The sequence below is a fragment of the Delphinapterus leucas genome, chromosome 11, assembly GCF_059928025.1.
Source record: "Delphinapterus leucas isolate spDelLeu-1000000601 "Yukka" chromosome 11, BTC_Dleu_Yukka2, whole genome shotgun sequence".
NCBI classification, from domain to species: domain Eukaryota; kingdom Metazoa; phylum Chordata; class Mammalia; order Artiodactyla; family Monodontidae; genus Delphinapterus; species Delphinapterus leucas.
In genome coordinates, this window is record NC_143139.1 from 102,578,106 (window position 1) to 102,648,854 (window position 70,749).

Below are 70,749 nucleotides of genomic sequence, written 5' to 3' on the forward strand. Positions count from 1 at the left end.
TGCAGAATCAACCAAAAATGACCTTCCATAAAATTTTTTCCACATTAAAAATGATAAATGGTTCTTATATGATCAGAAATTTTGTTCAGGTCAGAAAAATGTTACAGTAAACTGGAGTTTTAGTGTTCCATAACACCTAAAATCTGTTTGTTTTATTTCTTAGTAACATTAGCATAAATCTACTTACAAAAATATAATTCAAAAGTTAGACTTCTAAATAAATTCCAGCTCCTTTCTCAGCTCTGATTTTTTTCTTTACTTAAATCAGCAAATCCATTTAACATAGAGGTGAAGCACCTAAATAGTTCAAAAGATTTTTCTCTAGCTGCCTAAAAATGAACTGATTAAATCATATTCAATGCAGGAACATCATTTCAGTTCACACCGGACCCTGAGAAGGTTCCAAGAAATGCGACAAGAACAAAGCCACCAGGAGTGTCCCCTATTGTTTTATGTTCAGTAAACATCGGGATTTTAAAAATATACAATAAATGTATACTGCACCAAGAGTATCAACAGAGGTGCTGAAGTCACATATAGAAGTGCGAAATGCCCTGCTTCAGATATTCTAATTTGTAAATAAATACCTATGATGTAACAATAACACGTTTCCACAGTGATCTGGGAACAGTGCCATTTTCTTGCCAATTTAATGGATTAATTTCCTTAACTAACTCTACAATTAAATACATAACACATGCTTCTTTTAAAAATGTGCTATAGGGACTTCCCTGGTGGTCCACTTGTTAAGACTCCACGCTCCTAATGCAGGGGCCTGGGTTTGATCCCTGGTCAGGGAACTAGATCCCGCATGCCGCAACTAAAAAGGTACCGTGTGCCGCAACGAAGATCTTACACCCAGCAACAAAGATCCCATGTGCGGCAACTAAGACCCGGCGCAGCCAAATAAATAAATAAAATGTGCTATACACAATTACAAGACACTGGAACTAAGCTTAATCACACTTTAATCAGTACACTCACTTTTGTTATGTTTTTGTTAAAGGAAGAACAATGTGTTGCTGTGATACTTCTAATGTAATGAGTTTTGTTCAAGATTATGAAAAGTTTGAATAATTTCCCTCCAGACCATTTCATTTCAAATTTATACAGCTTGTTTAGTTATTTGACCAAGCCAGAAGAAAATAAAAGGAAAAAAGACACTCAGCCAGATGAGATAAAGAATGCTAACACGAGGTCCAGGCGCAGCTTGGGTTTTCTGTCCCAAGTGCCAGCGAAAGCAACGACAGACAGGTGTACACCTAAACAGAGTGCCAGGTCAGTCCATTTTTACTGGGCTCAAAATTTTTAATCAGAGTGATGAAATGAAATTCACATTTTGTGGCAAGACAAGAAACAATTAAACGTAAAATTTCTCTCTCCCGGTCTGGGCCTCTTCAAACCCTTTAGTGTGTGCTGTGCATCTGCATTAACCAGACCTCCTTAGGTGAGAACCTTCCTTCCTAATCTTGTAAGGAGCAAAGACGACCCACTACTGCTTCTGTACACGCAGATCTGGATTGTGTAAACTATCAATATGTCATTTGATATATAACACTTTGTCTCAAAAATGTATATAACTGTTCTTTGACCAAAAATGGGCCCAACAGCCCTCAGGGCTTTCTGCAAGACTGTCTCCTGGGTAGTAATACTCAAATTGGCTCAAGTAAAATTTTCCATTCCTTCCTTAGATCAGCTATTGATTAATTGATTAATTAATTGAAGGGCCTCAATGAATTTCTTCAATTCTTCTTTCAGTAAGGCAGCGACACTCTGGTTGGATGATGTGCGCTTCTCTGCATAATACTTTATCTTTGGTTTTGTCTTGCTTGTCTGAAGAATAGCAAAACAGCATTTTGAAAAGCAAGTGTGAAAGTAGCTCTTTTGCCCATTTCTGTTCCCCTCTAAACTTGAAACAACCTAATTAGCCTGTTTATTCTTTTCCTAGATAAAAAGAACTAAGAATAAAGAATTAAGTAAAGAATGACCAGCTCTCTATCCCCAACAACCCCCTCAGCGACCCTGCAGGCAGATCACACGGGCAAGACGGGCGTCAGAAGGGAGAGTCAGCCAGCCTGCACGCAATAGGGAAGGATGCAGAACACAGCCTCCTGCCTCGATGATTCACTGAGATTCTCCCCTCTCTCGCTTTTCCCTTTAAAAACCGTCATGGCCGAGTAGAATCTTTGGATTTGGTCTGGGGATATGAGTCTGCCTTCTCCCCAGATTGCCGGCTTTTCTGATTAAAACATCTTTCCTGTCTACTGACACTTGCCTCTCGATTATTGGCTTTTGAGCGGTGAACAGCTGAACCTGAGTTTGGTAACAAATGTAATCATTTGGTTATTTTTATTCACAGGCAGCATTGATTTCTTTCTTTTTTATAAATTTATTTATTTATCTTTGGCTGCATTGGGTCTTTGTTGCTGTACTTGGGCTTTCTCTAGTTGCGGCGAGCGGGGGTGGGGGGCTACTCTTCGTTGTGGTGCGTGGGCCCCTCATGGCAGTGGTTTCTCTTGTTGTGATGCACGGGCTCTAGGTGTGCAAGCTTCAGTAGTTGTGTCACGTGGGCTCAGTAGTTGTGGTTCACGGGCTCTAGAGCTCATGCTCAGTAGTTGTGGCGCACGGGCTTAGTTGCTCAGTGGCATGTGGAATCTTCCTGGACCAGGGCTTGAACCCGTGTCCGCTGCATTGGCAGGGGGATTCTTAACAACTGCACCACCAGGGAAGTCCAGCATTGACTTCTTATTAGGCTGGCTGCTGTCATATTCACAGGTAATGTCCCATGTATGCAATAAGATGGATATTCTTTCAGAGAATCAAAATTGTGAAGACTTTCAAATATGCATTTGTTGGTAGTCAGATCAAAACACAAGATATATGAAGTTTTTGAAATATGATAATCATATTTTTCACAGACCTTAATCGGTTACTGGCTCAGTGTTATGCTTATGGTTTCCAGTTAAGATAACACCCCAGCCACAACAATGGCTGTACTCACCCCATCTTTATTCAAAATTGAAGTTCCACACAGAAAAGCAATGGACTTTTTAAATGCAATAATGACTTCTTTCCCATTTTCCAGGTCTTTTATCCTACTTCCTAGCCATTTAAAGTCTGGTAATATTTCTTCAAAATAAAAATCCTTCTTTTTTTAAAAAAATAATTTATCTATTTATGTATTTTATTTTCGGCTGCTGTTGGGTCTTCGTTGCTGCACACGGGCTTTCTCTAGTTGTGGCAAGCAGGGGTTACTCTTTGTTGTGGTGTGAGGGCTTCTCATTTTGGTGGCTTCTCTTATTGTAGAGCACGGGCTCTAGGCACGTGAGCTTCAGTAGTTGTGGTACGTGGGCTCAGTAGTTGTGGCTTGTAGGCTCTAGAGCACAGGGTCAGTAGTTGAGGCACACGGGCTTAGTTGCTCCATGGCATGTGGGATCTTCCTGGAGCAGGGCTCGAACCTGTGTCCCCTGCACTGGCAGGCAGATTCTTAACCACTGCACCACCAGGGAAGTCCCTAAAATCCTTCTTTAAGTGCAACTGGATACAAAATTTTGGAAGAGAGACTGCTGAGGCTAACATATAAACATTATTCACATCAGAATTTCTTGATTTATTTTTCCGGCAATCAAATATCCACCCCCACCCCCCCCACCAAACAAAGTTGCCAACTCATTCCCCGTGAAAACTTTCCATTGACCATCCTCCTGGAGTTCTGCCACAGCCAGCTGGTCTGCACTGGGACCTGTAGATAGCACTATCTGAGAGTTCTCTTTCTCTGCCAGTCTCCAGGAAATTTCCAGCACAGACTCTCCTTCATATTTGGGCATTTAATGGTAGAAAAGTCTGGATCAGGATCTTTTTGTTCTGGTAATGGAATTGGAATCTTAAAACCAAACACGTGCAGAGTCAACTGCACATAGTCATGTCCGACCCCATGAAAAGATATATGTACACATTTCAAGGTGGTCTTTGAGTTTGATTCCCTGTGAAAATCAGTCTTTTTCAGATCTTCCATGTGTCTCCTGTAATGTCCTGCAGAGAGTCTCTCTCCAGTAGGCTGGCATTCACTAAATCATTATTCCAGGAAGCATTCCAGGGTTCCACACAGTCCTCTATGCGTTTTGGACTTTCTTCATCATGAGGAGATGTGACCTAAACACCAGTTTCCCAATAGACCCTTTGTCTGTTCTCTTCCTTGCAGTTGTGAGAGGCAGTAATCATCACACCTCCAACTGCTTTGAGCTCCTGGACTGCATATGATGTAGGAACTTATTTCGGAAAAAGGTACACAGAAACATCTTTAGCCAGCAAGACTGAAATGGTGAGTTTAGGAAGTCTTTGGATGCTGCAGCTGTTAGTTACTTGACCCCAGCTGTCATATACCCAAGACAAAGTTTCTCAACATCTCTCAAGGTATTTGTGCATCTTCTGTGTTGATTGGATTACTGTAAGGACATTAATATAGCAAAACCCTGCCACCAGAGCAGAACCAAGTCCTGCAGCTCCAAAAGTCATCCAGCAACAAAGAAACTCCTTGTTTGTCTCATTCAGTAACAGATTTTCAAATTGTTCTTTTGTTTTGGCATTGTTTACTGGTTTGCAAAGCGTGGCTAAATATAAGAAATCAATCAATGTAATTCACTACATTGATAGAAGTGAGGTGGAAAGACCACACAGTCATCTCAACTAATGCAGGAAGAGCATTAGACAAAATCCAGCAGCCTTTTATAATGAAAGCACTCAGAAAATCAGGAATAGAAGGGAACTTCTACAACATGATAAAGGCCATGTGAAAAATCCATAGCTAACATCACATTCAGTGGTGAAAAACTGAAAAATTTCCCCCTAAGATCAAGAACAAAACAAGGATGGCTGCTTTTACTATTTAATTCAACATAGTACTGGAAATTCCAGTCAGAGGAGTTAGGCAAGAAAAGGAAATACAAGTCACCCACATTGGAAAGGAAGAAGTAAAACCTTTTCAATATGCACATGATATGATTCTATTTATAGAAAAACCCCAAAGTATGCGCAGGAAAACGATTAGAATTAATAAAAGAATTCAGCAAAGTTTCAGGGTACAAGATCAACACACAAAAGTCAGCTGTTTCTATAAACAGCAAGGGATAAATAAAAAAGTAAATAGCATCTAAAAAAATCTGGAAATAAATCTAACCAAGAAGTGAGAGATTCATACGTGAAAAGTACAAACATTGATGAAAGAAGTTAAAGATATAAATAAATGGGAAAAAAAAGGAAAGACATCCAGTGTTCATGAATTGGAAGACTTAATATTGTTAAGATGTCAAAACAATCCTTAGAAAGAAGCTGAAGGACTCATACTTTCCAAGTTCAAAACTGTACTACAAAGCTACAGTAATTGAAATAGTGTGGTATTGGCATAAGGATAGACATCTAGACCAATGGAATAGAATTGAGAGTCCAGAAATAAACTCATACAACTATGACCAATTGATTTTTGACAAAGGTGGCAAGACCATTCAGAGAGAAAAGAATAGTGTTCTTGACAAATATTGCTAGGACAACGGGATATCCACATGCAAAGGTAGGAAGCTGGATCCCTACGTTATACTATATATAAAAATTAACTCAAAATGGATCAATGACTTACATATAAGAGCTAAAACCATAAACCTCTTAAAAGAGAACATAAGGGTAAGTCTTCATGACCTTGGACTTGGCAATGGATTCTTAGATATGACACCAAGAGCATGAGCAATAAAAGAAAAAAAAAGATAAATTGGACTTGATCAAAATTAAATACTTTTCAGGGAATTCCCTTGATGCCCAGTGGTTAGGACTCGGTGCTTTCACTGCCAAGGGCCCGGGTTCGACCCCTGGTTGGGGAACTAAGATCCCGAAAGTCACGAGGCACGGCCAAAAAAAAAAAATAAAATTAAATACTTCTGTTCATTAAGGACGTTATCAAGAAAGTGTAAATACAACCTGTAGAATGGGAAAAATATTTGTAAAAGTCATAAATAAGAATTTAATATCCAGAATATGTAAAGAATTCTTATAACTCAACAGCAAAAAGTCAAACAACTCAATTTAAAAATAAGCAAAATAGGGGCTTCCCTGGTGGTGCAGTGGTTGAGAGTCCGCCTGCCAATGCAGGGGACACGGGTTCGTGCCCCGGTCCGGGAAGATCCCACATGCCACGTAGCGGCTGGGCCCGTGAGCCATGGCCGCTGGGCCTGCGCGTCCGGAGCCTGTGCTCCGCAACGGGAGAGGCCACAACAGTGAGAGGCCCGCGTACCGGGAAAAAAAAAAAAAAGCAAAATACTTGAATAATTGTTTCTCCAAATAAATACTACAAATGAAGGGGAAATGTATCTCAAAACCACAGTGAAGTACCACGTCATAACTACTAAGATAGCTTATCTTTAAAAATGGAAAATAACAAGTGCTAGCAAGGATGTGGGAAATTGGAACTCTTGTACATTGCTTGTAGGACAGCAATGTAAAATGGTGGTTCCACTGTGGAAAACACATTGGCAATTCCTCAAAAGTTTACACATAAAATTACTATATGATCTTTTTTTTAAAAAATAAATTTGTTTTTGGCTGTGTTGAAAGCTGCGCGCAGGCTTTCTCTAGTTGTGGCGAGCGGGAGCTACTCTGCATTGGGGTGCGTGGGCTTCTCATTGTGGTGGCTTCTCTTGTTGCGGAGCACAGGCTCTAGGCACACGGGCTCAGTAGTTGTGCCTCGCAGGCTCTAGAGCACAGGCTCAGTAGTTGTGGCACATGGGCTTAGTTGCTCCGTGGCATGCAGGATCTTCCCGGACCAGGGATGGAATCCGTGTCCCCTGCACTGGCAGGAGGATTCTTAACCACTGCGCCACCAGGAAAGTCCCACTATATGATCTTGTAATTCCACTCCTAGATCACTGTGCTATGCCCTCCTCCCCCACCCCCCAATTTAATTGTTGAAGCCCTTACCCTCATGTGATTGTATTTGGAGACATGGTCTTCAGGAAGTAATTAAGGTTAAATGAGGTCATAAGGGTGGGGCCCTAATTAGGATGTCATTATGGGGGTCACAGGATATAGTCTTTTTAAAAAAACTATTTTTTGGCTGCGTTGAGTCTTTGTTGCTGAGCGGGGGCTACTCTTTGTTGCGGTGCGCGGGTTTCTCACTGCGTTGGCTTCTCGTTGCGGGGCACAGGCTCTAGAGCACAGGCTCAGTAGTTGCTCCGTGGCACGTGGGATCTTCCTGGACCCGGGCTCAAACCCGGGCCCCGGCACTGGCAAGCGGATTCTTAACCACTGCGCCACCAGGTAAGTCCCAGGACACAGTCTTTTAAGAGGAATCTACCTGAACACAAAGAGGTCATGTGGGCACACAGTGAGATGGCAGCTGCCTACAAGCCAAAAGAGGCTTCAGAATGAAACCTACCTTGCCAGCACCTTGATCTTAGACTTCCCGGCCTCCAGAACTGTGAGAAATAAATACCTGTTGTAAGCCACCCAGTCAGTGGTCTGTTACAGCAGCCTGAGCAGACTCTGACACCCAAAAGAGTTGAAAACTGCTCATATAAGCACATGTATAAGCATGTTCACAGCAGCACTATTCGCAATAGCTGAAAGATGGATCCAAACATCCATCAATGGATGAACGGATAGACAACTTGTGTTATTTAATACAATGGAACATTATTTAGCCATAGAGAGGAATGAAGTACATGATATATGCGTGAATCTTGAAAACATGCTGAGTGAAAGACACAAAAGGTCACATATCGTTTTATTTCATTTATATGAAATATCCAGAGTAGATAAATCCATAGAGACAGAAAGAACGTGGATCAGTGTTTCAAAGGGGCTGAGGGGAGGGAGTGTTGGAGAAACTACTTAACAAGTAAGGGGTTTTACTTCAGAGCGATGGAGATGTTTTAGAACTAGATAGAGGTGACAGTTGCACAACACTGTAACTGTACTAAATGGCACTGCATTGTGTACTTTATGTTCTGTAATTTCACCTCAATGAATTATTTAAAAAAGACGCAGGGGTGGTGTTCCTGTATGTCAGGATGACATACTGCTTTAAGAAGCAGGTGGATTTGAGCAATGTATGGGTAGGTGGCCATGGATATTGCTGGCACCCTGCCTGAGCACTTATCCCCTACCTACTTTGAGTGTTGAAACTCACAGCCGCCCTTTCCCCAGGGAACTGTCCTTGCTAAAACAGGAGCCCTTTTGCCCTGGACACTACGAGTCACCCCTTCCACCTCCTCCTCACACACTTGGCCAACGGGCACAAAAAGGGCCCTGGTCTCAAAGTGGGACCGTCCTTGTAGGGCAGTTTGTCCTCCAGAGCTTCCCTAGGAAGGGGGAGACTGAAGCTGGTCCCCAGCAGAGACGGAAAACTGCCACAATGAGTCATCTGAACAAGAGTTGCCTTCTCAGGCTTTGCTTCCAGGGAACCTGATGCAAAATGGTTACGTAAAGCCAATACTGATGGTGAATTATATGGTTTTTGAATTATATCTCAGTGAAGCCATTATATTTAAAAAACACTTATTAATCATTTATAATAACTAAAGGGTTGTTTCTGTTGTTGTTTTTAAAGGTACATCTCACCAGGGTAACGCATTCCTGAAATTTCCTGGTCGGGTTAAATCTGTGAAGTGAAATTGTAAGCATCAGTAATCTAAGGGGTAAAAATGCTTGTTCTTGACTCCCAAACAAATACCCATTCTTTTAAAAACACTAAATTCCACAGAAATGGTCTCTGTGACAATAAATCTAGAGATAACATGACAGGTCACGGCAGACTCCCCTTACTAACGTGGCCGATGATCCGCTCGTTCTCTTGTGACTCTTTGCTCAGAGAAATCCATGCCCACAAAGCATGCACATCTATTCAACGTAAATAAAAATAAATTTTAAAAATGGAAATGATGTACAAGATGATCATAAAAGCATCCTAGTGAACCACAAGTCCTGCAGATAAATGGAAAAGGCAGCATGAGAGTTCTCAGCAGCCCTTGCCACCCAAGGAGGTACAATGTCCACACTAATCCTCAAGAAAAATGAAGGAAATCCTCCCTTGTTGAAATAGGAGTTTTAAAGGAAGCTTTCCGAAAGTCAATTTTTTACAAAGCAAACAGGTGTGCCTTGTGGTGTGGCTGTATTGACCCTCGATGTTTACAACTACGATGTTTGTGTATTACTAAGTATGGCCAGACCAGTCGCCTGCTTTCACATGATGTTAACAACAAACTTGGGCCTGTGATCTTGGCCTCGCTGTTCATCAATGTACTGGCTGTACCTAGAAGAACTCTGGAAAAACTTACGGAATGAACAGCTCTCTGCTCAAAACCATTTTCTTAAAATGGTTGGTTTCGTTGGGAGACTAGAGGAAAAAGGATAGTCAGGAATTAGAAATCATTCCCTTGGTAGAAATGCAACGGATAGGCCCTGAGGTCAGTTCTGGGAGGGGGAAAAAAAACGCCTAAATTTCCTTTTATTTAAGAGACACACACAGAATGTTCCCCGATTTTCTTCACCGTCCCACATAACCTGGAGGGTCCATCCTTAATTCTGCCTCAGGGTCTGGTGTGGACCCCTTACACCTGTTGATGGCACTTGCTGGTGTTGACCCCTTCCCTGCCCGACTACAGGGGAGGGAACAATTGTGAAGGGTCAGGTCTCACGGGCCATGGCAGTGGGGGAGCAAATGGGATGGTTGGGTCTGTAGGAGGCATAGCAGGGGATGGCCTGGAAGAATGTCTCACGTGAGAGCTGAAGGACTGCCGAAGGGAGGGGTATTCTGAACTCCCCCCCTCCCCAAGTCGGCCGTGGAGAGAGGCATCCTTCTGTGGCTCAGGAGGGAGATGGGCTCTCGACGCGGCCACGCTGCTCTTTGCCCAGCATATCCTCCTCCTTCTGCTCCAAGCTGATGCTCTGTGAACAAGGTTGCAGGTGAGGCCTGGCCTTGCATTTGCCCAACTGTAGCTCTGACACCTCTAGGGGCAGTGCCCTCGACGAGCACGTGTGGCCTGCAAAGTCGGTCTGTTGGGTTACGCTCTGCACCCCTATGAAGGGAAGCCGCTTCCTCTACGCCACCTGACATCCGGGCCTGACCTACCTCAAGCTCCTGCAAAACCTCATCCATGAAGTCCCGGGAGTTCTGTTTGTAAGACACAGCTAATCGAATTGCATCGCTGAAGAGCTGGAGGTAAGGTGAAGGTGGTGGGAAGGAAAACAAGGCCGTGGGGCCAGTGGCCTGGACTCTGCCTGCCCTCTACCCACTGGCCCCATTCCCATCATATGTCCACACAGTACTCCACCCTAAAATCAGCAAGGTCACTCCTCAATTCACCTTTTCCTTGTCACCCTGACCCCATGCATGGTCAACGTACATTTTCTTCACCAAGCCCAACCCACCACCGCCCCTGCTGTCAATGCTCACACGACCCCTTCCTGTCACCACATGCTCAGCACAGCCCCCAAAACAGTGCCCGTCCTCTCCACCAGCCCTGCAGCCAGCCCTTCTCTCCATCGCTTCCCTGGTAACTTCAGCACCAGGCCTTCCCCGGCCTTACGAGACTGTCTCTGCAGTCTCCCATTACCTTCACAACGTTGGTACCATCAGCAGCTGAGACAAAGTACAGGGGCAGGGAGAACTTCCTGGCAAAACTGAAGCTTTTTTGGGTCATCTTTATGTCTGCTGTAGAGAGAAGGTAGGACATGGGCCTGTCTACAAAGGCAAAGGGAGAGAATTTTGCAGGGTGGGTCACTGGAGGTCCCCATTCTAGGAAGAGGGATGAGCAGGGACAACCAGGGGACGTGTCTTAGAAAGAGTTCACTTCACTGGGATCTGTGTCTCGAGAAGGCAGGTTGGCTCACTTGGATCCTTACTGGGAGGGCAGTGATGGCAAGAAACCAAGGGCTGTGTGTCGGGAAAAAGAATGGACCATTGACGGTTCGCTGGCCCAGGAAAGGAAGAGGAAACGTGTGATGGTGGGTCCCCCCATGAATTGCTGGCACCCAGATGTAGGGTGGCCTCACCATCGATTTTATTGGCCACCACAATGCATGGAATCTCTGGCCTGAACTCCCGAAGCTCTGTATACCAGGTGCTCAGGTTCTTGTAGGTGATTTTCCTCTGCACATCAAATACCTGCAATTAGCAGAGGAAAGAAGACAGCCCAAGTGCATCAGTGTCTCTGCATGCCACCCCCAGGTGACACACACACAAGCAGGCAAACACGGGCTTGGCAACTCGGACCACGCACCACTCTGAGCGGACTCCCCTCTAACCACAAGGGCTATGCCTTGCCCACCCTTCTCACCCTCTAGAACCTTCATCTTGTCACCTTATTTACCTATTTTAACCAGATTTTATCATTTTACTTATTGATAAGTCCGTTACAAATGGTAAGCTTTTTGTTTTTTTCGTAGTCTAACTACTGCTTAAACTTTGTTTAAAAACTCCTTTATAATGGGACTTCCCTGCTGGTCCAGTGGTTAAGACTCCACACTTCCCATGCAGGGAGCGTGGGTTCCATCCCTGGTTGGGGAACCAAGATCCCACATGCCACGCGTGGGGTGGCCAAAAAAACCCAAAACACCTCCTCTATGATAATCTTAAATGTTTCTAGAATTTCCTTTCAGTTATTTTGATTTACTTTTAATTATAAACTTTTAATTTTGTATTTTAGACTTTGTAGAAGTACTTTTGTCTTTTATTATTTTGTAGCTTATCATAATTTTATTAACTTTCTATAATTTATAGTTTTTACCTATTGAAAAGTACCCGCAAGAAGAATGAGCACTGTGACTGGCTCTAGGGCGGGGAGGACAGAAGCCCTAAGATGCTTCAAGTTGCTGCTACAGGGATCCTTCAAGCCCCTCGCAGGAGCTCCTCAAAGGCCAGCTTTCTGTTGCCCAGACACCCTCCAGAAGAGACTCACATGTCCAAACTGCCCCAGCACAACAGTGGATTGAGATGCACAACCCTGTAACCTGCTGGAATGGCAGATCTTACTTCTAAACAACCCAGCCCTTCATGGGAGTAACCATGTCCAGGGCCAGGGATTCCCCCTGCATGGCAGTGGGCTCTGGTCAGCAGCTGTCACACCTGAGGCAGCAGGAGGTCCACCTGAGAGGCTCTTCTATGGTACTCTCCAGGCCCAATTTCAATAAATGACTACTCTGTCTTGAATTCCCAATAAACACTTCTTTTAAAATACGCTTGTAATGAAACTTCCGGAATCTGCTTCACACCTCCCATGGCTGCCTTCCATGGTGACTGTTAGTCACACTTTGTCCAGGTCTGGTTTCCTGAGCTTCCTTTCCTTGTTTTGAGAGCTGAGGAGCTGGTTAGGCTGAGAAGCATACCCTTTGGGGTTTCAAGGTGGAGGGTGGAACCCCAGCTCCCTCTGGGACTATCAGGTCCCCATGTGGTCACGAGAGGCTGAGCGCTTTCTACCGGCAAGGCCCCCTACAGCAGGCTGGGGCTGGTGGTAGGCACCTGCACATACAGGTATGCAGGGAGGCTGGCAGGACGAACACCCCAGGTCTCAGAAGAGGGCCCAAAAGGAGCTAGTGGAGATGTGTCAGAGGCAAGAGGTCACAACTGCTGGCACTAGTCTGCCCCCATTTGCCTTACCCTGTTACCCTCTTTTGTTTTGTCCCATTATAGGTACTAGCATTAAATTTTGGAAAATTTCAAGAGATCTTGTGCTTAAGGGACAGAAGAGCCTGAGAAAGGAGCCAGTGAGTTTGTGGGCAGGAGGTCCTAAAGGACACAGGTTTACAGTTCCTCTCTCTATTCGTGGCCCTTGCCATAGCTGAGTGTCAGGCTCTCCTGCGGCACTTGTCACCCACTGGCTACTGGGCTGGACCTCTGAGGGCTGTGCTCTAGACAGCAAAGTGAGAGGCTGAGACGGAGGAGGGGGCCATTTTGGAGGGGAAAGCTCCCTGGGAACCAGAGCCTGCTCAGCCCCAGCATCTGCCCCTAGAGAGCAGCGGATGACGGAGGCCTCCATCAGGGAGGGACTGTGTTGGACTCTTAGATGCTCTGCCTGATGATGAGGCCCTGAACTTGCTCCTCCCGCTGGAATGGTGGCTCCACACATCCCCCCACCCCCCACCCCTGGAAGAGAAGCTGGCTCTGGCGTGTTCTCACTCCGAACCTCTGGGAAGCACATGCAGTCTGAAGCCTGCACTCATCCTTCCCTCCAGCACCCAGCCCTGGTGAGGAGGGCTCAGTCCTGCTGGGCCCTTCATCCCTTCACCCCTCAGGCCAGACTTGCCCAGAGCCTTTGCCCTCCAGTTGGTTTCATACCATGATGCAGGCGTGGGCCTTGTGGTAGTAGGAGGCGTGCATGCTCTGGAACCGCTCTTGGCCTGCTGTGTCCCAAAAGTCTGCAATGTGAACACAGCTCTGACTGCCTGATGGGGGATGAAGGGCAGAGAGCCCCAGACGCTGAGCATCTCTGTGCGGTGTCTGTGTTCGGAAACACAGGCACCCGTGGGAGGATGGGGAGCAACGGAGACCACACAGCTCGCGGGTGTGTTGTCAGGATGTAACGCACCTGGGCGTGCGTGGGGGCGGGTGAGAGGGAGACCCAGGGCCAGGAGGAAGGAGAGTACAGACAGGGAGCCCCAAGAGGGAGAGGGTCAGTGACCTCCTTCCCCCACCTATAAGATGCAGGACGCTCCAAGGTCACAACTAGGTCCAATTCCCATGTGTGCTGATCACAGAGGGTGGACACAGTCAGGCCGGATGTGTGGCCTGGCCAAGGGGAAGGTTGTGACCACATTTAAAGCCAAACCCTTTGTGGCAGATGACACTCAGACCAACCCTGTTATTTCTTTACACTGGCTGAAGAGCACCGGAACAGAACCCCGCGTGCTTCCTCCCACCCTCCCTGGCTTCCGGGCTCTCTGGGTTGTACCTATCACCCTTCATCCATGCCTGGGGTCTCACTTCCCCCTGCTTGATTCTCTCCCCCACTACTTCTCCCTCCTGAGAGGTGGTGTGGCTCGGCACTGTGCTGCTCACCCACAAGGACGGTCTTGCCGTCCACCGTGGCCGTGTGCTTGTACAGGGTCAGGGCGTGTGTGGACAGCTGCCGGGGCTGACTGCACTTACGTTAAGGGGCAAAGATGAATGAAAAGAGACGTAAGCAAGGTGCTGGGGGGCGGCTGCTGGGGGGATGGAATGGGCTCTCTCTCTCCTTCTTTAAGAAGTTATTTAGATTTTAAATTGAATGAGTGTTGCAGACAGAGGATCAACTTCAAATATCACAGGCACAAGCTCCATGGAAAGGTGACGGGTGGGAGAGGTTGGGATTATGTCCTGGCCACCTAAGTCCAAGGGAAAACATGGAATGGAATTTTACAGAGCAGCTGTTTGAAACAGCATCACGTAGTTGGCCAATGAGACTGTGGGGATGCCCCAGCTCCCCATGGATGGGGCTCTTGCAGGCCAGAGAGGAAACCCAGCCATAAGAAGCAACATGACAGTTCCAGGGAAAAAAAGTCTTCATAAGCCAGACAGCTGACAAACTGTTTATGAACTGTAGTTTGCTTTTTGCAACCGTATCAAAAAGCTTGGGGAATAACATTTCCTGAAGCTGCAAGATGCTGTGTGGTTTAACCATCAGAGCTGGGGTGATGCAGGTGGGCGGGTGCAAAGGAGAACTTGGTAGAAGGTGAAGTAAGATACACTTCGAGTCTACCACGGGGGGGCTGGGGCCCCGCGCAGGGAGCAGGGGGCTCTGGGGCTCTTCTCACCCTCAGTTCTCAACGGACTCACTCGGGAAGCTTTTAAAAGCCATCCCAATTGTCTCATTCCAAACCTGCACAATGCAACGATTCACGGAGGGAGGGTGGGGCTGGCGGTTCCTATTTTACAAAGTTGACTCATACCAGAGAATGTTTAAACATTAGAGAGCCCAAGCTCTGAGGTCAGAGATGTTAAGTGACTTGCCCAGCGCCAGAGCTACTAAGAAGGAAGAGGTGGGGTGTGAGTCCAGGCATTTGACGAGGTACTTACTGTTAGCCATTCCACTGCTTTCCTAATAGAAAGCAGATCCAAATGTGAGTAAGCCTGAAAATATGCAGCACCAACTACATGTGATGCCACGTGGGTCAGCTGGTGAGAAGCCAGCATGAAACGAAACCTGCGAATTTACTCACTTATCCCTCCTCCCTGGACCGCTGGAGCAAAGGGGTGGGCAGTGGGGCTGAGCTGGCCTGAGGGTGGAAAGGGCCACAGGAACAAGGAGCATTTCAAAACTTGAAGGATACAATCCATCCATGAGAAATCTCTCCATAAGTCTGTAAGGAGAATGTGCAAGTGGTCAGGTGCATCCCTCAACGCTCCTGCCTGCCCCTGTTGCACCACCCAAGGGTTGAAAACTTGGAAGCCAGCTGTGGCTTCCCCACTCCCACTCCTTCCACAGCTACACAGTTTCCTTTCAAGGACAATGCCCAGGAACCACCCACCCACCCTCTTTCTGACTCCCCTTAAGTTCCTGACACCCTTCGGCTATAACGCTGACCCAGCATCCACAGATGCTTTCCCTGTGGGCAGGGACCCCAGCTTCCTCCTTTTAGGGAATAAACAAACTGTGGTACATCCATAATATGGACTACTACTCAGCAATAGCAAGGGAAAAATTACTGATATACCCAACAATTTGAACAAATCTTAAGGGTATCATGCTGAGTGAAAAAGGTCACACGTTGTATAATTCCTTTTATACAATGTTGCCAGGATGACACAATTATAGAGATGGAGAATATTAGTGGCTACAGGGGTTAATAGGGGTGGTAGGAGGTGAAGTGGGGTGGGTGTGACTATAAATGGACAGCAGGACCGAGGCCTCTGCAGTGATGGAATAGTTTTGTATCTTGAGTCCAGTGATGCTTACACAAATCTACACATGTGACAAAATGACACAGAATTATACATATGCATTGAACTAATGCCAGTTTCCTGAATTTGATCTTGTACTACAGTTATGTAAGATATAACCACTGGGGAAACTGGGTGAAGGGTACACAGGCCCTCTCTGTATTCTCTTTGCAACATCCTGTAAATCTGTTATTTCAAAATGAAAAGTTAAGAAATAAACAAAACAAAACAAAACACAGACTGGGAGAAGCTACGTGCAATGCCAATCACTGACAAAGAATTAATATACAGAGATTATGAACGGCTCTGATACGTGAATAAGAGAACACACACACAACCTGGGTCCTAAGAATATGAACAGGCAATTCAGAAGAATGGCTAAAAAACATATGAAAAGATGCTCAATCTTGAATGATTTTAATGTAAATTAATGATTTTCATGCAAATTAAAATAAAATGAAGTAGCACACACATCCTTCAGATTAACAAAGTTGAAAAAGTCGTATGATACCAAATGTTGCACATTTTGTGGAAACTCTTGTACTGTGCCGGTAGGAGTGCGAACTTAATATACTACTACTTTGGAGAGCAACTGGGATAAGTCAAAGTTTGAGCTAATCCTAAAACTGGGCAATTTCACCCCAAGTCTAATAGACTGTGTGCCCAAGATGATAGGCATAAAAATATTCACTGCAGTATTGTGTCTAATACCATAAAAATTGTAATTTCATAACTGTTCTTCAACAGAAGAATGGACAAATATATTTTAGTACAAAAAAATTTAAAATAATTACTAAGTGCTTGCCATTTGCCAGATACTATGCTAGGTGCCATGATATAACATTTAACAAAACAGAGGAAGATTCCTGTCTTCATGGAGCTTACAGTCTAGTGGGTGAAGACAGACAGTAAACACACACTTAAAAAATATATAAGCCACGTGTATGGTCACTGGATTTAGAACAAAAGCATTACTGCAATTCAACGGGGTAAAGGATTGTTTTATCAAGAAATGGTGTGGAAACAACTGGATATCTATGTAGGAAAAAAATGAACATTACTTGAGGACATTACTTAAAATGGTGGAGTATGAAGTTCTATGGGTCACTCCCTCAACTGAAACAACCAATAACTGGAAAAAATGATCAGAATCAACTATTTCAGAACTCTGGAACCTGACTGGACACAATGACCAGTAGAGTGCTGGATAAAAGGAGAGTGCTGGTCTTGTGCAAAAGAACAACACGCACAAACCAGCAATGGTCACCCACTCCTCAGGCCCACTGCAGCTAGGCAGTGACCCGTGTTCCAAATGTCTGGCTTCAGTAGAGATACTTTCCTCAAAAAGTTTGGCCGAGGAGCCGGATCTCAGCTCTCTCAGGCTTCAGAGTCTTCCCCTGCTGGCATCTATTGGAAATGTAAAGGGATAGGAATACTATTCTCTTTGTTTCTTTCCCCTTTTGGAGCCAAATATTTAAGGAAATCTTTATCAGGTCACTGTCTGATCACAGATAATGGAATAGAAATATCAGTGACCACACACAAGAAGGAATATACACTTGGCAAAAATAGTATATGGAAAAGTTACAAGTGGATACTCCAGCTCTAAACAAGCAGAAATCAGCCATACCCGAGGAGTGGGAATATCTGAGTTCCAAAGTCACCACATCAAAATACTCAGAATGTCTAATTATCAACCAGAAAATTACAAAGCATACAACGAAACAGGAAGGTATAGCCTATTCTCATGATAAAAAGAATTTAACAGAAACAATACCTGAAGAAATCCAGATCCTGGAATTACCAGTCAAAGAAGTTAAATCAATTATCTTAAATATGCTCAAAAAACTAAAGAAAACCATGGACAAAGAACTAAAGGAAATTAGAAAGCAACATATAAACAGAATGAGAGTATTAATAAAGAGATAGAAATTATGAAAAGAAACCAAACGGATATTCTGGAGCTGAAAAGTACAATAATTCAAATGAAAAACTCCCTAGACAGTTTCAACAGCATACTTGAGAAGGCAGAAGAAAGGATCAGCAAACTTGAAGATAAGGCAACTGGAATTATCCAGTCTGAGAAGCAGAAAGAAAAACGAGTAAAAATGACCAGTGCCTAAGGAGCCTATCAGACAACATAAATCATCCTAACACATGCATCATAAATACAAGAGGGGTGGGGGCAGAGAGACTAGTTGAAGAAATAATGGCTAAAAACTTCCCAAACCTGATGCAAGATATGAATGTACACACCCAGGAAGCTCAACAAACTCCAAACAGGATAAACTCACAGAGATCCACATTATAGGCAAATTGACAAAACTCAAAGACAAAATCCTCAATAAGATAAACAGCCAACTTCTCATCAGACATCACTGAGATCAGAAGGCAGTGGAATGATATATTTAAAGTCCTGAAAAAAAAATTGTCAAAAAAGAATTCTATGTTCAGCAAACTATCCTTCAAGAATGAAGGAGAAATTAAGACATTCCCAGATAAACATAAGCTGATGTGGCTTATTACCAGTAGACCTGTCCTATAAGAAATGGTACAATAAGTCCTTTAGGTTGAAATGAAAGGACACTAGACAGTAACTTGAAGCCATATGAAGAAATAAAGATCTTCAGTAAAGGTAGCTACACAGGTAAATATAATAACCAGTATTCTTGGGCTTCCCTGGTGGCGCAGTGCTTAAGAATCCACCTGCCAATGCAGGGGACATGGGTTCGAACCCTGGTCCAGGAAGATCCCACATGCTGCAGAGCAACTAAGCCTGTGTGCCACAACTACTGAGCCTGCGCTCTAGAGCCCACGAGCCACAACTACTGAGCCTGTGTATCACAATTACTGAGGCCCACGCACCTAGAGCCCGTGCTCTGCAACAAGAGAAGCCACCGCGATGAGAAGCCCGTGCACCACAACGAAGAGTAGCCCCCATTTGCAGAAACTAGAAGAAAGCCTGCGCGCAGCAACAAAGACCCAACGCAGCCAAAAAAAAAAAAAACCCAAAAACCAGTATTCTCATATTTTTGGTTTGTAACTCCTCTTTTTTCCCATGATTTAAAAGACAAATATGTAAAACTATAATTGTAAATCTATGTTAATGATCACAATGTATAAAGTTGTAATTTGTGACAAAACAATATCAAGGGGAGGGATAGAAATATATAGGAGCAGAGTGTTGGTATACTATTATAACTAAACTGGTATTCAAATAGGCTGCTATAAATTTTAGATATTAATTATAATCTTCAAGGCAACCATTAATAAACAACTAAAGAAATTATACAAGACAGGAAGGGACTCAAAATAGTACACTACAAAAAAATTAAAAAAAAAAAAAGAAAAAGTAATGGAGTACTTGAAGAAAAAAAACTGGAGACATAAAACAAATAGCTAAATGGCAGAAGTAAATCCTTCTTTATCAGTAATAGCTTTAATTATTGATGTTGCAAGTGAGAATAGATAAAACTCTCCAATTAAAAGTGAGAGATTGGCAGAGTAGATTAAAAAAACATGATCCAGGTATGTCCTAACTGTAAGACACTTGCTTTAGATACAAGGTCACAAAGAAGTTGGAAAACAAAAGGATGATAAAGATATTGCATGCAAACAGTATTCAAAAGAGAAATGGGGTGACTATACTACAGTCAGACAAAATAAACTTTTGAGTGACAAATGTTACAAGAGACAAAGAAGGACATTATATATTGATAAAAAGTTCAATCTATCAAAAAGATATAAAAGTTATAAACATATATGCACCGCACAACAGAGTCCCAAAATATATGAAGCTAACACTGACACAATATATGAAGCTAACACTGACACAATATATGAAGCTAACACTGACACAACTAAAGGGAGAAATAGAGAGTTGCACAATAATATATTGAGATTTCAATACCCCACTTTCAATAATGAGTAGAACAATGAAACAGAGGACTTGAACCACACTAACTAGGTCTAACCACCAATTAGACCTGACAGACATACACAGGATACTCCACCCAACAATAGTAGTATACATGTTCTTCTCAAGTGAACATGAGTTAGGCCACAAAAAAAGTCATAATAAAATTTAAAAGACTTAGAACATACAAAGTATCTTTTCAAATAAAATGGAATGAAACTAGAAATTAATAACAGAAGAAAAACAAGAAAATTCACAAAAAGGTGGAAATTAAATCAAATAGGGAAGATTTAGTCAAATTAAATCAATAACATAACTGTACATCTTTAGGTAGTAGACATGAAAGAGCAAACTAAACTCAAAGCTAGCAGAAGGAAGGAAATAATAAAGATTAGAGTGGAGATAAACAAAATACAGAATAGAAAGACAACAGACAAAAATCAGTGTAACCAGAAATTAGTTCTCTGAAAAGATCAACAAAATCAACAAACCTTAGCTAGACTAAGAAAAGAGAGAGGACACAAATGATCAAAATCAGAACTGAAACTGGGGACAGTAACATCAATTTTACAGAAACAAAAAGAATTACAAGAGAATACGATGAACGAACAAGCTGGATAACTGAGATGAAGTGCACAAATTCCTAGAAACACACAAACTACCAAACAGATTCAAGACGAAATAGAAAATCTGAGTAGACCTATACCAAGTAAGGAGATTATATCAGTATTCAAAAATCTCCCATAAGGAAAAGTCCGGGACTGGATGGCTTCACTGGTGAATTCTACCAACCATTTCATGAACAAACACCAATCCTTCTCAAACTCTTCCCAAAAATTGAGGAGGAGGGAACACTTCATAATTCTTTCTATGAGGCCAGTGGTACCCTGATTCCAAAGCCAGACAATGACACTACTAGAAAAGAAACCTACAGGCCAATACTCCTCATGAATTTAGTTGTAAAAATCCTCAAAAAAATCCACTGGCAAACCAAATCATATTAAAAGGATTATACATCATCAAAAGTACCAAGCGAGATTTATTCTCAGAGTATAAGGATGGTTCAACTTAAAAAAATTAATCAAACATATCATATTAATAGAACAAAGGAAAAATCCTACATATTCATCTCAATAAATGCAGAAAAAGCATTTGACAAAAACCAACACCATCTCATGACAAAAACTAGGAATAGAAGGTAATTACCTCTAGGATAAAGGCCATATATGAAAACCCCACAGTTAATACTCAATTGCAAAAGACTGAAAGCTTTCCCTTATAATGAGAAACAAGAGGATGCCTACTTTTGCCACTTCTATTCAACACAGTACTCGCAGTTCTAGCCAGAGCACTGTGATGAGAAAACAGTTATTGTGAGTTGCTTCCTAGACATTTTACAGCATGACAATCCTGCTCACACCTAAAGTCTGGACATTTAAATGAGGACCTGAGTTTAGGATTCCCGCCACAAGTTCCTGCTTTGCTTTTCCCAAGGCACCTTTTAAAATAAACAGACTTGAGGCTAAGAAAAGTTAGTGACCTCTGCCCCAATCAGCAAAGCCCCTAGGGAATTACTGACAGCTACCTGGGTCTAAGGATATGTTAATAACAGATAAAAGTGGAAACCAAGGTGGAACTGGGGCACCTGGGTATAAGACTAAACTAGGCATCTGGTTAGGGGCAAGTTTACCCTCATCCTGCGAAGGCAGAAATGGATGTGTGCCCCACTGGTCCAAGACAGCTGAGAAACAGGCTCACACCCTGTGGAGACAAGCTGCCAGCACTGCAGAGCCTCCCTTCAGGGGGAGTTCCACGCCTGTGCACAGAGGCACTGAAGTCAGTTAAAAGAGTGAGTCAATCTTTACACTGGGACTTCCCTGGTGGCGCAGTGGATGGGAATCTGTCTCCCAATGCAGGGGACACGGGTTCCATCCCTGGTCCAGGAAGATCCCACATGCCGCAGAGCAACTAAGCCCATGCGCCACAACTACTGAGCCTGTGCTCTACAGCCCACGAGCCACAACTACTGAGCCCGTGTGCCACAACTACTGAAGCCCGCGCGCCTAAAGCCCACGCTCCGCAACAAGAGAAGCCACTGCAGTGAGAAGCCCACTCACCTCAACAGAGTAGCCCCCGCTCACTGCAACTAGAGAAAGCCCGCTCGCAGCAACCAAGAGCCAACACAGCCCAAAATAAATAAAAATTAAATCTTTTAAGAAAAAACAATCTTTACGCTGATTATAGTCAGGCATCATTTCTCTCCACTCTTCTCAACTCTGAGTTCTTTCAAGACAGTATCTTCACCACCTTTCTTCGACCTGTCGCTGGTTGTGCCAGTCACACTTCTCACACTTTCCTCTCCCCATTCCCACTGTCTGCATCTTGCAGTCTCTCAGCCCCATACCACACACAGGAATACCCCAGCTCTCACCTCACCAGGACTGCTTCAGTAGTCTCTAGGGTGACCCGTCCCATACTTTCTGCCAGGACTCATAGATAAAGCTCAATTTTCTCAGTCCCGTGACTTGCCCCTGGGGACGCCCTCCTCCCCAAACACACACAGCTGCTGATGTGACGCTCCCTTGTTCCCCCATGCAGACCTGGGCTCCAGCCAAGGCTACTCTCTCACCACTCCCATAGAAGCTATGCTCCTCTATGCCTCTGGAGGATTTTTCTAACAACCCAGACCCACTCTGGGCCAGGCATTTCTTCCCTAATCTCCCAACATACTTGGACTTGCCCACAGCGCTGTCCCCCAGGCAGATGATTTTCACATTGTCATCGGCATCGTATTTCTCTTGGTCCAGCTCACAGGGTTTGGCTCTGTCCCCGGCCATTGGCTCCTGGCTGTAGAAAGGGGATCAGCTCAGGGGAGGGGGGTCTTGTCACCGTCTGGGAAGATCAAGAAGAGGCTGTTGTTAAAGAGATGAGAAGTCCCCTCCACCAAATCCACTTCCTCTTCCTGGACAGGGGAGACAATGAGCTGACAAGAGAGGGGCCCAAGGAAACACTTACATCCTTCTCTATTCACCACTCACCTGGCTAGCACTTGCTGAATCATGGGGCTGTAATCTTGTCCCCACCCAGATCTTCTGAGAGTGGTTTACCCTATGTCATCTCTTTACTTCAGCTATGCTCAGAACCACAACTCCCACTCCCACCTGGAGAGACTATTCTAAAGCCATGTTGAAGCTTTACAAGTTTTACCTACAAGCGTTTTCTCACTTGTAAAGCAGGGACAAAACTCACTGCCCACATCACATGATTGAGTTGAGACACTGTCTGACAAAGAGACAGGGCTCTGTAAGCCTGAATTCTCATCACTGAATGACCGCTCACGCAGCCAAAGAACGCTAACCTGTATTCCTGATCCTCTACCTCATGCTTCTCACTTCCACTTCATTTTCCATCATACTGCCATCAGGAGCTGCCTTTTCCTCTCTCAACCAGGCATTCCCCAGACCCTCTTCTCTAGGGTTATTTCAACCTCTACTAGTTTCAGCTATCTCCTAAATGCTGATGATGCCAAATCTGTATCTCCACAGAGATCGCTTCCCTCAGTGCCAGACTCACGTATGCAATTGCCTACCAGATTTTGAATAGCGAACTATTCCACACAGGCAAAAATAACCTGGGAAACCTAAGCCCTGCCCACCCCAAAGTCGCTCCTCACGTTCTCTGTCTGTACAATACATCACCAGCCACCCAATGCCAACATCGAGGCGTAACAATCTCTAGCTCTATTCCACTATCCTCATGTCCTTAAGCCCAAATATAACTTCACAAACATTACTGGGAATGTGCCGTAGTCCACACTCTGAGTTAACTCGGCACACAAAAATGATGCAACGACAACGCAGCATCAGTGCTCTCACCTACTGAGGGTTCATCACGGGTACATCTTGCACCCGGATAGGAGACACGATGGCAAAGTCTACTGTGGCAAGAGCTATGACAGACGTGCACACAAGGGTGGAAAATACCGACAGGACCCCTGAGTTTCCCTAACTGCAATGCTACTGTTTCTGCTCAGGTAGGGACTCAGCCTTCTTTACATAGGTACCCTCAGCCTCAAAAGCAGTGACTGGGAAGTGGCAGATGCCTGATAAGCATAATGAGGGGCTGTCCCTTCTACCTCCAACCTGTAGCTGGAGCGACCTGTTCGGAAGCCAAACGCGGCCAAACCCGTTCTCAAAGACCTTCAATAGGTGTCGATGTCCTCGCCACCCAGTGGATAAGTTCTCTTTCACTCAAGTAGTTTTCGGGCACCAAACAGGTCTGAGAACCACTTTACCCCCGCAGCCAGGCTGGGCTGCCTTCGCCCCCCCCCCCCCACCGTTGCCAGAACCCACTGTCCCGTTCTTCCCCGCACTGGCCAAGGGCCCGAGGACGGCCCCCACATGCGAGGCCGCCACCCGCGCGACTTCGTCTTCTCGGCCGTTCCCGGGCGAGGGCTGGAGACCAGGAGCGCCGCAGGTCGGTCCGCCCACGGCCAGCCGCCCTCAGGGCCCCGAGTCCCCCTCGAATCCCGCCCCGTCCCGGACCCTGCCCTGTCTCGGACCCCGCGAGTCAGCCCGGGTCCCACCGCGGTTCACTCAGCTTCCAGCGCTGCCCGCGTCCTCGCAGATGCTACGCAACCGCGCAAGGACCCTAGGCGGGCTGCCCGGCCAAAGGCCTGAAGGACCTCGCCGGGGGCTGGCTGGCTAGTCCAGTGCCGGGCGAGAGTACTGCCGGTCAATGAGTACCCGGACCGGGCCGGCCTGGGGCTTCCAATAGCCGGAGTCTGGGGTGGGCTTTGGCCCCGGGGCTGAGCCAGGGTTCAAGCGGCTGTAGGCCTTGGGGAGTGACTGGGCGGCCGCGGGGGGAACGACTGGGGAAGCGTTCCTGAGGCGTGGGGGCGGGGCCTGCGGCGTGTGGGGCGGGGTGTAGGCACGGGGGCAGGGTGCTCAGGTGCGGTGGGTGGACCATAGGTGTGGGGCCGGAGTCTTGTGTGGGAGTTGGTGCCCGAGTGCGGGGGCTTCTTTGGGGGTGATGGAAGGGGCGCAGAGCATCGCTGGGGAAAGTGGAGGGGTGGGGCCTCATGTGTGGGAGGCAGAAGACTAGGTGATTTCTAAAGTTTGTAATTCTCTCTTGGGGCGATTCTGAGCATATTTTTCTTTCTTTTTTTTAAAAAAGTTTATTTTTGGTCTTTGTTGCTGCGCGCGGGCTTTCTCTAGTTGCAGCGAGAGGGGGCTACTCTTCGTTGCGGTGCGCGGGCTTCTCATTGCAGTGGCTTCTCGTTGCGGAGCACGGGCTCTAGGCACACGGGCTTGCGTAGTTGTGGCACGAGGGCTCAGTAGCTGTGGCTCTCGGGTTCTAGAGCGCAGGCTCAGTAGTTGTGGCGCACGGGCTTAGTTGCTCTGCGGCATGTGAGATCTTCCCGGACCAGGGATGGAAACTGTATCCCCTGCATTGGCAGGCGGACCCTTAACCACTGCGCCACTAGGGAAGCCCCATGAGCATATTTTTCTACTGCATTGTTGTTAACCGAGAATTGCGACAGCCACGACTGAGCCAGGTTTATCAGGGAACCTAGTTCTCCCTCCACACAGCTCGGCAGTGAGATGCCGGCTCAGGGGCATTCATTGATTTATTCAAGAAGTACCTGTTGAGGGCAGCTGTGGGCTAAGACAGGCATTCCTCCTGGGGACTGAGGGTACAGCGGAGAGCAACAGAGCTGCCATCTTGGAGCTGAACTTCCAGTGGCTCAGACGTGTAAATCAACTAGCTGTTGTAATAAAATTACAGACAAATCCTCTGAAGAAAGTGCGCAGGACGCCGAGAGAAAGCAACAGGGGAAGTGAGCTGGGCTTCAGCGGGTAATTAGGTGCTAACCTAGGGAAAGGCCCCACTCAAAGGCTGTCTGGCAAAAGAGCCTTTTGGAACGGAATTAGAGTAGTTATTGTATGATTTGTATTCTTTTAAATTTGTTAAGTTGTGTTTCATGGCCCAGAATGTGGTCTATTTTGGTATATGTTCCATGTGAGCTTGAGAAGAATGTGTATTCTGCTGTTGTTGGATGAAGTAGTGTATAGATGTCCATTATATCCAGTTGATTGAAGGTGCTGTTGAGTTCAGCTATGTCCTCACTGATTTTCTGCCTGCTGGCTCTGTCCATTTCTGAGAGAGGGGTGTTGAAGTCTCAAAATAATACTGGAATCATCTGTTTCTCATTGCTGTTCTTCTTTTTGCCTCAAGTAGTTTGACACCCTGTTGTTTGGTACATACATTAAGGACTGCATGTCTTCTTGAAATATTGACCCCTTTATCATTATGTAATACCTCTCTTTATCTCTGATAACTTTCCTTGGTCTGAAGTCCTCTCTATCTGAAATTGAGATAGCTACTCCTGATTTCTTTTAATTGGTGTTAGTATGATATATCTTTCTCCATGCATTTACTTTAGACAGCAGATAGCTGGGTCTTGTTTGATTCACTCTGACAATCTGTCTTGTAATTGGTATATTTAGACAAGTGATATTCAAAGTGATTATTGATATTATTTGATTAATATCTACCTATTTGTTCCTAGTTTCTATTTGTTGCCCTTGTTCTTTTTTTCCTATTTTGTCTTTCCTACTTTTTTTTTTTTTTTGCCTTTTGGGGTTTTAATTGAGCATTTTAATTTTATATGATTCCATTTCCTCCCCTCTCCTGTCATATCAATCATGCTTAATTTGTTTTTACATTTTTGATGGTTGCCCTAGAGTTTGAAATGTACATTTATAAAATATTCAAGTCCAGTTAATAACACTATACCACTTCACAGGTAGTGCAGGTGCCTTATAATAATGAAATACTCCTATTCTTCCCGCCTGTCCTTTATCTCACTTATATATAAGCACACATAACTGAATGCATTGTTGACATTATTATTTTGAATAAACTGTTATCTATTAGAGCAACTGAGAAAAAGAAAAATTAAAAGTTTTACCTTCACTTATTCATCCTCTGATGGTAGATGTGGATCCAAGTTTATGATCTACATTATTTTCCTTCTCTCTGAAGAACTTCTTTATAACATTTCTTGCAAGGCAGGTCAATTTTTGTTTGTCTGAAAAAGTCTCCTTCACTTTTTTTTTTTTTTTTTTGCGGTACACTGGCCTTTCACTGCTGTGGCCTCTCCCGCCGCGGAGCACAGGCTCCAGATGCGCAGGCCCAGCGGCCATGGCCCACGGGCCCAGCCGCTCCGCGGCATGCGGGATCCTCCCGGACAGGGGCACGAACCCGCGCCCCCCGCATCGGCAGGCGGACTGCCAACCACTGCACCACCAGGGAAGCCCTCTCCTTCACTTTTGAAAGGTACTTTCATAGAGCATAGAATTCTAGCTTCGTGGTTTTTTCTCTCAGTACTGTTAAGTATTTCACTCCACCGTCTTCTTGCATTCCTGGCTTCTGAGAAGTATGTAATTCTTACCTTTGTTACTTCATGGGTAAGATGTTTTTTCCCTGTGGTTTTTTTCAAGGTTTTTTCTGTATGTTGGTTTTTCTGAAGTTTGAATATGGTATGCTTAGGTGGTTTTTTTTTTTTTTTTTGGTGGCGTTTATCCTGCCTGGTGTTCTCTGAGCTTCCTGGGTCTCTGTTTTTGTGTCTGACATTAATTTGGTGGAAATTCTCAGGCTTTAGTGCTTCTGTTCTGTTCTGGGTTTTTTTCTGGTATTTCCATTATGTGTATGTTACACCTTTTGTCTTGGATATTCTGTCCTGGTTTTTATATCCTCAAGCTCAGAGATTCTTTCCTCAGCCACAACCCGTATCCTAATAAGCCCATCGAAAATGTTCTTCATTTTTGTTACAGTATTTTTGATCTCTAACATTTCTTTTTAACTAATTCTTAAAAATTCCATTTCTGTTCTTACATTATCCATGTTATTTATTTGTTCCAGTAAATCCCTTAGCATATTAATAAATATTGTTTTAAATTCCCAATCTGATAATTCCAAATTCTTGCCATATCTGACTCTGGTTCTGATGCTTGTTCAGTCTCTTCAAACTATGCGTTTTGCTTTTGAGTATGCCTTGTAATTTTTGTTGAAAGTTGGACATGTACTAAGTAAAAGGAACTGTAGGAAATAGGCCTTAGTAATGTGATGTTAGATGTGGGAGAACAGAAGTGTTCTGTAGTCCTGTGACGAGGCCTCAGTCTTTGGTGAGCCTGTGCCCCTGGACTGTGAACTTCACCAGTTTTTTCCCTCCTAAGGTAGGACAGGATGGATAGAGCTAGCTGGAGTTGAGTATTTCTCTTCTGTCAGTTTGGTTGAGCTCTCATAAAACCCTAACAGGTCAGGCTCTGGCAAAATGGTTTCTCCTGAGGGCAGGCCTTGTTAAGAACAGAATGCCCTGGTGTATTTTAAAGTAGTTATTTTTCCTTTCCTTCTGCTGGAAGCATGAGGGATTTTTCTCCAATATTCACTGTGAAGACCTGGAGCTCTCCTGGAGGTAAAACTCACAAAAGTGTGGGAGCTCCCCTAAGACTGGGCCCACCCTGGAGTTTTTAGCTCTCAGATTTGTCCACACTGAGTGTTCAGTGACTTGTCAATTACAGTAGGTAGGTTTACCTTTCCTGATGCTGGTTCCTGCGATGTGTTTCTACTTGTGGGTTTCTGCTCTGCCTGTCTTTCTCTTCATTTTGGGGGGCAGTGGTTTGCTCTGTGACCTCACCTCTCTAAGAATAGCTGGTGATTTTTCAGTTTAGCTTCTTACTTGTTAGGACAGAGTGTCAACTTCTGAACTCCTTGCATGCTGGACTGTAAACTGGAAGGCTACCAGGTAGTCTGTTTTGGGGGTGTATTTTCATTGGTGGCTGGTGAAGTTCACAGCCAGACACTTCGGACTTTGATACCAACATCTTTGCTCCCCTTTCCCCAGAATAGATTATTATTATTATTATTATTACTTTTGCTACTCTTTGAAGTTGCATGTCATCACAGCTGAGCCTCTGTCTTCTTTGGTCACTCCCATTCATTCAAGCCCACTCCAACCTACTTTGAACGCCCAACACTACAGAAACTGCACATGCCAATGTCATCAGTGACGTCTCTGGTGCCAAATATAGTGAGTACATTCCAGGCTTAGCTATACCAGACTCTCAGCAGCATTCGACTGCTTTTTTCGATACCGCATTCTCTCGGTTTCCTTCTTGCTTTTCTGGCTGTTTCTTATTCTCTTTAATTATCTTAGATTAGGATTATGGTGAGAAGTTAGGGTTTAGTAGTTAGGGTCAGGATCAGGGTTTGAGACAGTGGTCGGGGGTCCAAGATCTAGGATAGGGTTCAGGGATCCGAAGTTAGAGATAGGGTTCAAGGGTTAAGAGTCAGGGACTAGGGTTCAGGTTTGGGTTGGAGTATGGGTTAGTTAGGGTATGGGTTTGGGTATGGGTTAGAGTACAGGATAGGGCTAGGGTTAGGGCTAGGACAAAAGCTAGGTTTTAGGATTTAGGGCTTAGGACTAGGGCTAGGGCCAAGGGAAAGGGTCTAGGGGCTAGAGTTAGAGGGTTACAGGGTTAGGGTTAGAGTTAGGGTTAGGAGTAGTGAATTTAGGCATAGAGATTAGGGATTAGGGTTTGAGGGTTATGTTAGCGTTAAGGGTAACTGGCCCACATTTCTCTCCTTTTTTTTCCCATCTCCCTGAGACCTCTAGGAGGACAGCACTCTCTAAGGGTCACTCATGAATGAAAGGTTGAACTGGACCATTAGTTGGGTTAGGGTTAGGGGTCAGAGTTAGGGTTTAATATCTTCTCTGCTTTTCTGACATGGTATTGTCATGGTTGTTTTAAAAAGTAATTTACTTCCCAGTCATTTCAAACATACAGAACACTTTCAGTAACAGTAAAAAGTGCTCACATTTGCCACTTCACATGAAATATTCCAGTTTATTTTACCCAAAATAGGGACATTCTCCCCAGGAGCCAGCATATAACCCCAAAATGAGTAAATCAAAAGGTTTCCACTTTATAATTTAATCCACAGGCCCACTTCAACTTTCAGCAGGTTTTCCAGCTGTTTGAAAATGTCTCTTTGCATCCTGATCCAGTTTTCTTTTTCTGGAATCATTACTGAGATTTCCCCTTATTTTTACAGTCTTCATGGGTTTAGAGCACATGATACGAGTCTGTGTTTTGTGGCCTTTTCTGTATGGCGCCTTTTACTTTGGATGATTTCAGTGTTCATCCATGTTGCAATACATATCAGTACTTAACTTTTTTTTTCATTGTGATTAGAAATGTGTAACATGACATTTACCATTTAAGCGTTTTAAGTGTACAGTCCTGCGGCATTAGCTGCCTCTCATTGTCGTGCAATTATTCTCACCATCCGTCTCTGGGACTTCTTCATTTTCCGCAAGTGAAACTCTCTGTCCATTACACACTAACTCCACTCAGTCCCTGGCAACCACATTGTCTTTGTCTCCGAATTTGACTTATCTGGATACCTTATATAAGTGGAATCATATAATACTTGTCCTGTGACCAACTTATTTTTAGCATGGTGACTTCAAGTTTCATCATGTGTGCGATGTGTGGGAATTACCTTAGTTTTAAAGGCTGAATCATATCATATACCACGTTTTGTTATTTGTTCATCAGTCGATGGTTACGTGGGTTGCTTCCACATTTTTGGCCATTGTGAATAATGCTGGTATGAATGTGGTTGTACAAATAACCGTTCTACTTACTGCTTTCAAATACTTGAGTCTATGCTCTGAAGTGGAATTGACAGATCGTATGTTAACTGCTTAAGTGTTTGAGGAGCTGCCATATTGTTTTCCACAGCGGCTGCGCCATTTTACTTAATTTCTTTGTATAGTAGAATAATAGGATAGTTTACGGATCTACCCATTTTGTTTATCCATTCACCCTTTGATGGACATTTCAGTCATTTCTACCTTCTGGCTCTTGTGAACAGTGCTGCTATGAATATTCGTGTATATATATATATATTGTTTGAACACCTATTATTCAATTCTTTGATGTCTATATCTAGGAGTGGAGTTGTTGAACCATAAGGTAATAAGGTAATTGTATAGATATATTTTTTAATAAGTTTATTTATTTATTTTTGGCAGCATTGGGTCTTCGTTGCTGCGCACGGGCTTTCTCTACTTGCGGCGAGTGGGGGCTACTCTTTGTTTCGGTGCGCGGGCTTCTCATTGCGGTGGCTTCTCTTGTTGTGGAGCACGGGCTCTAGGTGCGTGGGCTTCAGTATTTGTGGCTCGAGGGCTCAGTAGTTGGGGCTCAAGGGCTCTAGAGCGCAGGCTCAATAGTTGTGGCGCACGGGCTTAGTTGCTCCGCCGCATGTGGGATCTTCCCGGACCAGGGGTCGAACCCGTGTCCCCTGCATTGGCAGGCAGATTCTTAACCACTGCGCCACCAGGGAAGCCTGGTAACTGTATTTTTATCTTTTTGAGGAAATGTCAAAAATGTACACATAGGCTGCACCATTTTCCATTTCCACAAGCAATGCTTAAGAGTTCCAATTTCTCTACATTGTTGGCAACATTTGATATTTTCTATTTTTTTAAATAACCATTCTAGTATGTGTAAAGGGGGATTGCACTGCGGTATTAACTTGCATTTCCATTATGATTACTGATGTTTGACATCTTTTTAAGAATTTACTATTTGTATTTCTTGTCTAGAGAAGTGCCTATTCAAGTCCTTTTCCATTAAAAAAATTGGGTTGTCCTTTTGTTGATGATTTGTAAACGCTCTTGATATATTCTGAAGAACAGACTCTTGTCAGATATATGATGTGCAAATATTTTCTTCCATTCTGTGAGCTGTATTTTCCCTCTCTGTATATCACCTTTTGATGCACAGAAGTTTTTAAAATTGAGGAAATATAATCTGTCCATTATTACATGGATACTGTAACCGTCCTCCTTTGCTTATCTGTAACTTCCCACTCCAAGTGTAAGATAACTGGCTTCCACCTCTGTCATTTATTGAATTCATTGCTTGTTCCAGTCCAGATTACAGATTTAGTAGGTTCAGTATTGTTAGCTTCTATCACCATGGGAAAGAACTTAGACTCCAGTATTTATGTATGGTACATTTCACCTTTGTTCTACAGATTCCATTGTTTTCCATGGTTAATTAGGTCAAGTACCTTTTGCCCCCCCCATACCTCACCCCACCAACAGTGAGTTTTGTATACTTCTAAATCAGTTAGATTCCTTGTCACATTCTCTATTCCATCCTGTGAAACTCCCATATCCTAAATAACTAAATTTGATTATATATTATTTACTTGTTGGGTTGTAAAAATCCATGGGTTTAAACTAATGCATAGTGGCAGGTATCCAACATTAAATTATCATATGGAATATTTCAATGCCCACCCCATAACTTGTTTACCATCTCTGTTTTACCTGCTCCAGAATGTCATACAAATGGGGTCATACAGTGTGCAGCCTCTTCAGACTGGATTCATTCACTTAGCAATATACATGTAAGATTCACCTATGTTTTGTGCATGGGTTGATGGTTTATTCCTTCCTATTTCTGAATAGTATTTCATTACATGTGAATGGGAGGAAGAATAATTTTCCCTCTACCCTCCTAGGTTCTTGGATGAGGACCCCCCCATAATAAGAGACATACATAATCATCCAGACAAGTGCCTATAGAGAAATTTCAAAAATTTTGGCCGTGAGTCAGTAAAACGGAGTAATACAAAATCATCTGTTTATGTAAAATAGTAGACTCTGAATTGTGTTTCTGGCAGAGGGAAGACAAAGATTGCTTGCCTAGTGAGAGCTAAAGCTTTTCACTAATATATGGGGAGAAGACTTTTAAGATTTTTGATTTGCCCTGATATGTAATCTTATGGAGGCTGTGGACTGAATTCTGGACAATGGAATTTCTGGAAATACTATGTATCCATCTTGGTTTTTTTTTTTTTAAATCAATCTGAGTGGATAAAATATCTAGTTTGTCTACAATTAGCTTTTTCCTTTCTGGTCTCAGGTAGTGATTTTAGTGGAGTAAGATACTGTTCAATGGTTGGGCATGATAGGCAAGAAAGCATTGCGGATTTTTTTTTTGGGGGGAGGGGGTGTTAATTGCACTTATGAGGTGAAGAAATAAATGTCTAATTTTTTTGCAAGAAACATTATCAACCTTGAGACTAGTTGAATATCTTGAATACTGTAAATCGTGTTCAAATATCCTTAATAATAATATATTTTTGTTTTTGTTTTTGTTTTTTTGGCTGCACCAAGTGGCATGCAGTTTCCCCGACCAGGGGTCGAACGCGTGCCCCCTGCAGTGGAAGCCCGGAGTCTTAACCACTGGACTGCCAGGGAAGTCCATGATATATTTTCGAAATGTCTCATGTTTTATGACAGGAGACAAGAAGCACAATTAAAGGCAAGACACCCTCAAGTTAGAGTTATTTCCTTGGATGTTCACATTTAAAGACACAGCTCTTGCTGGGAGAAGGGCCTGAGGAAGGATGGAAGCATTTAAAATAAGAATTTCTGGGGCATATTTCCTGTTATCAGAGATGTAGGGCAATTACTATTTAAGTTTATCTTCATTCTGGAGTGTAGGACAGTTCTCTTCCCAACGCCCAGACATGAGAAGAAAGTGGAGACTTTCATATCGATAAGAAGGGTGGGTGGGCTTTGAATTCCTCCTACAGCTGCATTTCTGTTTCGTGCAGATGAGATTAGTAAAGCAAGGATGGTTGTTTTTAATTCTTCAAGGAATTGCATATCTTGCTCAGTGATCATTTCAAGAGGCTGAACTGTCCATCCAACTTCACTATCTTGGATTTGCCTCTTTATAACAAGAAGAAGATTTCCAACTAAGATGTAAATCAAAGAATTCTTGTGTGCGGATTAGAGCTGTGTGCCTTTGGGATGTTTTCACGAATCCTTCCACAAAGGCTTGGCATGCTCTGTCTCGCTCAGAGCGCATGGTTCCATTTTAGCCCAAGTGGTCTTAGCAGAGGAGGCCTCACAAATCGCTCCTCTCAGGCCTGAAGAGCAGCCTCCAACGGGGCCAAGTTCTGAAAATTAGCAGGAGGTTCTGGCCAAGGATCTGGCCATTTGCAGTCTCGGAGAGGGTTTTCTCCAGGGGCATCTGAAAAGTGGCATGAGCAGAGTGTGTATATATGGGGGTGATGGTTGATTGTGTACATGGATTTTATTTTTTCCTCGAAATCTGATTTCCGTTCTTTTGTTTTGTTAAGGAAGTGATCTTAGGCTCGCTATGATACTTCTATGTCTTTTTTAAAAATTTGATCATCTGAGAGGTTTCAATAGGATATTTGTTTTAGGGTGAGAACATTTATTTATTTATTACATCTTTATTGGAGTATAATTGCTTTACAATGTGTGTTAGTTTCTGCTGTACAACCAAGTGAATCAGCTATATATATATATACATGTATCCCCAAATCCCCTCCCTCTTGAGCCTCCCTCCCACCCTCCCTATCCCACCCCTCTAGGTCGTCATAAAGCATCGAGCTGATCTCCCTGTGCTATGCAGCAGCTTCCTAGTAGCTATCTGTTTTACATTTGGTAGTGTATATATGTCAATGCTACTGTCTCACTTCGTCCCAGCTTCTCCTTCCAGCCTTGTGTCCTCAAGTCCATTCTGTACATCTGCGTCTTTATTCCTGCCCTGCCACTAGGTTGATCAGCATCAGTTTTTTAGATTCCATATATATGTGTTAGTATGCGGTATTTGTTTTTCTCTTTCTGACTTACTTCACTCTGTATGACAGACTCTAGGTCCATCCACCTTACTACAAATAACTCAATTTCGTTCCTTTTTATGGCTGAGTAATAGTCCATTGTATATATGTGCCACATCTTCTTTATCCATTCATCTGTCGATGGACAGTTAGTTAGGGGGTGAGAACCTTTTAAAAATATCCTTGCAAATATCTTATCAGGTGTTTGGCCAGGACAACCAGTAAATTCTCCTGTATTGAACCCTTTTTTTCCCCTCCCAGGCGGTTTCCAAAGGTATACTTATTCCTAAACATGCCTCAAAACCAATAAGCCTTATTATAGCTTAACAATGGACAAAAAGATGTCACTAAAGAGGTTGAAAAAAGAGCAGCCGTGATACAGAGTCACTCCCAAAGACAGCCAAAAGAAATAAAGACTACATGAGTCCCTGAGAGCTGGCAGCCTCCTTAAGTAGCACATCAGCCTCAAGTGGGGTGCAACCCACATTTCTGGACAACCAGCTACAAATTCTAAGGACCTAAATGTGACAGTTGGCTGCCAGTACACTCAGGCTATACAACCAGTGTTCCTTGCAGGAGGAAAGACACAGAGGGAACACTCTCAATGGATCCAGGCCAATCTCCCAGGATACCAAATGGGGCAAACGGGAAAGCAATGCTGTACCTGGAGGGAAAGGACACTGAGAGGACCCAGAACTGAGGGCCATGCAAAATCACAACGTCCAGAGAAGAGGTCCCCCCAAGTGTTTCCTCATGCCAGTCTAGATTAGCCAAGGAGAAGACAAGGAGAGATTGTCACTGCCCTCATTTGACCCAGTCAGAGCAGATATCTGGGAGGCTGATTTGGTCAGAATTATTACCTTTTCTTTGTTCTTTCAGACATCCTGAGAATCCTTCACAGCCTCTGGAGTGAGTGGTGTGCCCCAGCCTTCCCTTTGTGTTCACCAAAACTGTGAAAAAAGAAAACAATTTCCTCAACTTTCTCAGGATTAGTGGCTGGGGCTTGTAAATTAAACTTACAGAAGACAGGTTAACAGGAGAAAATGTTTGTTTCCATGCACACAGGAGCCAACCAAAAAAGTCACTCAATGCTAAATAATGAGAGTCAAAGGCTTATAACCTAACTGAACAGGGAAAGTGTGAGGGGAGAATTGGCTTCTATGGGAAGAACAGAGAGGTTTCTTCAGGAAAGGCAAACAGGTTCTTTGGAAAACAATGGGATATGAGAAAGTTTGTGATAATGTTTGCGTCTTCTTCAGGGTCATAAAACACCTCACAGAAGGGACTTATGGTGGGGTTTACTCTTGGTCTCTCTCCTGGGAATAGAAGCCACCCTGAAGAGGGAATTTACAGCAGTGGTCATTTCTCAGAAGTTTCTGCTTTTATTCAGATGAGGGAAGCTCCAAGAAAGCTCTTTTTTTCCTGCATCTATTGAATCTCATGTATCTTCAGCTTAAAATGTCTTTATACCAACCATGGGGTTCTGTCTGGCTCTCCATACCTCCAACTTTGTTCTTCAAGATTCTTTGACCTATTCTGAGCCCTTTTTCCACATGAACTTTAGACTGCTTGTCAATTTCTGCAAAACACCACCTGGAATTTTGGTAGGGATTGACTTGAATCTTTATTTGTGGAGTATTGCCGTCTTAATAGAACTAAGCCTTCTGATCCATGAATATGGGATTATTTTCCATGAATTTAGCTCTCTCTTAGTTTCTTTCAACAAGCAATTGTTGTTTTCAGTGTACAAGTCTTACACACATTTCCCTCACCTCTACTGGATGCTGATTCAGAACATATACAACCTCCGGGAGAAACTGGCCCCAACCCTGCCATTCACTGCTGCCTAGCTGGCCTGGAACTGAGTCACCAATAGCTTTTGTTCTTTACTTGATTCTTTTTTTAAAAAATTAATTAATTAATTAATTTATGGCTGTGTTGGGTCTTCGTTTCTGTGCGAGGGCTTTCTCTACTTGTGGCAAGTGGGGGCCACTTTTCATCGCGGTGCGTGGGCCTCTCACTATCGCGGCCTCTCTTGTTGTGGAGCACAGGCTCCAGACACGCAGGCTCAGTAATTGTGGCTCACGGGTCCAGTTGCTCCGCGGCATGTGGGATCTTCCTGGACCAGGGCTCGAACCCATGTCCCCTGCATTGGCAGGCAGATTCTCAACCACTGCGCCACCAGGGAAGCCCTATTTGATTCTTAATTCCTTTAGAATTCATTATTTTACTCTCATAAGTGGTTACTGTCCTTGTAATAAATCTTTAAAACATGAAATGATGTTATTTTAATTATTCCAACGATGAGTGATAAATGGATCACACTTAACATATGATTTTAATCTTTTTAGAATTATACACATATTATAAAGTGATATACACATATTATAAAGAATTGAAATACCACCTAAAGGAGAAGAGAAGAGGTTTACAATTCCCACCCCCAGAGGTGACCATCATGAATGGTTTGGTGCATCTCTCTCAGGCTCGGTCTCTCTCCTGTCTCTCTCTATCTCTGTCTCTCACACAAGCAGATTTATCGACATCTCTGTTTATTTTACCTCTTTGTGGTCTTACAGATGGGATCCAGGCTGCAGATGGTTGGTCCTCATGCTTCCCACCTAAGAGAATCCTGAGGTCTCCCCTTTCATGAGGTAGACACCCTGTCCCCACTTTCCTAGCTGCAAAGCATTCATTCGTCCATGTGGACCAGAAATGATGGATCCCATCCCCTCTCCATGAACATTCATGTTGTCACCAATTCCCTACTATTTCAACCAGTACTGGGATGGATACCCTTGAAATGACATCTCTGAACAACTGGGCAAGAATTTTAGTGGGATCAAGTCTAAGAATCAGCACTGCTAGTAAAGGGTCGCACCTGTGGGACTTTGATGGGTCCTGCACACTGTTCTCCCAGAGAGGAGTGTCTGGTCACTCGTCCCTCTAGGGGATCTGCTGGGGCCTCTTCTTCCTCACTTTGTCCCCTGGGCTGGCGGTCACCAGACTAGAAACCTGCCAGTGTGATGGTGACCAAAGCTGTCTCCACAGTATTTATGCTTGCATGTGTCCTCATCTGAGAGGTAGAGCATCTCTCACATACACTGGCCATATGCACGGCCTCTCACTGGAATTTCATGTGTTTGCTCTCTTTTTAGAACGTTGATTTTCAAGAGGTTTTTGGACCACAGGTATTCTCCGGCCTTGGTTATGAGGAATGCTTTTCCAGTTTGTGTGTGTTGGCTCCTGCAAATCAGTTCATTCTGGGAACCTTCTGTCGTGACTACTGTGGTGCTAGTTAGCTTTGTGATGACAAAGCCAACTCCTCTCCCTGCCTGTTTATGAGAAAAGGCCTGAGTCTGAGCCACTATAGATTCTCTAGATATCTTGGCACATGGACCGAGCCCCACCCTCCCAACCTGCCAGACCCCTTGTACAAACACCTCTATTTGAAGAGTTCTTTCGCCTCATCCAGAAAATAAACAGCACACCCCTCCCCCGCCAATCCCCAACAAACAAGCAGACAGACATCCAGCTGGCCTCCTTCTACCTCAACCTCTCCAGAGAGCCACTCTCTTAGAAATACCTTAAGCTCAATGACATACCGCTGTCTCCCTTTCTCTGGCACCATGCCAACCCTGGGTGAGCCCCGTCTTATGTGGGCACGACGGCACCACTCAGGTTAGCCGGAGACAGTACCCCAAAGTGGCCTGATGGTACCACCGTACATTGAAAATGACCTACACACCAAATCGGCCTTAAACATGGTGGTTCAGAGACCAGAGATGTGCATGTGTCTCCGATAAAATCATTGCTCAGGAGACCCCAGCATCTATCAGCAATCTTCTCCATGTTTTACTGACCTTTACTCTTCCTCTTTTCAGCTGATATCTTGCTAGATCGTTCATGGAGAAGTTAGATCCCATTTGGCAAGAGCAGAATCATCTTCCCAACACATGAGAAGAGAACTGGCACAGGCCTGCACCCATCTTATCCCTCCTTGCCTGCCCAGCCCGTCATGTCAGAAGCATGTGTCCCTCCTCTTGTCAGAAGTCTAACCCCAGGGAAAGGACTTAGATGTAAAGGAAACCAGAATATTGTCTTGAGCTACGGACACTTCAAAAAACAAAGCAGGACTTCCCTGGTGTCACAGTGGTTGAGAGTCCGCCTGCCGATGCAGGGGACACGGGTTCGTGCCCCGGTCCGGGAAGATCTCACATGCCGCGGAGCGGCTGGGCCCGTGAGCCATGGCCGCTGAGCCTGCGCGTCCGGAGCCTGTGCTCCGCAACGGGAGAGGCCACAACAGTGAGAGGCCCGTGTACCGCAGAAAAAAAAACAACAAACAACAAACAAACAAACAAAAAACAAAGCAAAAACAACTCCCCCCCCCCCAATACAGCAGGTGCAGAAGGGCGTTCTGAGCCTTCTCCTCTTCCTTCCTGGAAGCAGCAGATAACATGTCCCCCCGCCCCACCCCCAGCAAGACGCCTTCCCTCTGCTGGAAGTAGAGTGACATTGCAATCGTCAAGGGCAGACAGTGGAGAGTGAAAGAATTCTGTACAAACAGACCTTGCTCAACCTAATTCTCAACCTCCTTAGCCTCCCCACATAGTGTAGTTCCTTTTCCACAATCGCCTCTCTGTGTTCAACCCAACAGAAAAGAATTTCTGCCACTTCTCTGGGTCTTTCTTCATTTCCTTAGGAGGGCGCCCTGGGTCAGGTAAAACTTGTGGGAAATAAATGTGTATGGTTCCGTCCTGTGAGTCTGTTTCATGCCCATTTAATTCTCAGGACCAGCCGTCAGCTCTAAGAGGGTGGAGGTCAGGTTCGGTCTCGGCCACATCTTCCCTGCCGGCATCTTTGAATTCTACCTCCTTCCTTGGCTTGACTCCTCAGCATGCTGACATGCTCTCAGCGACCATCTTCAGAAGCTCTGTGAACATGGGCTGTGTCTTTCAAAATGAAACGCATTCTTCCTCTACGATCCAGCCCTCAAACTCCTTGGTACTGATGGACCTAAACGAGTCGAATGCTTCCATCTACACAGAAACTTGCTTCTGGACGTTTACGGCAGCTTTATTCATAACTGCCAGAGCTTGGAAGCAACCAAGATGTCCTTCGGGAGGTGAATGGACAGATAGACGGGGCTCCATCCACGCAGCAGAATGTTCTTCGCACTGAAAAGAAAAATGAGAGAGAGAGGGAGCCACGGGGTGACAGGTGGGGCACCTTAACTGCATGTCACTCACTGAAAGAAGCCAATCTGGAAAGGTGCCATATCTTAGGGTACCAACTACCTATGACATTTGGGAAAAGGCAAACCACAGAAAGGGTGGGTTGCTAGGGGTTTGTGGTGGGGTTAAGGGGTGGGGTATGATAAATAGGTCAAGTACAGAGGACTTTCAACGCAGTGAAACTATTCATTGTGATACATTCATGGCGAGATACATTTGTCAAAACCCATAGAATGTACAACACCAGGAGTGAACCCTAGTGTAAACTCTGGACTCTGATGACCATGGTGTGTCCATGTAGATTCAGCGATAGTGACCAACACACAGAATGTTGATAGGATAGCTGGGGAGAGGGAAACTCTGAGCACCTGTGTGGGTGGCGGGGAGGGGGTGGATGGAGAGAGCAGTAACAGCAGAGCAGGGGCATGTGGCACCTCTCTTACTCTGCCCAATTTTGCTGTGAATTCAAAACTTCTTTAAAAAAATAATAAACCCCATTTAAACAAAGAAACAAATGAACATTCCAGTAGCATCACATGACTCCTCCTCTTCAAGTCCTCAGTTTGTCTGGACCACTTGAGAGTCAAACTTCAGGAGGCACTTGGCCTTTCAATCAGCATCCTTTCAAAGTTTCATCTGATGCCCGCTCTTTATCTCACTACACTCTTTTTTACACATTTTTAATTAAAAAAATTTTTTTTGCCTGCAGCGTGCAGCTTGCCGGATGTTAGTTCCCTGACCAGGGATTGAACCTGCACCCTCAGCAGTGAAAGCACAGAGTCCTAACCACTGGACCACCAGGGAATTCCCCAACACTTAAAAAATATATATTTATTTATATATTTGGTTGCAACGGGTCTTAGTTGTGGCAGGCGGGCTCCTTAGTTGCAGCATGTGGGCTACTTCGTTGCAGCAGGTGGGCTTCTTAGTTGTGGCATGTGAACTCTTAGTTGTGGCATGCATGTGGGTTCTAGTTCCCTGACCAGGGATCAAAACCCGGCCCCCTGCATTGGTAGCACAGTCTTATCCACTGCGCCACCAGGGAAGATCCCCCTCCTCTTTTTTTTTTTCTTTTTATACCTGAGGTTTTTTTAAAAAAATCTTTATTGGAGTATAATTGCTTTACAATGGTGTGTTAGTTTCTGCTTTATAACCCCCTCCTCTTTTTAAGGTAGTATTTTTTCTTGTTTTTTAAAATTGGTGTATACTTGACAGGCAATATTATATATTAGTTTTCTGGAACACAGCATAGTGACTTGATATTTTTATACTCTACAAAATGATCACCAAGATAAGTCTAGTTACAATTTGTCACCATACAATGTTATTACAGTATTATGGACTCTATTCCCTACGCTGTAAACCACACCCCAGGACTTTTGTTTTATAACTGGAATTTGGAACTTCTCAATCTTTCTCAACTATTGCATTCATCCCTCCACTCCCTCCCATCTGGCAACCACCAGCGTGTTTTTGGCATCTATGAGTCCATTTCTGTTTTGTTGTGTTTGTTCATTTGTTTTGTTTTGTAGATTCTACATATAAGTGATATCGTAAGGTAATTGTCTTTCTCCATCTGCTATATCTCACTTAGCATAACACCCTCTAGGTCCATTCATGTTGCCATATGATTTCATTCTTTTTATGGCTGAGTAATATTCCAGTGTGTGTGTGTGTGTGTGTGTGTGTGTTTCCAGTTTTCATACATATATATGAAAACTTCTTTATCCAATTGTCTATTGATGGACACTTTGGTTGCTTCCACATCTTGACTATTGCCAATAAAGCTGCCATGAACATAAGGGTGCATGTATCTTTCTGAATATGTGTTTTGGTTTCCTTCAGAAAGATACCCCCAAGTGTAATTCCTGCATCATATGGTAGGTCTATTTTTAATTACTTGAGGAACCTCCATACTGTTTTCCATAGTGGTTGCACCAATGAACATTCCCAACAAAAGTGCATGAGGGTTCCGCTTTCTCCACACCCTGAGCAATACTTGTTATTTGTTGTCTTTTAGATGGTAGCCATTCTTTGAGGCGTGAGGTGATAATCTCACTGTGGTTTGGATGTGCATTTCCCTGATGATGAGTGATGTTGACCATCTTTTCATGTGTCTTTTGGTCAACTCTATATATTCTTTGGAAACATGTTTGGTCTTCTGCCAATATTTTAGTTGGGGTTTTTTTTTTTGGAGGCTGACTTGTGTGAGTGAGTTCTTGGTCTATTTTGTGTATGAACCACTTACCAGACATACTGTTTGTAAATATTTCTCACATTCAGTAGGCTGCCTTTTTGTTTTGTGGATGGTTTCCTTTGCCATTGAAAAACTTTTCGGTTGGATGGAGTCCCATTGCTTTATTTTGCCCTTGTTTCCCTTGCTTGAGGTGACAGGTCCAAAAAATATTGCTAAGACTGATGTCAAAGAGTGTACTGCTTATGTTTTCTTCTAGGGGTTTTATGGCTTCATGTCTTGTTCTAGTTCTCCTAAAAATTCCATTGGTATTTTGCTAGAAATGGCATCGAATCTCTAGATAGCCTTGGGGTGTGGAATCCTTTTAACAATACGAATTCTTCTAATCCATAAGCATGGTATGTCTTTCCATTTGTTTGTGTCGTCTTCAATTTCTTTCATCAATGTCTTCCAGTTTTTTGAGTATAGGTCTTTTACCTCCTCAGTTAGATGTATTCCTAGGCATTTTATGTTTGTTAATGTCATTGCCCATGGGGTTGTTTTCTTAATTTCTCATTCTGACATTTTGTTGTGAGTGTATAGAAATGCAACCAATTTCTGTAGATTAATTTTGTATGCTGCAACTTAACAGTGCTTTCTGATGAGTTCTATTTGGTTTTGGGTGTCATCTTCAAGATTTTCTGTATAGAGTACCATGTCATCTACAAAGAGTGACAGTTTTACTTTTTCTTCTGTCATGAGATTCTTTTATTTTTATTTTTTTAAAATCTAATTACTATGACTAGGACTTCTTAAACCATGTCAAACGAAAGTGGCCGGAATGGTCAGGGTTAGAGTTAGGTTTAAGCATAACTGGGCCTCTTCCCCTTCCTCTCTCTCCATGTCTCTGACACCTCCATGAAGGACAGGACTAGTCCACAGTTACAAATGGCTCAGGGAGTTGAGCTGGACCATTGTTTTTCTGCCCCCTAGTCCTGGGCATAGTTTTGTGTACTGTCTGTGTATCTTCTTTGGCCAGGTGTCCATTCAGATCTTTCCCTATTTTAATTGGGTTGCTTGTGTTAGAGTTATTTGTATGTTTTGATACAAAACGTTTATTAGATATGTGTTTGCAAATATTTTTCTCCTGGTTTGTGACTTGTCTTTTGATTTTCTGAGTAAGGTCATTCACAGAGTACAAATCTTTAATTAAGTCCATGTTATTGCTTGTTTTCATTTTTAGATTGCCTTTTTGTGTTGTGTGTTAAAACTCCAAAGCTCATGATTTACACGGGCAAACCCAAGCTCATGTGAATTTTCTTCTATAATTTTGAATAGTTTTGTATTTAAAATTTGCCTGTGGGGACTTCCCTGGTGGCGCAGTGGTTGAGAGTCCGCCTGCCAATGCAGAGAACAAGGGGTCGATCCCTGGTCCGGGAAGATCCCACATGCTGCAGAGCAACTAAGCCTGCGCGGCACAATTACTGAAGCCTGCGCGCCTAGAGCCCGTGCTCCCCAACAAGAGAAGCCACCGCAATGAGAAGCCCGTGCACCGCAACGAAGAGTAGCCCCGCTCGACGCAACTAGAGAAAGCCCCCATGAAGCAACGAAGACCCAACGTAGTCAAAAATAAATAATAAAATAAAATAAAATTTGCCTCTGAATAACTTTGAGTGAATTTGGTATAAGTTGTAAAGTTTGCATCTACATTCATTTCATTCCAAATGGTTTCCAATTAATTGTTCCTTAACTAATTTTAGAAAACGTTTGGGGTAGAGACTCTATTTCAGTTTGAATTTCCAGTTTAATGAATTCAGCAGTTCTGTCAGTAGGGGGCGGGCGCTGTCTCCAGTGACCTGTGAGGGAGGTGCTGCCTGCACTTCCTGCACCGACCACATGGTGGCGCCAAAGCTCCCCTCTCTGACCCACTGCGTATGCCCGTTCCCTGTGGACTCGATTCTGAGCGCAGCTGAGAGGAGTTGTGCCTCCTCAGGCGCGGGGGCGGGGGCTTCGGGGGGACGCCCGGATCAGCGTCTCTGCTGAGTGGAGCTCGGTCTCCGTCTCCTTAGGACTCGCTGGGGTTTCGACTTCAGGACAAAGTGGGGCTGCGTCCACGCTGACTAGGGAACAGGTTTCCTGAGGACCCAGGTGATGCCTGAGGGAAAGGAGAAGAGACAGTGAGGAAAAGTGGGGAGAAGATTCCTGTGGGCGACTGACGGCTGAGGGGGTCCCTCTTCATGTGACCGAGGAAGGGCTTGGTGTGGAAAGCTGAGTTTTTGGTCAGGTTTGTGTGCAGGGTAGCCAGCATGAGTTATGGGGTGTCCAGTTTTCCCAGCGCCATTTATTGTGGGGAGTGTCGTGCTCCGTGGTGTGTCCTTGGTCCCTTTGTCATAAATTAACTGACCCCGTCCGTGTGGGTTGAATTCTGGGCTCTCTGTCCTGTTCCTATGGTCCCTGTGCCTGTGTTAAGCCACTTCCACACTGTTTTGGTGACTTTAGGTTCGTAATGTAGTGTGAAGTCAGGGAGGGATATGCCTCCAGCCTGTTCTCTTTTCTCAGGGTTGCTTTGGCTATTTGCGGTCCTTTGTGGTTCCACACAGATATTAGGGGGATTTGCTCTATTTTGGGGGAAATGGAATTTTGGGAGGGATTGCATTCACTGTGTACATTGCTTTGGGTAGAATGGGTATTTTAACAATATTAATTGTTCCATTCCCTGAGAACAGGATGTCTTTCCACTTATTCTTGTGTTTTTCAATTTCTTCATCAATGTCTTAAAGTTTTCAGTGTGCAGGTCTTTCACATCCTTGATTAACTTTATTCTCAGGTATTTTGTTCTTTTTGATGCATTTGTAAATAGGGTTGCTTTCTTTCTGATGGTTCATTATTAGTGTTTAGAAATGCAACTGATTTCTGTGTATTGATTTTGCAACTTTACTGAATTCATTTATTAGTTCTAATAGTTTTTTTTGTGGAATGAGGTGGAAAATTGGAATTCAAAAATCCCACTGTTTCTACCGTATCCAGGTCGTCCACAACACGGAGGACAGTGACTCCTAATATAACCTTCCCACAGTGCCTCTAAATGACATGTGGACTTTGGGTGAACTGGATCTGGGTAAATCTTGGCTTCTATAAGGAAGTTTGATGTTTTCTCTGCTTTTCTGGTGTGCTATTGGCATACATGATATTTTGAAAAGTAATTTACTTTCCAGTAATTTCAAACATACAACTTTACATGCATAAAACAAGTCTTGTACCTTGATTAAATATACTCCTAAATATTGATGTTGACATTATTTAAAATGGAATTGTTTTCATAAATTCTTTTCCAGATTATTTTTTGCTAGCATATACATATAAGACAGATTTTCATGAATTGATATTTTGTTCTATAACTTTGCTTAATTAGTTGATTAGCTCAAATAATTTCTTTGCTGATTTTAGGTAGTTTTATATATAAGATGATGTGACCTATGTTCTGTGAAGAGACACAGTTTTAATTTTTCCATTCAACCACGGATGCCTTTCATTTTTTCCTCAAGGGTCTGGGTAGAACTTCCAGTCACTACTGAGTAACGGTGATGGAGGCCAGCGTCCTGGCCTTGCTCCTGATTTCAGGAGTAAATCTTTCAGTCTTCAGCATTGAGCATGATGTTTGCTGTGGCTTTTTGTACTACTCTTTTCCATATTGAACAAATTTCCTTTTAGTCCTGCTTTCTTGAGTGTTTATCATGAAATAACGCTGGATTTTCACTGTAGTTTTTTGCATTAATTGATATGATTATGTGTTTTTACTTCACACCATTATTGTGGTTTAATACATTGCTTACTTTTAATATGTTGAGCAACCTGAAATTTCTGGTGTAGAGATAATTGCTTATGGCATTATCCATTTAAAGTTCTGTTGGTTTCATGTTGCTATTATTTTGTGATAGATTTTTACATTCATATTTATAAGTTATATTGGGGTAGTTTTCTTTATTTTTAAATCTTTTTTTAAATAGTGGTTTTATTTCATTTTATTTATTTATTTATTTTGGCCACATCCCATGGCTTGTGGGATCTTAGTTCCCCAGTCAGGGATCGAACCTGAGCCCTTGGCAGTGAAAACACAGAGTCCTAACCACTGGGCCACCAGAGAATTCCATAGTTTTCTTTTTTAAGATGTATTTGTATAATTTGATTAGATTTGGCTCAGTGTAAGTGGTTTGGAGGGTTAGCATTAGGGCTGGGACTGGTGTGAGGGCTGAGGCTGTGTATGGTTTATGATTGCTGTTAGGGTTTACGTTTTATGGTTATGGTTTACGGTTATGACTTATTTATGTGTATGGTTAATGCATATATTTTATGGTTTGGTTATGGTTATGGTTTTGCTTACTGGTTAAGGTTTATGGTTTTGGTCTCAGGGTGTTAGCGTTCTGTGTTAGAGTGGGTGTTAGGGTATGGGTTAGAATTGAGGTACAGGTACGATACGGGTAGAGTATGGGTTAGGGTAAGGTACAGGTTTAGGGTACGGGTTAGGGCTAAGGTTAGGTCAGGACTTCGGGTCAGGACCAGAGTTTAGGGTGAGGATCCATGTCAGGATTAGCGTCAAGGTTGAGCTCGGCCGTTGTTTTCTGCTCCTCCAGTCCTGGATTCTGACTGATAGATGAATGAAATGTCTGCTCTGGTCACTCACTGTTTCAAATTGAGATCAGCCTTAGTCAAGGGTTCTTAGGGCTTCAGAGGTCATGCAGGGTTTCCCTCCACCCTCCGTCCTGGGAAGTGTGATGCAGGCCCCACTCTGTCTGGGCAGCCCCAGGTCCAGCATGGCCCTGACATGCAGGATACTAAGTAGACGTGTGTGTGTTTATATGACTCGGTGCATCAATCTGCCAGCCCCCAGGTGCTGCCTTTTTTAAAAAAAAATTAATTAGCTTATTTTTGGCTGTGTTGGGTCTTCATTGCTGCGCGGAGGCCTTTTCTAGTTGCGGAGAGTGGGGGCTTCTCATTGCAGTGGCTGCTCTTGTTGCAGAGAACAGGCTCTAGGCACGTGAGCTTCAGCAGTTGTGGCTCGCGGGTTCTAGAGCGCAGGCTCAGTAATGGTGGCTCGCAGGCTCTAGAGCTCAGGCTCAGTTGTTGTGGCGCACGGGCTTAGTTGCTCCGCGGCATGTGGGATCTTCCTGTACCAGGGCTCAAATCCATGTCCCCTGCATTGGCAGGTAGATTCTTAACCACTGCGCCACCAGGGAAGTCCGGTGCTGTGTTCTTGAGGGCTGGTGGGGTCCTCCTGGGACTGGATGGATCCTTTGTTCCATCTGCATGGGTGTATAAGCAGGTCTCAGAACAGCCCTTGGCCTCTGGGCATCCAGGCAAGCATCCATGTTCCTCCAGCTCAGGTTAGCCTTGGCCCCTCAAGACCCCATGGCCAATTACTGAGCTGATTGTGTCTTTAGTCTTTGAAATTAAATCACTCTCTCCAGGAGGGCAAGAAGTTTACTTGTGAACTTGCTTAGGGTTAGGGCTGAGGCGTTAGGGTTAAGGGTTATGGGTTAGGGCTAGGGCTAGGGGTTAGGGGTTAGGGTTAGGCTTAGGGTACGGGTTAGGGTACGAGTTAGGGTACAGTTTAGGGTATGGCTACGGGTTAGGGTTAGGGTATGGGTTAGGGTTAGGGTACGGGTTAGGGTATGGGTTAGGGTTAGGGTATGCTTTAGAGTTAGGGTATTTATTAAACCTCTTCCATTCTCCAGATATCACTTAGCACAGAAAGGAATATTATTTGGGGTCCGGCCAAGGAGAAGACTTTAGACTCTAGGATAAGACAAAGAACACACACATTATAAGTAAATCACATTAGGATTTTGTTTTTAACCTGTACATTAAAACACTAGTGCTTGGGAAATCTAATGGAGACAGAAGCAGTAAAGGGTAGATTTATGGGAATAACATCACAGATTTTCTGTAGAATACATAGATTTTGAGTGGTTAGAAAGTCAAGGAGGAATGCTTTTCTTCTGAAGATATAAACCCTCTTGTAAATTGAGCTGTTATTGGAAGTTAGAAATTTTTTGTTGCTGTTGTATTGCTTTGTGTTTTCATGATTATTCTGCTTGCATCTGCCTTGTTAAACTTTTGATTTGGGGAAGAGTGCCATTACTGGAAATGAGTTCACAGAATTATTCTCAAAAACAGAAGGAAATGGTTCTCACCTAAATATTAAGAACTAATCTCTATACTGGTGTACTAACAGAATTATGATTCAGGGATAATAATTCTACGAAATGTAGGTAAACACACAATATACATTTTTTTCTTTTAAATTTCCATTGTTACTTTTTAAAAGTACAATTATAATTCAAGTTCTTTGTAACAAGTGAAATTTAAAAAGATTAAAGGAAAAGAAAATATTTTAACACTTGCCATCCTTCCGCACTCCCTGAAACGACCAGCATAATGTATAGCTTTCTCATTTTATTCAGTTGTTCCTTACATGTGGAACATCATGTTTTTCACTGTAGAAAAACAGACTGAGCTCTCACACCTTTTATAGGCTACATAAAAGTCCATAGAACAGAAGTACCAAGTATTTCAGACTGAGCTTTTGGAGGGACACTCAGGTTACTTTCTGTCTTATTTTATTGTTTTGCTAATTTGTTTTAACCCCAGAAAAATATTTTTTAAAATACAAAAAAAAATTAAGTTAAGGGTAAGGATTAGGGTTTAGGGTACGGGTTAGGGTTAGGGTACAGGTTAGGATTAGGGTACAGGTTAGGGTTAGCATTAGGGTTAGGGTACGGGTTAAGGTACAGGTTAGGGTATGGGTATGGGTTAACGTACAGGTTAGGGTTATGGTATGGGTTAGAGTTAGGGTATGGGTTAGGGTTAGGGTATGGGATAGGGTTAGGGTTAGGGTTAGGGTTCGGGTGGGGTTAGGGAACAGGTTAGGGTACGGCTACGGTTTAGGGTTAGGGTATGTGTTAGGGTATATGTTAGGGTTAGGGTACATGTTAGGGTTAGGGAACGGGGTACGGTTTGGGTACGGGTATGGGATAGGGTTAGGGTTTGGGTTTGGGTACGAGTTAGGGTACAGGTTAGGGTATGGCTACGGGTTAGGGTGTGGGTTAGGGTACATGTTAGAGTTAGGGTACGGGTTAGGGTTAGGGAATGGGGCAGGGTTCGGGTACACGTACGGGTACAGGTTCGGGTTTGGGTATCGGTTAGGGTACAGGATAAGGTACGGCTACTGGTTAGGGTACATGTTAGGGTTAGGGTAGAGGTTAGGACTAGGGTAGAGGTTAGGGTGAGGGTTAGGGTACGGGTTAGGGTTAGGGTACAGTGTAGGGTTAGGGTATGGTTAGGGTAAGGTTTAGGGTTAGGGTTCCGGAGGGGTTAGGGTACAGAGTAGGGTATGGCTAAGGTTTAGGTTTAGGGTATGTGTTAGGGTATCCGTTAGGGTTAGAGTACGTGTTACGGTTAGGGTACGGGGTAGGGGTGGGGTAAGGGTACGGGTTAGGGTTTGGGTTCAGGTACGGGTTAGGGTACAGGTTAGGGTATGGCTATGGGTTAAGTTTAAGTTGTGGCTTAGGGTACCTATTAGAGTCAGGGTACAGGTTAGGGTAAGGGTATGGGGTAGGGTTTGGGTATGGGTATGGTTAAAGATAACGGTTACGGGTCGGGTACGTGGTAGGGTACAGGTTAGGGTACGGACACGGGTTAGAGTACATGTTATGGTTAGGGTTCATGTTAGGGTTAGGGTACGGGGTAGTGTACAGGTTAGGGTTAGGATATAGGTTAGAGTTAGGGTACAGTTTAGTGTATGGCTATGGTTCAGGGTTAGTGTACTGGTTAGAGTATGGGGTTAGGGTACGGGTTAGAGTACGGGTATGGGTTAGGGTTAGGGTTAGGGTTAGGGTACGGGTTAGGGTACGGGTATGGGTTAGGGTACGGGTTAGGGTACGGATTAGGTTAGGATTAGGGTTAGGTTAGGGTACGGGTTAGGGTACGGGTTAGGGTTAGGGTTAGGGTTAGGGTTAGGGTTAGGGTTAGGGTTAGGGTAGGGTTAGGGTTAGGGTTAGGGTTAGGGGTTAGGGTTAGGGTTAGGGTTAGGGTTAGGGAGATTAGGGTTAGGGTTAGGGAGATTTGGGTTAGGGTTAGGGTTAGGGGTTAGGGTTAGGGTTAGGGTTAGGGGTTAGGGGTTAGGGGTTAGGGTACGGGTTTAGGGTTAGGGTACGGGTTAGGGTTTAGGGTTAGGGTTAGGGTTAGGGTTAGGGTTAGGGGTTAGGGTTAGGGTTAGGGTTTAGGGTTAGGGTTAGGGTTAGCGTTAGGGTTAGGGTTAGGGTACGGGTTTAGGGTTAGGGTACGGGTTAGGGTACGGGTTAGGGTACGGGTTAGGGTACGGGTTAGGGTTAAGGTTACGGTTAGGGTTAGGGTTAGGGTTAGGGTTAGGGTTAGGGTTTAGGGTTAGGGTACGGGTTAGGGTACGGGTTAGGGTTAGGGTACGGGTTAGGGTACGGGTTAGGGTACGGGTTAGGGGTTAGGGTTAGGGTTAGGGTTAGGGGACGGGGACGGTTTAGGGGACAGGTTAGGGTACGACAACGGTTTAGGGTGAGCGTACGTGTTAGGGTACGGGTTAGTGTTAGCGTACGGGTTAGGATTAGGGGACGGGTGAGGGTAAGGCTTCGGGTAAGGGTTAGGGTTAGGGTTAGGGTTAGGATTAGGGGACGGGGAAGGGGACGGTTTAGGGTACAGGTTAGGGTACGACAACGGTTTAGGGTGAGCGTACGTGTTAGGGTACGGGTTAGTGTTAGCGTACGGGTTAGGATTAGGGGACGGGTGAGGGTAAGGCTTTGGGTAAGGGTTAGGGTTAGGGTTAGGGTTAGGGTTAGGGGACGGGGACGGTTTAGGGTAAAGGTTAGGGTACGACAACGGTTTAGGGTGAGCGTACGTGTTAGGGTACGGGTTAGTGTTAGCGTACGGGTTAGGAATAGGGGACGGGTGAGGGTAAGGCTTCGGGTAAGGGTTAGGGTTAGGGTTAGGGTTAGGGTTAGGGGACGGTTTAGGGTACAGGTTAGGGTACGACAACGGTTTAGGGTGAGCGTACGTGGTAGGGTACGGGTTAGTGTTAGCGTACGGGTTAGGATTAGGGGACGGGTGAGGGTAAGGCTTCGGTTAAGGGTTAGGGTTAGGGTTAGGATTAGGGTTAGGGGACGGGGACGGTTTAGGGTACAGGTTAGGGTACGACAACGGTTTAGGGTGAGCGTACCTGTTAGGGTACGGGTTAGTGTTAGCGTACGGGTTAGGATTAGGGGACGGGTGAGGGTAAGGCTTTGGGTAAGGGTTAGGGTTAGGTTTAGGGTTAGGGTTAGGGTTAGGGGATGGGAACGGTTTAGGGTACAGGTTACGGTACGACAACGGTTTAGGGTGAGTGTACGTGTTAGGGTACGGGTTAGTGTTAGCGTACGGGTTAGGTTTAGGAGACGGGTGAGGGTAAGGCTTTGGGTAAGGGTTAGGGTTAGGGTTAGGGTTAGGGGACGGGGACGGTTTAGGGTACAGGATAGGGTACGACAACGGTTTAGGGTGAGCGTACGTGTTAGGGTACGGGTTAGTGTTAGCTTACGGGTTATGATTAGGGGACGGGTGAGGGTAAGGCTTCGGGTAAGGGTTAGGGTTAGGGTTAGGGTTAGGGTTGCGGTTAGGGTTAGGGTTAGGGGTTAGGGTTAGGGTTAGGGTTAGGGTTAGGTTTAGGGGTTAGGGTTAGGGTTAGGGTTAGGGTTAGGGTTAGGGTTAGGGGTTACGGTTAGTGTTAGGGTTAGGGTTAGGTTAGGGTTAGGGTTAGGGTTAGGGTTAGGTTAAGGTTAGGGTTAGGGTTAGGGTTAGGGTACGGGTTAGGGTTAGGGTACGGGTTAGGGTTAGGGTTAGGGTTAGGGTACGGGTTAGGGTTAGGGTACGGGTTAGGGTTAGGTTTAGGTTACGGGTTAGGGTTAGGGTACGGGTAAGGGTTAGGGTATGGGTTAGGGTTAGGGTACGGGTTAGGGTACGGGTTAGGGTACGGGTTAGGGTTAGGGTACGGGTTAGGGTTAGGGTATGGGTTAGGGTTATGTTACGGGTTAGGGTACGGGTTAGGGTACGGGGTAGGGGTTAGGGTTAGGGTTAGGGGACAGGGACGGTTTAGGGTACAGGTTAGGGTACGACAACGGTTTAGGGTGAGCGTACGTGTTAGGGTACGGGTTAGTGTTAGCGTACGGGTTAGGATTAGGGGACGGGTGAGGGTAAGGGTTAGGGTTAGGGTTAGGGTTAGGGGTTAGGGTTAGGGTTAGGGTTAGGGTTAGGGTTAGGTTTAGGGATTAGGGTTAGGGTTAGGGTTAGGGTTAGGGGTTAGGGTTAGGGTTAGGGTTAGGGTTAGGGTTAGGGTTAGGGGACGGAAATGGTTTAGGGTACAGGTTAGGGTACGACAACGGTTTAGGGTGAGCGTACGTGTTAGGGTACGGGTTAGTGTTAGCGTACGGGTTAGGATTAGGGGACGGGTGAGGGTAAGGCTTCGGGTAAGGGTTAGGGTTAGGGTTAGGGATAGGGTTAGGGACGGGGACGGTTTAGGGTACAGGTTAGGGTACGACAACGGTTTAGGGTGAGCGTACGTGTTAGTGTACGGGTTAGTGTTAGCGTACCGGTTAGGATTAGGGGACGGGTGAGGGTAAGGCTTCGGGTAAGGGTTAGGGTTAGGGTTAGGGTTAGCGTTAGGGTTAGGGGACGGGGACGGTTTAGGGTACAGGTTAGGGTACGACAACGGTTTAGGGTGAGCGTACGTGTTAGGGTACGGGTTAGTGTTAGCGTACGGGTTAGGATTAGGGGACGTGTGAGGGTAAGGCTTCGGGTAAGGGTTAGGGTTAGTGTTAGGGTTAGGGTTAGGGTTAGGGTTAGGGGACGGGCACGGTTTAGGGTACAGGTTAGGGTACGACAACGGTTTAGGGTGAGCGTACGTGTTAGGGTACGGGTCAGTGTTAGCGTACGGGTTAGGATTACGGGACGGGTGAGTGCAAGGCTTCGGGTAAGGGTTAGGGTTAGGGTTAGGGTTAGGGTTAGGGTTAGGGGAAGGGGACGGTTTAGGGTACAGGTTAGGGTACGACAACGGTTTAGGGTGAGCGTACGTGTTAGGGTACGGGTTAGTGTTAGCGTACGGGTTAGGATTAGGGGACGGGTGAGGGTAAGGCTTCGGGTAAGGGTTAGGGTTAGGGTTAGGGTTAGGGGATGGGGACGGTTTAGGGTACAGGTTAGGGTACGACAACGCTTTAGGGTGAGCGTACGTGTTAGGGTACGGTTTAGTGTTATCGTACGTGTTAGGATTAGGGGACGGGTGAGGGAAAGGCTTCGGGTAAGGGTTAGGGTTAGGGTTACGGTTAGGGGACGGGGACGGGGACTGTTTAGGGTACAGGTTAGGGTACGACAACGGTTTAGGGTGAGCGTACGTGTTAGGGTACGGGTTAGTGTTAGCGTACGGTTTAGGATTAGTGGACGGGTGAGGGTAAGGCTTCGGGTAAGCGTTAGGGTTAGGGTTAGGGTTAGGGGACGGGGACGGTTTAGGGTACAGGTTAGGGTACGACAAAGTTTAGGGTGAGCGTACGTGTTAGGGTACGGGTTAGTGTTAGCGTACGGGTTAGGATTAGGGGACGGGTGAGGGTAAGGCTTCGGGTTAGGGTTAGGGTTAGGGTTAGGGTTAGGGTTAGGGGACGGGGACGGTTTAGGGTACAGGTTAGGGTACGACAACGGTTTAGGGTGAGCGTACGTGATAGGGTACGGGTTAGTGTTAGCGTACGGGTTTGGATTAGGGGACGGGTGAGGGTAAGGCTTCGGGTAAGGGTTAGGGTTAGGGTTAGGGTTAGGGTTAGGGGACGGGGACGGTTTAGGGTACAGGTTAGGGTACGACAACGGTTTAGGGTGAGCGTACGGGTTAGGGTACGGGTTAGTGTTAGTGTACGGGTTAGGATTAGGGGACGGGTGAGGGTAAGGCTTCGGGTAAGGGTTAGGGTTAGGGTTAGGGTTAGGGTTAGGGTTAGGGGACGGTTTAGGGTACAGGTTAGGGTACGACAACGGTTTAGGGTGAGCGTACGTGTTAGGGTACGGGATAGTGTTAGCATACGGGTTAGGATTAGGGGACGGGTGACTGTAAGGCTTCGGGTAAGGGTTAGGGTTAGGGTTAGGGTTAGGGTTAGGGGACGGGGACGGTTTAGGGTACAGGTTAGGGTACGACAACGTTTTAGGGTGAGCGTACGTCTTAGGGTACGGGTTAGTGTTAGCGTACGGGTTAGGATTAGGGGACGGGTGAGGGTAAGGCTTCGGGTAAGGGTTAGGGTTAGGGTTAGCGTTAGGGTTAGGGGACGGGGACGGTTTAGGGTACAGGTTAGGGTACGACAACGGTTTAGGGTGAGCGTACGTGTTAGGGTACGGGTTAGTGTTAGCGTACGGGTTAGGATTACGGGACGGGTGAGGGTAAGGCTTCGGGTAAGGGTTAGGGTTAGGGTTAGGGTTAGGGTTAGGGTTAGGGTTAGGGGACGGGGACGGTTTAGGGTACAGGTTAGGGTACGACAACGATTTAGGGTGAGCGTACGTGTTAGGGTACGGGTTAGTGTTAGCTTATGTGTTAGGATTCGGGGACGGGTGAGGGTAAGGCTTCGGGTAAGGGTTAGGGTTAGGGTTAGGGTTAGGGTTAGGAGACGGGGACGGTTTAGGGTACAGGTTAGGGTACGACAACGGTTTAGGTTGAGCGTACGTGTTAGGGTACGGGTTAGTGTTAGCGTACGGGTTAGGATTAGGGGACGGGTGAGGGTAAGGCTTCGGGTAAGGGTTAGGGTTAGGGTTAGGGTTAGGGGACGGGGACGGGTTCGGTTTAGGGTACAGGTTAGGGTACGACAACAGTTTAGGGTGAGCGTACGTGTTAGGGTACGGGTTAGTGTTAGCGTACGGGTTAGGATTAGGGGATGGGTGAGGGTAAGGCTTCGGGTAAGGGTTAGGGTTAGGGTTAGGGGACGGGGACGGTTTAGGGTACAGGTTAGGGTACGACAACGGTTTAGGGTGAGAGTACGTGTTAGGGTACGGGTTAGTGTTAGCGTACGGGTTAGGATTAGGGGACGGGTGAAGGTAAGGCTTCGGGTAAGGGTTAGGGTTAGGGTTAGGGTTAGGGTTAGGGTTAGGGGACGGGGACGGTATAGGGTACAGGTTAGGGTACGACAATGGTTTAGGGTGAGCGTACGTGTTAGGGTACGGGTTAGTGTTAGCGTACGGGTTAGGATTAGGGGACGGGTGAGGGTAAGCCTTCGGGTAAGGGTTAGGGTTAGGGTTAGGGTTAGGGGACGGGGACGGTTTAGGGTACAGGTTAGGGTACGACAACATTTTAGGGTGAGCGTACGTGTTAGGGTACGGGTTAGTGTTAGCGTACGGGTTAGGATTAGGGGACGGGTGAGGGTAAGGCTTCGGGTAAGGTTTAGGGTTAGGGTTAGGGTTAGGGTTAGGGTTAGGGGACGGGGACGTTTTAGGGTACAGGTTAGGGTACGACAACGGTTTAGGGTGAGCGTACGTGTTAGGGTACAGGTTAGTGTTAGCGTACAGGTTAGGATTAGGGGACGGGTGAGGGTAAGTCTTCGGTTAAGGGTTAGGGTTAGGGTTAGGGTTAGGGTTAGGGTTAGGGGACGGGGACGGTTTAGGGTACAGGTTAGGGTACGACAACGGTTTAGGGTGAGCGTACGTGTTAGGGTACGGGTTAGTGTTAGCGTACGGGTTAGGATTAGGGGACGGGTGAGGGTAAGGCTTCGGGTAAGGGTTAGGGTTAGGGTTAGGGTTAGGGTTAGGGTTAGGGGACGGGGACGGTTTAGGGTACAGGTTAGGGTACGACAACGGTTTAGGGTGAGCGTACGTGTTAGGGTATGGGTTAGTGTTAGCGTACGGGTTAGGATTAGGGGACGGGTGAGGGTAAGGCTTCGGGTAAGGGTTAGTGTTAGGGTTAGGGTTAGGGGACGGGGACTGGGACGGTTTAGGGTACAGGTTAGGGTACGACAACGGTTTAGGGTGAGCGTACGTGTTAGGGTACGGGTTAGTGTTAGCGTACGGGTTAGGATTAGGGGACGGGTGAGGGTAAGGCTTCGGGTAAGTGTTAGGGTTAGGGTTAGGGTTAGGGTTAGGGGAAGGTGACGGTTTAGGGTACAGGTTAGGGTACGACAAAGGTTTAGGGTGAGCGTTCGTGTTAGGGTACGGGTTAGAGTTAGTGTACGGCTTAGGATTAGGGGACGGGTGTGGGTAAGGCTTCGGGTAAGGGTTAGGGTTAGGGTTAGGGTTAGGGTTAGGGTGAGGGTAAAGGGACGGGGACGGTTTAGGGTACAGTTTAGGGTACGACAACGGTTTAGGATGAGCGTACGTGTTAGGGTACAGGTTAGTGTTAGCGTACGGGTTAGGATTAGGGGACGGGTGAGGGTAAGGCTTCGGGTAAGGGTTAGGGTTTGGGTTAGGGTTAGGGTTAGGGGACGGGGACGGGGACGGTTTAGGGTACAGGTTATGGTACGACAACGGTTTAGGGTGAGCGTACGTGTTAGGGTACGGGTTAGTGTTAGTGTACGGGTTAGGATTAGGGGACGGGTGAGGGTAAGGCTTCGGGTAAGGGTTAGAGTTACGGTTAGGGTTAGGGTTAGGGGACGGGGACGGTTTAGGGTACAGGTTAGTGTACGACAACGGTTTAGGGTGAGCGTACGTGTTAGGGTACGGGTTAGTGTTAGCGTACGGGTTAGGATTAGGGGATGGGTGAGGGTAAGTCTTCTGGTAAGGGTTGGGGTTAGGGTTAGGGTTAGGGTTAGGGGACGGGGACGGTTTAGGGTACAGGTTAGGGTACGACAACAGTTTAGGGTGAGCGTACGTGTTAGGGTACGTGTTAGTGTTAGCGTACGGGTTAGGATTAGGGGACGGATGAGCGTAAGGCTTCGGGTAAGGGTTAGCATTAGGGTTAGGGTTAGGGTTAGGGGACGGGGACGGGGACGGTTTAGGGTACAGGTTAGGGTACGACAACGGTTTAGGGTGAGCGTACATGTTAGGGTACGGGTTAGTGTTAGCGTACGGGTTAGGATTAGGGGACGGGTGAGGGTAAGGCTTCGTGTAAGTGTTAGGGTTAGGGTTAGGGTACGGGGACCGGGATGGTCTAGGGTACAGGTTAGGGTACGACAACGGTTTAGGGTGAGCGTACGGGTTAGGGTATGGGTTAGTGTTAGCGTACGGGTTAGGATTAGGGGACGGGTGAGGGTAAGGCTTCGTGTAAGGGTTAGGGTTAGGGTTAGGGTTAGGGTTAGGGGACGGGGACGGTTTAGGGTACAGGTTAGGGTACGACAACGGTTTAGGGTGAGCGTACGTGTTAGGGTTCAGGTTAGTGTTAGCGTACAGGTTAGGATTAGGGGACGGGTGAGGGTAAGGCTTCGGGTAAGGGTTAGGTTTAGGGTTAGGGTTAGGGTTAGGGTTAGGGTTAGGGGACGGGGACGGTTTAGGGTACAGGTTAGGGTACGACAACGGTTTAGGGTGAGCGTATGTGTTAGGGTACAGGTTAGTGTTAGCGTACAGGTTAGGATTAGGGGACGGGTGAGGGTAAGTCTTCGGTTAAGGGTTAGGGTTAGGGTTAGGGTTAGGGTTAGGGTTAGGGTTAGGGGACGGTTTAGGGTACAGTTTAGGGTACGACAACGGTTTAGTGTGAGCGTACGTGTTAGGGTATGGGTTAGTGTAAGCGTACGGGTTAGGATTAGGGGACGGGTGAGGGTAAGGCTTCGGGTAAGGGTTAGGTTTAGGGTTAGGGTTAGGGATAGGGCTAGGGGACGGGGACGGTTTAGGGTACAGGTTAGGGTACGACAACGGTTTAGGGTGAGCGTACGTGTTAGGGTACGGGTTAGTGTTAGCGTACGGGTTAGGATTAGGGGACGGGTGAGGGTAAGGCTTCGGGTAAGGGTTAGGGTTAGGGTTAGGGTTAGGGTTAGGGTACGGGGACGGTTTAGGGTACAGGTTAGTGTACGACAACGGTTTAGGGTGAGCGTAAGTGTTAGGGTACGGTTTAGTGTTAGAGTACGGGTTAGGATTAGGGGACGGGTGAGGGTAAGGCTTCGGGTAAGGGTTAGGGTTAGGGTTAGGGTTAGGGTTAGGGTTAGGGGACGGGGACGGTTTAGGGGACAGGTTAGGGTACGACAATGGTATAGGGTGAGCGTACGTGTTAGGGTACAGGTTAGTGTTAGCGTACGGGTTAGGATTAGGGGACGGGTGAGGGTAAGGCTTCGGGTAAGGGTTAGGGTTAGGGTTAGGGTTAGGGTTAGGGTTAGGGGACGGGGACGGTTTAGGGTACAGGTTAGGGTACGATAACGGTTTAGGGTGAGCGTATGTGTTAGGGTACGGGTCAGTGTTAGTGTACGGGTTAGGATTCGGGGACGGGTGAGGGTAAGGCTTCGGGTAAGGGTTGGGATAGGGTTAGGGTTAGGGTTAGGGTTAGGGTTAGGGGACGGGGACGGTTTAGGGTACAGGTTAGGGTACGACAACGGTTTAGGGTGAGCGTACGTGTTAGGGTACGGGTTAGTGGTAGCGTACGGGTTAGGATTAGGGGACGGGTGAGGGTAAGGCTTCGGGTAAGGGTTAGGGTTAGGGTTAGGGTTAGGGTTAGGGGACGGGGACGGGGACGGTTTAGGGTACAGGTTATGGTCCGACAACGGTTTAGGGTGAGCGTATGTGTTAGGGTACGGGTTAGTGTTAGTGTACGGGTTAGGATTAGGGGACGGGTGAGGGTAATGCTTCGGGTAAGGGTTAGAATTACGGTTAGGGTTAGGGTTAGGGGACGGGGACGGTTTAGGGTACAGGTTAGTGTACGACAACGGTTTAGGGTTAGCGTACGTGTTAGGGTACGGGTTAGTGTTAGCGTACGGGTTAGGATTAGGGGATGGGTGAGGGTAAGTCTTCTGGTAAGGGTTGGGGTTAGGGTTAGGGTTAGGGTTAGGGGACGAGGACGGTTTAGGGTACAGGTTAGGGTACGACAACAGTTTAGGGTGAGCGTACGTGTTAGGGTACGGGTTAGTGTTAGCGTACGGGTTAGGATTAGGGGACGGATGAGCGTAAGGCTTCGGGTAAGGGTTAGGATTAGGGTTAGGGTTAGGGTTAGGGGACGGGGACGGGGACGGTTTAGGGTACAGGTTAGGGTACGACAACGGTTTAGGGTGAGCGAACATGTTAGTGTACGGGTTAGTGTTAGCGTACGGGTTAGGATTAGGGGACGGGTGAGGGTAAGGCTTCGGGCAAGGGTTAGGGTTAGGGTTAGGGGACGGGGACGGGGATGGTCTAGGGTACAGGTTAGGGTACGACAAGTGTTTAGGGTGAGCGTACGTGTTAGGGTATGGGTTAGTGTTAGCGTACGGGTTAGGATTAGGGGACGGGTGAGGGTAAGGCTTCGTGTAAGGGTTAGGGTTAGGGTTAGGGGACGGGGACGGTTTAGGGTACAGGTTAGGGTACGACAACGGTTTAGGGTGAGCGTACGTGTTAGGGTACAGGTTAGTGTTAGCGTACAGGTTAGGATTAGGGGCGGGTGAGGGTAAGGCTTCGGGTAAGGGTTAGGGTTAGGGTTAGGGTTAGGGTTAGGGTTAGGGGACGGGGACGATTTAGGGTACAGGTTAGGGTACGACAACGGTTTAGGGTGAGCGTACGTGTTAGGGTACAGTTTAGTGTTAGCGTACAGGTTAGGATTAGGAGACGGGTGAGGGTAAGTCTTCGGTTAAGGGTTAGGGTTAGGGTTAGGGTTAGGGTTAGGGTTAGGGGACGGGGACGGTTTAGGGTACAGTTTAGTGTACGACAACGGTTTAGTGTGAGCGTACGTGTTAGGGTATGGGTTAGTGTTAGCGTACGGGTTAGGATTAGGGGACGGGTGAGGGTAAGGCTTCGGGTAAGGGTTAGGGTTAGGGTTAGGGTTAGGGTTAGGGCTAGGGGACGGGGACGGTTTAGGGTACAGGTTAGGGTACGACAACGGTTTAGGGTGAGCGTACGTGTTAGGGTACAGGTTAGTGTTAGCGTACGGTTAGGATTAGGGGACGGGTGAGGGTAAGGCTTCGGGTAAGGGTTAGGGTTAGGGTTAGGGTTAGGGTTAGGGTTAGGGGACGGGGACGGTTTAGGGTACAGGTTAGTGTACGACAACGGTTTAGGGTGAGCGTAAGTGTTAGGGTACGGTTTAGTGTTAGCGTACGGGTTAGGATTAGGGGACGGGTGAGGGTAAGGCTTCGGGTAAGGGTTAGGGTTAGGGTTAGGGTTACGGTTAGGGTTAGGGTTAGGGGACGGGGACGGTTTAGGGGATAGGTTAGGGTACGACAATGGTATAGGGTGAGCGTACGTGTTAGGGTACGGGTTAGTGTTAGCGTACGGGTTAGGATTAGGGGACGGGTGAGGGTAAGGCTTCGGGTAAGGGTTAGGGTTAGGGTTAGGGTTAGGGTTAGGGTTAGGTGACGGGGACGGTTTAGGGTACAGGTTAGGGTACGACAACGGTTTAGGGTGAGCGTATGTGTTAGGGTACGGGTTAGTGTTAGTGTACGGGTAGGGATTCGGGGACGGGTGAGGGTAAGGCTTCGGGTAAGGGTTAGGGTTAGGGTTAGGGTTAGGGTTAGGGTTAGGGGACGGGGACGGTTTAGGGTACAGATTAGGGTACGACAACGGTTTAGGGTGAGCGTACGTGTTAGGGTACGGGTTAGTGTTAGCGTACCGGTTAGGATTAGGGGACGGGAGAGGGTAAGGCTTCGGCTAAGGGTTAGGGTTAGGGTTAGGGTTAGGGTTAGGGGACGGGGACGGTTTAGGGTACACTTTAGGGTACGACAAAGGTTTAGGGTGAGCGTACGTGTTAGGGTACGGGTTAGTGTTAGCGTACGGGTTAGGATTAGGGGATGGGTGAGGGTAAGGCTTCGGGTAAGGGTTGGGATAGGGTTAGGGTTAGGGTTAGGGTTAGGGTTAGGGGACGGGGACGGTTTAGGGTACAGGTTAGGGTACGACAACGGTTTAGGGTGAGCGTACGTGTTAGGGTACGGGTTAGTGTTAGCGTACGGGTTAGGATTAGGGGACGGGTGAGGGTAAGGCTTCGGGTAAGGGTTAGGGTTAGGGTTAGGGTTACGGTTAGGGGACGGGGACGGGGACGGTTTAGGGTACAGGTTAGGGTACGACAACGGTTTAGGGTGAGCGTACGTGTTAGGGTATGGGTTAGTGTTAGCGTACGGGTTAGGATTAGGGGACGGGTGAGGGTAAGGCTTCGGGTAAGGGTTAGTGTTAGGGTTAGGGTTAGGGGACGGGGACTGGGATGGTTTAGGGTACAGTTTAGGGTACGACAACGGTTTAGGGTGAGCGTACATGTTATGGTACGGGTTAGTGTTAGCGTATGGTTTAGGATTAGGGGACGGGTGAGGGTAAGGCTTCGGGTAAGGGTTAGGGTTAGGGTTAGGGTTAGGGGAAGGGGACGGTTTAGGGTACAGGTTAGGGTACGAAAAAGGTTTAGGGTGAGCGTTCGGGTTATGGTACGGGTTAGAGTTAGTGTACGGCTTAGGATTAGGGGACGGGTGAGGGTAAGGCTTCGGGGTAGGGTTAGGGTTAGGGTTAGGGTTAGGGTTAGGGTTAGGGGACGGGGACGGTTTAGGGTACAGTTTAGGGTACGACAACGGTTTAGGATGAGCGTACGTGTTAGGGTACAGGTTAGTGTTAGCGTACGGGTTAGGATTAGGGGACGGGTGAGGGTAAGGCTTCGGGTAAGGGTTAGGGTTAGGGTTAGGGTTAGGGGACGGGGACGGGGACGGTTTAGGGTACAGGTTATGGTACGACAACGGTTTAGGGTGAGCGTACGTGTTAGGGTACGGGTTAGTGTTAGTGTACGGGTTAGGATTTGGGGACGGGTGAGGGTAAGGCTTCGGGTAAGGGTTAGGGTTAGGGTTAGGGTTAGGGTTAGGGTTAGGGGACGGGGACGCTTTAGGGGACAGGTTAGTGTACGACAACGGTTTAGGGTGAGCGTACGTGTTAGGGTACGGGTTAGTGTTAGCGTACGGGTTAGGATTAGGGGACGGGAGAGGGTAATGCTTCGGGTAAGGGTTAGGGTTAGGGTTAGGGTTAGGGTTAGGGGACGGGGACGGTTTAGGGTACACGTTAGTGTACGACAAAATTTTAGGGTGAGCGTACGTGTTAGGGTACGGGTTAGTGTTAGCGTACGGGTTAGGATTAGGGGACGGGTGAGGGTAAGGCTTCGGGTAGTGGTTGGGATAGGGTTAGGGTTAGGGTTAGGCTTAGGGTTAGGGGACGGGGACGGTTTAGGGTACAGGTTAGGGTACGACAACGGTTTAGGGTGAGCGTACGTGTTAGGGTATGGGTTAGTGTTAGCGTACGGGTTAGGATTAGGGGACGGGTGAGGGTAAGGCTTCGGGTAAGGGTTAGGGTTAGGGTTAGGGTTAGGGGACGGGGACGGGGACGGTTTTGGGTAGAGGTTAGGGTACGACAACGGTTTAGGGTGAGCGTACGTGTTAGGGTATGGGTTAGTGTTAGCATACGGGTTAGGATTAGGGGACGGGTGAGGGTAAGGCTTCGGGTAAGGGTTAGGGTTAGGGTTAGGGTTAGAGTTAGGGGACGGGGACTGGGACGGTTTAGGGTACAGGTTAGGGTACGACAACCGTTTAGGGTGAGCGTACGTGTTAGGGTACGGGTTAGTGTTAGCGTACGGGTTAGGATTAGGGGACGTGTGAGGGTAAGGCTTCGGGTAAGGGTTAGGGTTAGGGTTAGGGTTAGGGTTAGGGTTAGGGGACGGGGACGGTTTAGGGTACAGTTTAGGGTACGACAACGGTTTAGGATGAGCGTACGTGTTAGGGTACAGGTTAGTGTTAGCGTATGGGTTAGGATTAGGGGACGGGTGAGGGTAAGGCTTCGGGTAAGGTTTAGGGTTAGGGTTAGGGTTAGGGTTAGGGGACGGGGCCGGGGACGGTTTAGGGTACAGGTTAGTGTACGACAACGGTTTAGGGTGAGCGTACGTGTTAGGGTACGGGTTAGTGTTAGTGTACGGGTTAGGATTAGGGGACGGGTGAGGGTAAGGCATCGGGTAAGGGTTAGGGTTAGGGTTAGGGTTAGGGTTAGGGGACGGGGACGGTTTAGGGTACACGTTAGGGTACGACAAAGGTTTAGGGTGAGCGTACGTGTTAGGGTACGGGTTAGTGTTAGCGTACGGGTTAGGATTAGGGGACGGGTGAGGGTAAGGCTTCGGGTAGGGGTTGGGATAGGGTTAGGTTTAGGGTTAGGGTTAGGGTGAGGGGACGGGGACGGTTTAGGGTACAGGTTAGGGTACGACAACGGTTTAGGGTGAGCGTACGTGTTAGGGTATGGGTTAGTGTTAGCGTACGGGTTAGGATTAGGGGACGGGTGAGGGTAAGGCTTCGGGTAAGGGTTAGGATTACGGTTAGGGTTAGGGGACGGGGACTGGGACGGTTTAGGGTACAGGTTAGGTTACGACAACGGTTTAGGGTGAGCGTACGTGTTAGGGTACTGGTTAGTGTTAGCGTACGGGTTAGGATTATGGGACGGGTGAGGGTAAGGCTTCGGGTAAGGGTTAGGGTTAGGGTTAGGGTTAGGGTTAGGTTTAGGGGAAGGGGACGGTTTAGGGTACAGGTTAGTGTACGACAACGGTTTAGGGTGAGCGTACGTGTTAGGGTACGGGTTAGTGTTAGCGTACGGGTTAGGATTAGGGGACGGGTGAGGGTAAGGCTTCGGGTAAGGCTTAGGGTTAGGTTTAGGGTTAGGGGATGGGGACGGGGACGGTTTAGGGTACAGTTTAGGGTACGACAACGGTTTAGGGTGAGTGTACGTGTTAGGGTACGGGTTAGTGTTAGCGTACGGGTTAGGATTAGGGGACGGGTGAGGGTAAGGCTTCGGGTAAGGGTTAGGGTTAGGGATAGGGTTAGGGTTAGAGTTAGGGGACGGGGACGGTTTAGGGTACAGCTTAGTGTACGACAACGGTTTAGGGTGAGCGTAAGTGTTAGGGTACGGTTTAGTGTTAGCGTACGGGTTACGATTAGGGGACGGGTGAGGGTAAGGCTTCGGGTAAGGGTTAGGGTTAGGGTTAGGGGACGGGGACTGGGACGGTTTAGGGTACAGGTTAGGGTACGACAACGGTTTAGGGTGAGCGTACGTGTTTGGGTACGGTTTAGAGTTAGCGTATGGGTTAGGATTAGGGGACGGGTGAGGGTAAGGCTTCGGGTAAGGGTTAGGGTTAGGGTTAGGGTTAGGGTTAGGGGACGGGGACGGTTTAGGGTACAGTTTAGGGTACGACAACGGTTTAGGGTGAGCGTACGTGTTAGGGTACGGGTTAGTGTTAGCGTACGGGTTACGATTAGGGGACGGGTGAGGGTAAGGCTTCGGGTAAGGGTTAGGGTTAGGGTTAGGTTTAGGGTTAGGGGACGGGGACGGGGACGGTTTAGGGTACAGGTTAGGGTACGACAACGGTTTAGGGTGAGCGTACGTGTTAGGGTACGGGTTAGAGTTAGCGTATGGGTTAGGATTAGGGGACGGGTGAGGGTAAGGCTTCGGGTAAGGGTTAGGGTTAGGCTTAGGGTTAGGGTTAGGGGACGGGGACGGGGACGGTTTAGGGTACAGTTTAGGGTACGACAACGGTTTAGGGTGAGCGTACGTGTTAGGGTACGGGTTAGTGTTAGCGTACGGGTTAGGATTAGGGAACGGGTGAGGGTAAGGCTTCGGATAAGGGTTAGGGTTAGGGTTAGGGTTAGGGGACGGGGACGGGGACGGGGACGGTTTAGGGTACAGGATAGGTTACGACAACGGTTTAGGGTGAGCGTATGTGTTAGGGTACGTGTTAGTGTTAGTGTACGGGTTAGGATTAGGGGACGGGTGAGTGTAAGGCTTCGGGTAAGGGTTAGGGTTAGGGTTAGGGTTAGGGTTAGGGGACGGGGACGGTTTAGGGTACAGGTTAGGGTACGACAAAGGTTTAGGGTGAGCGTACGTGTTAGGGTACGGGTTAGTGTTAGCGTACGGGTTAGGATTAGGGGACGGGTGAGGGTAAGGCTTCGGGTAAGGGTTAGGGTTAGGCTTAGGGTTAGGGGACGGGGACGGGGACGGTTAAGGGTACAGTTTAGGGTACGACAACGGTTTAGGGTGAGCGTACGTGTTAGGGTAGGGGTTAGTGTTAGCGTACCGGTTAGGATTAGGGAACGGGTGAGGTTAAGGCTTCGGGTAAGGGTTAGGGTTAGGGTTAGGGTTAGGGTTAGGGGACGGGGAGGGTTTAGGGTACAGGTTAGGGTACGACAACGGTTTAGGGTGAGCGTACGTGTTAGGGTACGGGTTAGTGTTAGCGTACGGGTTAGGATTAGGGGACGGGTGAGGGTAAGGCTTCGGGTAAGGGTTAGGGTTAGGGTTAGGGTTAGGGTTAGGGGACGGGGACGGTTTAGGGTACAGGTTAGGGTACGACAATGGTTTAGGGTGAGCGTAAGTGTTAGGGTACGGTTTAGTGTTAGCGTACGGGTTACGATTACGGGACGGGTGAGGGTAAGGCTTCGGGTAAGGGTTAGGGTTAGGGTTAGGGTTAGGGTTAGGGTTAGGGGACGGGGACGGTTTATGGGACAGGTTAGGGTACGACAATGGTATAGGGTGAGCGTACGTGTTAGGGTACGGGGTAGTGTTAGCGTACGGTTTAGGATTAGGGGACGGGTGAGGGTAAGGCTTCGGGTAAGGGTTAGGGTTAGGGTTAGGGTTAGGGTTAGGGTTAGGGGACGGGGACGGTTTAGGGTACAGGTTAGTTTACGACAACGGTTTAGTGTGAGCGTACGTGTTAGGGTACGGGTTAGTCTTAGCGTACGGTTTAGGATTAGGGGACGGGTGAGGGTAAGGCTTCAGGTAAGGGTTAATGTTAGGGTTAGGGTTAGGGTTAGTGGACGGGGACGGTTTAGGGTACAGGTTAGGGTACAACAACGGTTTAGGGTGAGCGTACGTGTTAGGGTATGGGTTAGTGTTAGAGTACGGGTTAGGTTTAGGGGACGGGTGAGGGTAAGGCTTCGGGTAAGGGTTAGGGTTAGGGTTAGGGTTAGGGTTAGGGTTAGGGGACGGGGACGGCTTAGGGTACAGGTTAGGGTACGTCAACTGTTTAGGGTGAGCGTACGTGTTAGGGTACGGGTTAGTGTTAGCGTACGGGTTAGGGTTAGGTGACGGGTGAGGGTAAGGCTTCGGGTAAGGATTAGGGTTAGGGTTAGGGTTAGGGTTAGGGGACGGGGACGGGGACGGTTTAGGGTACAGGTTAGAGTACGACAACGGTTTAGGGTGAGCGTACGTGTTAGGGTAAGGTTTAGTGTTAGCATACGGGTTAGGATTAGGGGAGGCGTGAATGTAAGGCTTCGGGTAAGGGTTAGGGTTAGGGTTAGGGTTAGGGTTTGGGTTAGGGGACGGGGACGGTTTAGCGTACAGGTTAGGGTACGACAACGGTTTAGGGTGAGCGTACGTGTTAGGGTACGGGTTAGTGTTAGCGTACGGTTTAGGATTAGGGGACGGGTGAGGGTAAGGCTCCGGGTTAGGGCTGGGTTAGGGTTAGGGTTAGGGTTAGGGTTAGGGTTAGGGGACGGGGACGGTTTAGGTTACAGGTTAGGGTACGACAATGGTTTAGGGTGAGCGTACGTCTTAGGGTACGGGTTAGTGTTAGCGTACGGGTTAGGATTAGGGGACGGGTGAGGGTAAGGCTTCGGGTAAGGGTTAGGGTTAGGGTTACGGTTAGGGGACGGGGACGGGGATGGGGACGGTTTAGGGTACAGGTTAGGGTACGACAACGGTTTAGGGTGAGCGTACGTGTTAAGGTACGGGTTAGTGTTAGCGTACGGGTTAGGATTAGGGGACGGGTGAGGGTAAGGCTTCGGGTAAGGGTTAGGGTTAGGGTTAGGGTTAGGTTTAGGGTACGGGGACGGGGACGGTTTAGGGTACAGGTTAGGGTACGACAACGGTTTAGGGTGAGTGTACGTGTTAGGGTACGGGTTAGTGTTAGCGTACGGGTTAGGATTACGGGACGGGTGAGGGTAAGGCTTCGGGTAAGGGTTAGGGTTAGGGTTAGGGTTAGGGTTAGGGGACGGGGACGGTTTAGGGTACAGGTTAGGGTACGACAACGGTTTAGGGTGGGCGTACGTGTTAGGGTATGGGTTAGTGTTAGCGTACGGTTAGGATTAGGGGACGGGTGAGGGTAAGGCTTCGGGTAAGGGTTAGGGTTAGGGTTAGGGTGAGGGTTAGGGTTAGGAGACGGGGACGGTTGAGGTTACAGTTTAGGGTACGACAACGGTTTAGGGTGAGCGTACGTGTTATGGTAGAGGTTAGTGTTAGCATACGGGTTAGGATTAGGGGACGGGTGAGGGTAAGGCTTCGGGTAAGGGTTAGGGTTAGGGTTAGGGTTACGGGAAGCGGACGGGGACGGGGACAGTTTAGGGTACAGGTTAGTGTACGACAACGGTTTAGGGTGAGCGTACGTGTTAGGGTACGGGTTAGTGTTAGCGTAAGGGTTAGGATTAGGGGACGGGTGAAGGTAAGGCTTCGGGTAAGGGTTAGGGTTAGGGTTAGGGTTAAGTTTAGGGGACGGGGACGGGGACGGTTTAGGGTACAGGTTAGGGTACGAGAACGGTTTAGGGTGGGCGTACGTGTTAGGGTACCGGTTAGTGTTAGCGTACGGGTTAGGATTAGGGGACGTGTGAGGGTAAGGCATCGGGTAAGGGTTAGAATTAGGGTTAGGGTTAGGGTTAGGGGACGGGGATGGTTTAGGGTACAGGTTAGTGTACGACAACGGTTTAGGGTGAGCGTACGTGTTAGGGTACGGGTTAGTGTTAGCGTACGGGTTAGGATTAGGGGACGGGTGACTGTAAGGCTTCGGGTAAGGGTTAGGGTTAGGGTTAGGGTTAGGGTTAGGGTTAGGGGACGGGGACGGTTTAGGGTACAGGTTAGGGTACGACAACGTTTTAGGGTGAGCGTACGTGTTAGGGTACGGGTTAGTGTTAGCGTACGGGTTAGGATTAGGGGACGGGTGAGGGTAAGGCTTCAGGTAAGGGTTAGGGTTAGGGTTAGGGTTAGGGTTAGGGGACGGGGACGGTTTAGGGTACAGGTTAGGGTACGACAACGGTTTAGGGTGAGCGTACGTGTTAGGGTACGGGTTAGTGTTAGCGTACGGGTTAGGATTAGGGGACGGGTGAGGGTAAGGCTTCGGGTACGGGTACGGGTTAGGGTTAGGGTTAGGGTTAGGGTTAGGGGACGGGGACGTTTTAGGGTACAGGTTAGGGTACGAAAACGATTTTGGGTGAGCGTACGTTGTAGGGTACGGGTTAGTGTTAGCTTACGGGTTAGGATTCGGGGACGGGTGAGGGTAAGGCTTCGGTAAGGGTTACGGTTAGGGTTAGGGTTAGGGTTAGGGGACGGGGACGGTTTAGGGTACAGGTTAGGGTACGACAACGGTTTAGGGTGAGCGTACGTGTTAGGGTACGGGTTAGTGTTAGCGTACGGGTTAGGATTAGGGGACGGGTGAGGGTAAGGCTTCGGGTAAGGGTTAGGGTTAGGGTTAGGGTTAGGGGACGGGGACGGTTTAGGGTACAGGTTAGGTTACGACAACGGTTTAGGGTGAGCGTATGTGTTAGGGTACGTGTTAGTGTCAGTGTACGGGTTAGGATTAGGGGACGGGAGAGTGTAAGGCTTCGGGTAAGGGTTAGGGTTAGGGTTAGGGTTAGGGTTAGGGGACGGGGACGGTTTAGGGTACAGGTTAGGGTACGACAAAGGTTTAGGGTGAGCGTACGTGTTAGGGTACGGGTTAGTGGTAGCGTACGGGTTAGGATTAGGGGACGGGTGAGTGTAAGGCTTCGGGTAAGGGTTAGGGTTAGGCTTAGGGTTAGGGGACGGGGACGGGGACGGTTAAGGGTACAGTTTAGGGTACGACAACGGTTTAGGGTGAGCGTACGTGTTAGGGTACGGGTTAGTGTTAGCGTACGGGTTAGGATTAGGGGACGGGTGAGGGTAAGGCTTCGGGTAAGGGTTACGGTTAGGGTTAGGGTTAGGTTTAGGGTTAGGGGACGGGGACGGTTTAGGGTACAGGTTAGGGTACGACAACGGTTTAGGGTGAGCATAAGTGTTAGGGTACGGTTTAGTGTTAGCGTACGGTTTACGATTAGGGGACGGGTGAGGGTAAGGCTTCGGGTAAGGGTTAGGGTTAGGCTTAGGGTTAGGGTTAGGGTTAGGGGACGGGGACGGTTTATGGGACAGGTTAGGGTACGACAATGGTATAGGGTGAGCGTACGTGTTAGGGTACGGGTTAGTGTTAGCGTACGGTTTAGGATTAGGGGACGGGTGAGGGTAAGGCTTCGGGTAAGGGTTAGGGTTAGGGTTAGGGTTAGGGGACGGGGACGGTTTAGGGTACAGGTTAGTTTACGACAACGGTTTAGTGTGAGCGTACGTGTTAGGGTACGGGTTAGTCTTAGCGTACGGTTTAGGATTAGGGGACGGGTGAGGGTAAGGCTTCAGGTAAGGGTTAATGTTAGGGTTAGGGTTAGGGTTAGTGGACGGGGACGGTTTAGGGTACAGGTTAGGGTACGTCAACGTTTTAGGGTGAGCGTACGTGTTAGGGTACGGGTTAGTGTTAGCGTACCGTTTAGGGTTAGGTGACGGGTGAGGGTAAGGCTTCGGGTAAGGATTAGGGTTAGGGTTAGGGTTAGGGTTAGGGGACGGGGACGGGGACGGTTTAGGGTACAGGTTAGGGTACGACAACGGTTTAGGGTGAGCGTACGTGTTAGGGTACGGGTTAGTGTTAGCATACGGGTTAGGATTAGGGGAGGGGTGAATGTAAGGCATCGGGTAAGGGTTAGGGTTAGGGTTTGGGTTAGGGTTTGGGTTAGGGGATGGGGACGGTTTAGCGTACAGGTTAGGGTACGACAACGGTTTAGGGTGAGCGTACGTGTTAGGGTACGGGTTAGTGTTAGCGTACGGTTTAGGATTAGGGGACGGGTGAGGGTAAGGCTCCGGGTAAGGGTTGGGTTAGGGTTAGGGTTAGGGTTAGGGTTAGGGTTAGGGTTAGGGGACGGGGACGGTTTAGGTTACAGGTTAGGGTACGACAACGGTTTAGGGTGAGCGTACGTCTTAGGGTACGGGTTAGTGTTAGCGTACGGGTTAGGATTAGGGGACGGGTGAGGGTAAGGCTTCGGGTAAGGGTTAGGGTTAGGGTTAGGGTTAGGGGACGGGGACGGGGACGGGGACGGTTTAGGGTACAGGTTAGGGTACGACAACGGTTTAGGGTGAGCGTACGTGTTTAGGTACGGGTTAGTGTTAGCGTACGGGTTAGGATTAGGGGACGGGTGAGGGTAAGGCTTCGGGTAAGGGTTAGGGTTAGGGTTAGGGTTAGGGTTAGGGGACGGTTTAGGGTACAGGTTAGGGTACGACAACGGTTTAGGGTGGGCGTACGTGTTAGCGTACGGGTTAGGATTAGGGGACGGGTGAGGGTAAGGCTTCGGGTAAGGGTTAGGGTTAGGGTTAGGGTTAGGGTTAGGGTTAGGAGACGGGGACGGTTGAGGGTACAGTTTAGGGTACGACAACGGTTTAGGGTGAGCGTACGTGTTAGGGTACAGGTTAGTGTTAGCGTACGGGTTAGGATTAGGGGACGGGTGAGGGTAAGGCTTCGGGTAAGGGTTAGGGTTAGGGTTAGGGTTACGGGAAGTGGACGGGGACGGGGACGGTTTAGGGTACAATTTAGTGTACGACAACGGTTTAGGGTGAGCGTACGTGTTAGGGTACGGGTTAGTGTTAG

General features: G+C 46.8%; 1 protein-coding gene and 1 pseudogene across 10 annotated transcripts; both read right to left on the bottom strand.

Moving 5' to 3' along the window:
- Window positions 1-3,514: 3,514 nt before the first annotated feature.
- LOC111186202 (glucose 1,6-bisphosphate synthase pseudogene) lies at window positions 3,515-4,638 on the bottom strand (annotated as a pseudogene).
- A 5,099-nt stretch (window positions 4,639-9,737) lies between these two features.
- RABL2B (RAB, member of RAS oncogene family like 2B) lies at window positions 9,738-24,531 on the bottom strand. Of its 10 annotated transcripts, none has more exons than XM_089921560.1 (9): window positions 24,376-24,531; window positions 22,545-22,706; window positions 15,289-15,318; window positions 14,039-14,118; window positions 13,319-13,425; window positions 11,038-11,149; window positions 10,599-10,726; window positions 10,115-10,198; window positions 9,738-9,930 (listed from the first exon to the last, which is right to left on the bottom strand). In XM_089921560.1, the coding sequence occupies exons 2-9, from the start codon at window positions 22,649-22,651 to the stop codon at window positions 9,850-9,852; spliced, it is 729 nt and encodes a 242-aa protein (XP_089777686.1). In that variant the 5' UTR covers window positions 22,652-22,706; window positions 24,376-24,531; the 3' UTR covers window positions 9,738-9,849. The 10 variants fall into 10 exon arrangements, with proteins under 10 accessions (XP_089777686.1, XP_089777687.1, XP_089777685.1 ...); XM_089921561.1 differs by lacking the exon at window positions 24,376-24,531 and adding an exon at window positions 23,690-24,343; XM_089921559.1 differs by lacking the exon at window positions 24,376-24,531 and adding an exon at window positions 22,853-24,343.
- Between the last annotated feature and the right edge of the window lie 46,218 nt (window positions 24,532-70,749).

Coding starts and splice junctions, on each gene's coding strand:
- RABL2B (XM_089921560.1), bottom strand. CDS start 22,651: ATGGCCGGGGACAGAGCCAAACCCTGTGAGCTGGACCAAGAGAAATAC. Junction 11,150..13,318: donor AGGCCCACGCCTGCATCATG/GTATGAAACCAA, acceptor TGCTAATTGCAG/GTATTTGATGTGCAGAGGAA. Junction 10,199..10,598: donor ATGGTACCAACGTTGTGAAG/GTAATGGGAGAC, acceptor CCTTACCTCCAG/CTCTTCAGCGATGCAATTCG.